This window comes from Rutidosis leptorrhynchoides, chromosome 3 (genome assembly GCF_046630445.1).
Source record: "Rutidosis leptorrhynchoides isolate AG116_Rl617_1_P2 chromosome 3, CSIRO_AGI_Rlap_v1, whole genome shotgun sequence".
NCBI lineage: Eukaryota > Viridiplantae > Streptophyta > Magnoliopsida > Asterales > Asteraceae > Rutidosis > Rutidosis leptorrhynchoides.
The window spans coordinates 123,442,128-123,514,216 of NC_092335.1; the positions used below are offsets into that span (position 1 = coordinate 123,442,128).

The 72,089-nt window shown below is 33.4% G+C and overlaps 3 protein-coding genes across 3 annotated transcripts; 1 reads left to right on the forward strand and 2 right to left on the reverse strand.

The window, feature by feature from the left end:
- Positions 1–20,518: 20,518 nt before the first annotated feature.
- LOC139896759 (potassium transporter 11-like) lies at positions 20,519–26,007 on the forward strand. Its single transcript, XM_071879396.1, has 8 exons — positions 20,519–20,964; positions 21,485–21,710; positions 21,808–22,053; positions 22,512–22,562; positions 22,653–22,913; positions 23,534–23,701; positions 23,897–24,151; positions 24,792–26,007. The coding sequence occupies exons 1-8, from the start codon at positions 20,842–20,844 to the stop codon at positions 25,826–25,828; spliced, it is 2,367 nt and encodes a 788-aa protein (XP_071735497.1). The 5' UTR covers positions 20,519–20,841; the 3' UTR covers positions 25,829–26,007.
- Positions 26,008–26,609: 602 nt separating this feature from the next.
- On the reverse strand, positions 26,610–30,800 carry LOC139896760 (UDP-N-acetylglucosamine diphosphorylase 1-like). The gene is made up of 14 exons (XM_071879397.1): positions 30,378–30,800; positions 29,885–29,939; positions 29,642–29,793; positions 28,821–28,860; positions 28,616–28,708; positions 28,401–28,513; positions 28,204–28,318; positions 28,047–28,129; positions 27,880–27,957; positions 27,637–27,780; positions 27,450–27,517; positions 27,218–27,332; positions 26,959–27,115; positions 26,610–26,874 (listed from the first exon to the last, which is right to left on the reverse strand). The coding sequence occupies exons 1-14, from the start codon at positions 30,555–30,557 to the stop codon at positions 26,777–26,779; spliced, it is 1,491 nt and encodes a 496-aa protein (XP_071735498.1). The 5' UTR covers positions 30,558–30,800; the 3' UTR covers positions 26,610–26,776.
- A 1,441-nt stretch (positions 30,801–32,241) lies between these two features.
- On the reverse strand, positions 32,242–37,234 carry LOC139896761 (uncharacterized). The gene is made up of 14 exons (XM_071879398.1): positions 36,847–37,234; positions 36,639–36,761; positions 36,129–36,270; positions 35,764–36,007; positions 35,570–35,664; positions 35,367–35,469; positions 35,040–35,134; positions 34,884–34,946; positions 34,057–34,132; positions 33,846–33,954; positions 33,637–33,749; positions 33,085–33,143; positions 32,874–32,982; positions 32,242–32,766 (listed from the first exon to the last, which is right to left on the reverse strand). The coding sequence occupies exons 1-14, from the start codon at positions 37,232–37,234 to the stop codon at positions 32,632–32,634; spliced, it is 1,854 nt and encodes a 617-aa protein (XP_071735499.1). The 3' UTR covers positions 32,242–32,631.
- Positions 37,235–72,089: the final 34,855 nt, after the last annotated feature.

Here is a 72,089-nt window from a genome sequence, read left to right on the forward strand (position 1 = left end):
CCCATGCATAGAGACAAAAATAATCATTCATATGTTGAACACCTGGTAACCGACATTAACTAGATACATATAAGAATATCCCCTATCATTCCGGGATCCTCCTTCGGACATGATATAAATTTCGAAGTACTAAAGCATCCGGTACTTTGGATGGGGTTTGTTAGGCCCAATAGATCTATCTTTAGGATTCGCGTCAATTAGGGTGTCTGTTCCCTAATTCTTAGATTACCAGACTTAATAAAAAGGGGCATATTCGATTTCGATAATTCAACCATAGAATGTAGTTTCAATTACTTGTGTCTATTTCGTCAAACATTTATAAAAGCGCATGTATTCTCAGTCCCAAAAATGTAAAAAGTAAAAGGGAGCAAATGAAACTCACCATACTGTATTTCGTAGTAAAAATACATACAACATCATTGAACAAGTGTAAGGTTGGCCTCGGATTCACGAACCTATATTAATTATATATATTTATATGTTTGGTTAATATCTATCAAACAATTCAGGTCAAGTCATAGTGTATCACAATCCTAATGCTCGAGACTAATATGCAAAAGTCAACAAAAGTCAATTTGATTCAAAATGATTTCCAAAATTTATACATGATTATTATATAATTCAAATATCGTCGTTTTATATTTTTAAATATTTTTTTAAAAGATTTATTAGAGTAAATAATAAATAAAATTTATATTAAAATTTATATAATAAAATATACTTTTATATATCTTAGATAATAGAATTTATAAAGTTCATTGAATATCATAAACTGTTATGATAGGTTTTATTAAGGTATTTATATTATTTGTATTACATTTTTATTTGATAAAATAACATTGATAATAATAATAAGTAAAGTTGTATTATTTCGTATTAATAATTATTATTATTCTACTAATAATAATAACAATATTTATATTTACGAAAATGGTATTATAACAATATGAAAATTCTTATTACTAATGAAATTCTATATTAATAATGATATTCCTATTAAAAATAATGATTTTTGTAAAGATGATATTTTTAATATTACATATAATACTTTTAATAATAATAGTGATAAAAGTAATGAAAGATGATAATTTTATTTAAATCAATGTCTTTAAATTTTATCATGATACTCATACTCATTATTTCATAATTTATTCGTTTAATAGTTTTTAATCGTCTTTTATATTGTTTTAGTGTTAATGATAATAATAATTATAATAACTAGGTGTTACTAATATTAGTTTTAATTATAATAATACTAAAAAATAATAAATATTATAATAATATTAATTCTGATAGCTATGTAACGATAATAATAATAATATAACTTTAACGATAGTAATAATAATAAAATAATAATTTTTAATGATACTACTTCTTATAGATAATGATAATAATAATAATAATAATAATAATAATAATAATAATAATAATAATAATAATAATAATAATAATAATAATAATAATAATAATAATAATAATTAGATGAAAGTTATAACGACGATAATAACGACGATAATAATAATCATTTTTAATAATAATACAAAAATTCATTTGACGATAACTTCTAATCCATCCGTCAAAACCATTCGGTATCTAAAGGAAAAGTTCTTAATTTTTCGCTAGCTTTCCAAGGACATGCATATCTTATATCTTATCTCAACCACAGGTGTAACTAATTTAAGATTCAACATAACCTATCTAAGGGCAATATCAAAAGTACAAGCATGCATAAGCCTATTTTCTCGAGCACTAGTCAGGGATACACTATTAATATGTAAAAATTAATTTACGAGTACTCACGTATCAATATTGAGGTTCAATATTGCAGGAAAGGTACGTAGACGCAACGGAGATGACAAACATTAGTTTGACCTCACGAGCATACCCATGAACCATACCTATCACCTCCATAGCTATAACTCATAATTTCCTTAGCCCTATCCTACTCGAAATTCAGTTTTGAAAACATTTGAGCAGAACCTCGTCGTAGTATTTTATGTATATTTAATACTAATAATAACACTAATACCCATAATATAATTAATAATAATAATAATTATTATAATAATAATAATAATAATAATAATAATAATAATAATAATAATAATAATAATAATAATAAATAAAGAATCAGAGAGCAGATAGATAGATAGATAGTATGTGAAAATTTGGCCAGAGTAATCAAAATTTAAAGGACTTGGCCTCACCAAAATCGCATGGGGGCTCCTTTATAATTTCATGAAATCACGTGATTTGCGAATACAGCTGGTACCCAATATTTTTCCATGTCGACACTCTTTTTTTCTTTTTACTTACATGACATGAAACTTAAACTTATATATTATTTAATATATATTATATTTAATCTTTAGAATTAATTAAATATTATATTATATTTACGCTCATGGTAAAAATATAATTTTTACAAAAATGACACGGACGTGGTCTCACGACTCATGTACCACTTTTGGTTTTTCGAGCACACTTTCGTACGTTTACAAAACTAGCCTTTTACGTTACGCGACGTGTACCTTTTACAAAAATTAGACTTACTTATCAATAATTTATCTCTATAAAAATATCACTTATAAAATTTAGCATTGTGGTCATTTACTTACTTAAATCAAAGTCTCGTTGTTTATCAAAATATTTTATTTTAAATTAAACATTTTGTGACATGTACCTTTATTAATAACTAGACTTAAATTAATTAAAAACTAACTCACTCAAAGTGTAACTTAACCTTTTGAGTGTTTTGGTCATTTCCTTTTATAATTCATAATCTTGTTATTTATCAAAGCCCATTTATTAATATTAGTTTAAAATCAAAACATTTTATGACTAATTTAAAATATAGATATATATTTAAAATTTATCTAATAACATATTAGTTAACTTTTCAAAATCAATTATATTTCAAAGTTTGTTTTATAATTGTTTAGAAGATATTATAACACGTTTTGTTTATTCTTTAAGGCTTTAAATAGATCAAATTTCTTTATGCACTAACGTTTTTAAATATCAACCGCATCACTAAGAGAGTGTTACTATCGTGTGCTTAATGAATCTAGAAAACATATATTCTAAATACAAGTCGCAGGTTTTCTATATATATGACTAATAATAGAAATACCAACCTACGTTATTTAAATAAATATATTTTAATAACCAGCTCTATTATATCAAAAAAAAATTTTAACACGTTTGAAAATAGATCAATCAATGTATTATGAAATTCAATTCTCCACTAACTTTTGTCTAACTCTCGATAAGTGACACCTTGTTCTTATTTGAAGATCACTTCACCATTATTTTCGAATACCGTTAAAAGTAAGAGTTTTCTAATTCAAAGTGGACCTCATAACAGAGACTCGTAATCATAATTCAATGTATCTGATAAATCAATCATTTGATATCTTCTTTTAATCTCGTTGATATCTATAATAAACTTAGAAACAAAATACGTTTATGTAAAGTATTAATCCTCAAATACTTTGTTAATGTTTTCAAGTCACCTAATAATCTCATAACTTATTTCCGTATCAATCAAACCATTAAATGTTTTATTAATATTTCTTAGTTTAATAATCACACATATGTACATACACATACATATCTATTTACACATTTTTGTTCATGAATCGACAGACATAGTCAAAGGGTAATTGATTACATGAATATAGTTTTCAAACTTTTCGAGACTCAACATTACAGATTTTGCTTATCGTGTCGGAAACATTTAAAGATTAAAGTTTAAATTTGATCGAAAATTTTCGGGTCACTACATGGTATAGTACTGGACTTTGTACCATGAATGGGCTATATTGGGGTTTCAATTATATTCATATGATGGGCCACTAATTAGGCTTAAATAACTTAAACTATTGGACTTAGATACAAGTCCAACTTCTGTTGGACTAAAACAATGAAGGAAATGATACATGAAGATATTACAGTAAACAAATTAGGAGGATGTTTAGGATTAAATAATGATCATGGCGATATGGATGATGATCACTTAGTTTGATGATGTTACGATTAAGATTATGACTTTGATCATCATTAAGGTTATGATATAGATGATGAAATTCGATTAGATAATGATGATAATAAATATAATAATAATGAATGATGATAATGATATGATGGTACTTACGTGATAATAAATCATGACGTTATGATGGATACAATGTTAATAATACGAAGTATTGATGATGAAAAAGTGAAAGGAAGATGATGGTCGTTGTTTTGATCGATTAGTTTAAGAAGAAGAAGAAGATTGAATCAGATAACGTGATAAATTTGATATTGATACTAACAAAATCAGAAAAATAGAAATGGCTCAATGATTGAGGGGATTATCGGGTTAGTGGGAGGTCAAGAGTTCAAACCCGGACTTGGACATTTTTAAGGACTACTTCGCTGAGGTAGTATTTACTTAATTATTTATGATTATCATTATCTTATTATTATTATCATTATCATTATTAAATATAGTTATTTTCATAAATATTATCAATACAACTAATGATATTATTATTATTTATATTTTGAAACATTTTTATAGTTATCATTATTATTAGTATTATTAATATTATTATTACTTTATTATCATTATTATTATTATTTTTAACATTAGTAACTATTAGTTATATAAAACTATACTTAATACATATAATATAACTATATTTTTTTTAAAATACATAAGATGAATACATTTATGAAACATACAAATTATTAATATAAAATGATATCACTAATAAATGTATATATAAATTTGTTTAATTTCAATTATATATGTGTTAATATATATATATAAATGATATAGGCTCGTGAATCTGAGGCCAACCCTATACTTGTTCAATGTCGTTATATGTATTTTTACTACAAAATACATTAGGTGAGTTTCATTTGCTCCCTTTTTAATTGCTTTTGCAATATATATTTTTTGGGGCTGAGAATACATGCGCTGCTTTTATAAATGTTTACGAAATAGACACAAGTACTTAAAATACATTCTACATTGAGTTGTACCACTGGCATATTTCCCTGTAGCTTGGTAACTAATATTTACATGGGTATTGTAAACGCGAATCCTGTTGATAGATCTATCGGGCCTGACAACCCCAATCGGACTGGACGAACAGTATTCAACGGTTGAACAGTACTTCATTTCGTTACTACACTTGGTACAGTGTAGGAAGATTTCATAATAAAGGGAATATGCGACGTTGATTAAATGTTAAGTATGGTTACCAAGTGCTCAACCACTTAGAATATTTTTATTAAAACGTTTGTGTATATGAAATCTTGTGGTCTATTAAGATATTGAAATGATTGTTATGATAAACCTATGAACTCACCAACCTTTTGGTTGACACTTTTAAGCATGTTTATTCTCAGGTACGAATTAAGTCTTCCGCTGTGCATTTGCTCATTTTATAGACATTACTTGGAGTCGATCATCGCAATGGGACCAAATGTTGATGACTTCGTCCAGGAGGATTAGGACGGGTCATCACAGAAACCATAACCTTTATTTCATCAATAAAGGTTTAAAAAGCTTTACGTAGATTATCAAATAATGATAATCTAAAATATCCTGTTTACACACGACAATTACATAATGGTTTACAATACAATTATATTACAACGAAATAAGTTTCTTGAATGCAGTTTTTACACAATATCATACAAGCATGGACTCCCAATCTTGTCCTTATTTAAGTATGCGACAGCGAAAGCTCTTAATAATCACCTGAGAATAAACATGCTTAAAACGTCAACAAAAATGTTGGTGAGTTATAGGTTTAACCTATATATATCAAATCGTAACAATAGACCACAAGATTTCATATTTCAATATACATCCCATACATAGAGATAAAAATCATTCATATGGTGAACACCTGGTAACCGACATTAACAAGATGCATATATAAGAATATCCTCATCATTCCGGGACACCCTTCGGATATGATATAAATTTCGAAGTACTAAACCATCCGGTACTTTGTATGGGGTTTGTTAGGCCCAATAGATCTATCTTTAGGATTCGCGTCAATTAGGGTGTCTGTTCCCTAATTCTTAGATTACCAGACTTAATAAAAAGGGGCATATTCGATTTCGATAATTCAACCATAGAATGTAGTTTCACGTACTTGTGTCTATTTTGTAAATCATTTATAAAACCTGCATGTATTCTCATCCCAAAAATATTAGATTTTAAAAGTGGGACTATAACTCACTTTCACAGATTTTTACTTCGTCGGGAAGTAAGACTTGGCCACTGGTCGATTCACGAACCTATAACAAATATGTACATATATATCAAAGTATGTTCAAAATATATTTACAACACTTTTAATACATTTTGATGTTTTAAGTTTATTAAGTCAGATGTCCTCGTTAGTAACCTACAACTAGTTGTTCACAGTTAGATGTACAGAAATAAATCGATATATATTATCTTGAATCAATCCACGACCCAGTGTATACACGTCTCAGGCTAGATCACAACTCAAAGTATATATATTTTTGGAATCAACCTCAACCCTGTATAGCTAACTCCAACATTACTGCATATAGAGTGTCTATGGTTGTTCCAAATAATATATATACATGGGTCGATATGATATGTCAAAACATTTGCATACGTGTCTATGGTATCCCAAGATTACATAATATATTAGAATACATGTATAATACAATATAAGTTAGCTAGGATATGATTTGTATAGAATTGTTAATATTTCCCGTAGCTACAAAAATAAAAAAATATCCAATCTTGTTTTACCCATAACTTCTTCACTTTAAATCCGTTTTGAGTGAATCAAATTGCTATGGTTTCATATTGAACTCTATTTTATGAATCTAAACAGAAAAAGTATAGGTTTATAGTCGGAAATATAAGTTACAAGTCATTTTTGTAAGATGTAGTCATTTCAGTTGAAAGAACGACGTCTTGATGACCATTTTGAAAAACATACTTTCACTTTGAGTTTAACCATGATTTTTGGATATAGTTTCATGTTCATAAGAAAAATCATTTTCCCAGAAGAACAACTTTTAAATCAAAGTTTATCATAGTTTTTAATTATCAAACCCAAAACAGCCAGCGGTGTTACTACGACGGCGTATGTCCAGTTTTACGGTGTTTTTCGTGTTTCCAGGTTTTAAATCATTAAGTTAACATATCATATAGATATAGAACATGTGTTTAGTTGATTTTAAAAGTCAGGTTAGAAGGATTAACTTTTTTTGCGAACAAGTTTAGAATTAACTAAACTATGTTCTAGTGATTTCAAGTTTAAACCTTCGAATAAGATACTTTATATGTATGAATCGAATGATGTTATGAACATCATTACTACCTCAAGTTTTGTGGATAAACCTACTGGAAAAGAGACAAATTGATCTAGCTTCAAAGGATCTTGGATAGCTTGAAAGTTCTTGAAGTAGAATCATGACACGAAAACAAGTTCAAGTAAGATTTCCACTCGAAATAAGATTGTTATAGTTATAGAAATTGAATCAAAGTTTGAATATTAGTATTACCTTATATTAGAAAGATATCTTACTGTAAATAAGAAAGATTTCTTGAGGTTGGATGATCACTCTACAAGATTGGAAGTAAGCTAGCAAACTTGGAAGTATTCTTGATTTTATGAAACTAGAACTTGTAGAATTTATGAAGAACACTTAGAACTTGAAGATATAACTTGAGAGAGATCAATTAGATGAAGAAAATTGAAGAATTAAAGTGTTTTTAGGTATTTTTGGTCGTTGGTGTATGGATTAGATATAAAGGATATGTAATTTTGTTTTCATGTAAATAAGTCATGAATGATTACTCATATTTTTGTAATTTTATGAGATATTTCATGCTAGTTGCCAAATGATGGTTTCCACATGTGTTAGGTGACTCACATGGGCTGCTAAGAGCTGATCATTGGAGTGTATATACCAATAGTACATACATCTAAAAGCTGTGTATTGTACGAGTACGAATACAGGTGCATACGAGTAGAATTGTTGATGAAACTGAACGAGGATGTAATTGTAAGCATTTTTTGTTAAGTAGAAGTATTTTAATAAGTGTCTTGAAGTCTTTCAAAAGTGTATGAATACATATTAAAACACTACATGTATATATATTTTAACTGAGTCGTTAAGTCATCGTTAGTCGTTACATGTAAGTGTTGTTTTGAAACCTTTAGGTTAACGATCTTGTTAAATGTTGTTAACCCAATGTTTATAATATAAAATGAGATTTTAAATTATTATATTATCATGATATTATGATGTACGAATATCCCTTAATATGATATATATACATTAAATGTCGTTACAACGATAATCGTTACATATATGTCTCGTTTCAAAATCATTAAGTTAGTAGTCTTGTTTTTACATATGTAGTTCATTGTTAATATACTTAATGATATGTTTACTTATCATAATATCATGTTAACTATATATATAATCATATATATGTCATCATATAGTTTTTACAAGTTTTAACGTTCGTGAATCACCGGTCAACTTGGGTGGTCAATTGTCTATATGAAACCTATTTCAATTAATCAGGTCTTAACAAGTTTAATTTCTTAACATGTTGGAAACACTTAATCATGTAAATAACAATTTCATTTAATATATATATAAACATGGAAAAGTTCGGGTCACTACAGATATTCCTTAAAAAATTGTAAGTTAACCCCAAACCGTGAATTCGATAGACTTAATTTCCAATGATGATTTTGTCTATTAATAGTTGTGGATCGCTTATGTTTGACAAGAGAAAATGGATCAAAGATTTATGTATCGCTAATAATGTTCAATTCTTGGCTATTCAAGAATCTAAATTGTCTCAGTTACAAATGTTTCGTCTTCGTTCGTTTTGGGGTAATAATAATTTGATTTTACCTTGACGTTGGCCCGTGGATACTCGGGAGGTGTCATATCGATATGGGATCCGAACTCTTTTATTCGTAGTAATATTTGGTGTGACGATAATTACGTTATAGTTAAGGGCACTTGGTTACGGTTTAACTTTGAGGTTTACATGGTCAACGTTTATGCGCCTCAAGCCATGGCGGATAAAGTTATTCTTTGGGACAAAATTTCTAACTTTATGGTTAGCAACCCGGGGGATTACATAATGATGGGCGATTGGAATTCTGTTAGAAATATAGATGAACGAAGTGGTTCTATCTTTTGCCATAATGACGCTAGAGTTTTTAACGAGTTTATAGATAACAATATGTTGGTGGATGTTCCATTAGGCGGTCTACAATTTACTTGGCGAACCAAATCGGGTAGTAAACTAAGTAAGATCGATCGCTTCCTTGTTACTAATAATGTTTATAATATTATAAACGATTTGAAGGGTGTAGTTCTTCCCCGAGGCTGTTCGGATCATTCTCCGCTTTTGTTGTTTCAAGAAAAGGTAGACTTTGGTCCGACTTATTTTAAGATTTTCGATTCTTGATTCGCCCGTCCCGACTTCGATCTAGCTGTTCGTAACGCTTGGGAGATCATTAAAGTTGATGTTAATTTGGATATAGTCGCTAAATTTAGGTTGCTAAAAGGTCATCTTAAACAATGGATTCATATGTCGAGGTCCACTGATGTGATACGTTTAAATGAGATTAAAGAAAAAATAAATGACCTTGATAAGTTAATTGATTTGGGAAATGCAACTACTGATGACATCAATATGAGAAATACCCTTAATTCAGAAAGAGAAGACATTACCAAAATCATCAATATTGATACGATACAAAAAGCGTGTATTAAATGGGATGTCGAGGGCGATGAAAACTCCAAATTTTTCCATGCTTCTCTAAAACATAAAAGACGTGTTCAACAAATTCAGGGTGTTTTAGTCGAAGGTGTGTGGTATGATGAGCCGGATGAAATCAAAAATAAATTTGTGGAGTTTTTTGAAAACAGATTCGATCAGCAACATGACATTACTTCTTTCGGTAACGTGGTCCCTAACTCACGCTTGTCTACTACTGATATCGAACAGCTTGATAAAAATGTTGATGATGAAGAGATTAAACGAGCAGTTTGGAGTTGTGGTAGTTCTAAGGCTCCAGGCCCGGACGGTATTTCGTTTCGCTTTCTTAAGCATTTTTGGGACTTATTTTGTTTCGATTTTTGCAGGGATATTCGAGGATTTTTTTCCTCTTGTACCATGCCCCGTGGTGCAAACTCGGCTTTCTTTTCGTTAATACCGAAGATATCTAACCCCATGTTACTTAAGGATTTTCGCCCTATTTTGTTAGTCGGGTGCTTTTATAAAGTGGTTACGAAAATTTTAACGAAACGTTTACAAGGTGTTATTAGCAAGATTATTAGCCCGGTTCAATAGGTGTTCATCGAAGGCCGACAGATTCTTGATGGACCGCTTATGTTGAGTGAGATAATTTCGTGGTATAAAAAGAAAAACGATAAGATGATTCTTTTTAAGGTTGATTTCGAGAAAGCATATGACTCGATCAACTGGGATTATCTTCTTTTCATGCTTTCTACCCTCGGTTTTAGTCATCAATTGTGTGATTGGATTAAAGGATTGTGATGACCCGGAAATTTCTGACCAAATTTAAACTTAATCTTTAACGTTTCCGACACGATAAGCAAAGTCTATAAAACTGAATCTCAAAATTCTTGAACTATTCAATTACCCTGTTTGTCCGACGATCCACGAACGTCATAACATGTATTATATAAACATAAGAGTTTTCAATATATACGGAATCATGCGAATAATATTTATATATGAAATGATAAAAATTTACTATTAAACAATGCTTTTCAAATTAAAAATTTTACGTATTAAGTCGTTTTATTTTTATGATATAATTTTTGTAATTTTTTTTTTAAGAAACGAAGTTAAATTAAAAATGTACAATTTGTAAAGCACAACGTACAACAACGTGTAGCTTAAATAGTTGAATAGAAATTAATTCATTTACTATTCATATGAATAGTAAATTAAACAAAATTAATTAATTTACTATTCACATAAAAGTGACATGATTAAAATTATTAATTATAAGTTACATAAAATACCCCTGAAGTATTTTAAAAATACTACTTTTAAAATCTTAATCGATTCGATTTTATTATTATATTCTACTTTATTATATTATTATATTATTATTTTATTATTATATTATTACTTTATTATATTATTATATTATTATAATTATAAACGTATGATTCCTTTTATTATTATATTATTATTTTATTACTTTATTATATTATTATAATTAAACACGTTTGATTCATTTTATTATTATAATATTATTTTCTAACTATATATATCGATCGATCGATCGATTGCAGAAACACACACATATATGTACATATATATTTATTTCATATATTTTTATTCCGTAATAATTCTAGTGCAATATTCAAATTAAGTATTAGTAGTATACATAAAATACTACGATGGAGTTATGCTCGGGGGATTTTCAAAACGGAATTTTAGGAGCGGGATAGAGCTAAGGAAAATTATGGGTTATAGCTTTGGATGTTATGGATAATGTTCATGGGTATTGTTCACAAGTCAAATCTAGTGTTTATCATCTCTGTTGCGTCTACGTACTTTCCTGCAATATTGAATCACAATATTGATACGTGAGCATTCATATCTTATCTTTTATATATTAATAATGTATACATGTCTAGTGCTCGAGTATATATGTTTATGCATGCTTGTATGCTAAATTTCATCGTTAAACAGTTTATAATGAATCACGAATTAAATACATATATTACTGATAAAAGGTATATGATATGCATGTTTTTGGAAAGCTGGCAAAAAATCAATAACTTTTCATTTAGAAAACGCGTAATTTCGGTGAACGAATTAAAAGATATGATCAACTGAATTATGATTGACATTAATTGAAATTGCTCTTGAATCTACAATTGATATTTAAACAACTTGTTTGTAAGATTGATAAATTAGATTTTTTAATATTACCAGCCGAGTAAATGAATCCTTATATAAGGCACGTCTCGTTTTGTTGAATAATTGTCAAAATTGACTGTTTTATCATGTTTTAAAGCCTTATAAAAACTATAGTCTAATTTTACAAGAATTGGGAAACTATGTGAAATCTTAAAATGTTTCGATTGCCATGATCATTCAACTATAGTATTAAGTCAGATTGACTTTTTGAAATGACTTTTGATAAACTTTTGTATGTTGATCTCGAGCATTAGGATTGTGATACACTATGACCTGACCTAGCTTGATAGACATTTATTGACCAACATATGTTCTCTAGGTTGAGATCTACGGTTATTTGGTATTTCAAGTTTCGGTCACATTTCGGTGAACAACTTTATGTGCTGCTAAGGTGAGTTTCATATGATCCCTTTTACTCTTTACATTTTTGGGCTGACAATACATGCAAATGCTTTATTAACTGATTTACAATATTTATATGCGTGAGTTTCATTTTCTCCCTTTTTAATTACTTTTGCAATCTATATTTTTGGGCTGAGAATACATGCACTTTATTTTAAACGCAATGGATACAAGTACATACTAAATTCTACACTGAGTTTAAACTGAAAATCCCTTAGCTTTAGTAACTAGTAACTGCCAGTTATAAGAACTGGTGGGCGCGAGTAGTAGTATATGGATCCATAGGGCTTGACATCCCCGTCTGTTCCAGGTATAGAAACCCTAGCATGAACTATAAAACAGACGTATCCTATTTGAGGTTAGTACACGTTAGTTTGCGTGTATTGTACATGTTGGTTGCATGTATGTTAAAACAGGGGTACTTATTAAAAAGTTAAAGTTTAGTTACCATGGTGCTCAATCTTGTAGAATATTTTGATAAACGTTTCTGGATGAAACAACTGAAATCTTGTGATCCACCTTTATATACAGATTATGTGCAACACTAAAACTATGAACTCACCAACCTTTGTGTTGACACTTGTTAGCATGTTTATTCTCAGGTTCCCTAGAAGTCTTCCGCTGTTTGCTTATATGTTAGACAAGATATGTGCATGGAGTCATACATGCTTTATTCGAGAAAATGTTGCATTCACAAATCATCACCATCTATCTTATTTTGACTGCATTGTCAATGGAAGTATTGTTGTAAACTATTATATTACGGTGACTGTCTATATGTAGAAATCATCAGATGTCAAAAACCTTTGATTTAAATATTCATTTATGGTGTGCCTTTTCAAAAGAATGCAATGTTCACAAAGCGTATCATATAGATGTCAAATACCTCGCAATGAAATCGATGAATGACGTGTTCGTCCATATGGATTTGGAGCGATCGTCACAAGGATGCCTTCATTACGCTAAATCTTCGGTTCTTATTAATGGTAGTCCGTCCCGTGAATTTCCTCTAAAAAGGGGACTGAGACAAGGTGATCCACTTAGTCCTTTCTTATTTATCATTGTCATGAAAGGTCTCCACCTTGCCTTTCATCGAGCCATGGAAATTAATTATATTCAAGGGATTAAAGTGGGTTCGGATTTGATCCATTTGTCACACTTTATTTATGCGGATGATGTGATAATTTTCTCAGATTGGAGAGTTACGGAAGTAAGGCATATACTTATTATTCTTGACATTTTTTATCGTGTATCAGGGTTGAGATTAAACATCTCTAAATCCCATATTTTCGGTGTAGGTGTTTCGGATAATGAGGTTGTTTCACTTGCTAATGTTATTGGGGCAAGAGCGGGTTTCTTTCCGACTACGTATCTCGGTTTACCCATTGGTTCGAATATGAAAAGAATTGCTAATTTGGAGCCTTTACATGAAAAGTTTCGTGCTAGACTTTCATCATGGAAGGCAAGTCATATTTCTTCAGGAGGTAGACTAACGTTAGTAAAATCGGTCATGGGAAGTATAGGGATTTATTTGATGTCCCTATTCAAATACCCGGAGGCTATGTTAAAACGGCTCGAATCGATTAGGGCTCGTTTCTTTTGGGGTGGAACGAATTCTTCTAAAAGAATGGCATGGATCAAATGGGACAAAGTGTTGGCTTCTTATGATAATTCTGATGACCCGTCCTAATCCATATGGACGAATACATTACATTTGGTTAGATCGCGAGGTACTTGACCTCTATATGATACATTTTACAAACATTGCATTGGTTTTTAAAAGACAAACTTTCATTACATCGAAAGTTGACGAGCATGCATACCATTTCATAATATATACAACTATAATTGACTTAATAATAATCTTGATGAACTCAACGACTCGAATGCAACGTCTTTTGAAATATGTCATGAATGACTCCAAGTAATATTTCTAAAATGAGCAAATGCACAGTGAAATATTTCTTTCATACCTGAGAATAAACATGCTTTAAAGTGTCAACCAAAAGGTTGGTGAGTTCAATAGTTTATCATAAACATTCATTTTCATCATTTTAATAGACCACAAGATTTTCATTTTCAGTTCTCATAAATATACGTCCCATGCATAGAGACAAAAATCATTCATATGGATTGAACACCTGGTAACCGACCTTAACAAGATGCATATAGAATATCCCCATCATTCCGGGACACCCATTGGACATGATAAAATCGAAGTACTAAAGCATTCCAAATTCCAGAATGGGGCTTGTTGGGCCCAATAGATCTATCTTTAGGATTCGCGTCAATTAGGGGGTCTGTTCCCTAATTCTTAGGCTACCAAGCTAAAAAGGGGCATATTCGGCTTCGATCATTCAACCATATAATGTAGTTTCAATTACTTGTATCTATTTTGTAAAACATTTATAAAAGCAGCGCATGTATTCTCAGTCCCAAAAATATATATTGCAAAAGCATTTAAAAAGGGAGCAAATGAAACTCACGATACAATATTTTGTCGTAAAAATATTCACATGACGATACTGAACAATGCAGGGTTGGCCTTGGATTCACGAACCTATATCATTTATATATACATTAACACATATAATTAACATGTAATAATAATCAAACCCGTTTGTATATGTTAATTATATATTACTTATTTAAAATAGTAATGTAATATTTATATAGTTTTTATATATGTATTTAATATATTTGTATGAATAACTTTTGGTTTGTTAAAATAATGTCTTTACTAATACTAAAATAGTGTTAATAATAATAACAATTAGTTTTAATATTGAAAATACTAACTTTGATAATAATACAAATCACTTTATTTGTAGTAACTAATATATTAAAAATAATGACACTTAGAATAATGATACTTTTAGTAATAATGGTCATAATAATAATACTTGTAAGAAATTATCAATTTTTCTGTTACTGATAGTTATGATAATAATAATAATTATAATCATGATAGTAATTATAATATATCTAAATATTTTAGTTATAATGATAATAATAATGATACTTCGTTTAAAAGTTCATAACCATGATTATTCTTATATCATAATTATTTTCATGTTCAAATTCGAGTTCAAATTATATCCTATGATTATTGATCATCTTTTTATGAAAAGCATCTCCGTGATACATCTATTAACCTTACATTCATGTTCTAAATCTTACACATTTTATAATCTTTTATGACATGACACATAGTTTTTAATTATATTCGTAACCATTTCATAATATTTATAATAGTAGTAATAATAACCTTAACATTAATATTAATGATGATAGTAAATATAATAATAATACTTATGATAAAAATATTAATGATAACAATAATAACGATAATCATACTTTTATAATTGTTAAAATCATATTAGTACTTATAATCATAAATGTTAACCTTTATAATAATACTTGTATTAATAATAATAAGTGTTCTAAACTAACAATAATAATAATAATAATAATAATAATAATAATAATAATAATAATAATAATAATAATAATAATAATAATAATACAATAACAATAATAATTGTAATATCAATAATAATAATAATTATAATGATTTTTTTTTAAAAAAAAAAGACTACCTTAGAATGCCCATTTTAAAAAGAATTGCACCAAGCAGGGATTGGACCCGAGACCTCACGCTTCCCCGACACACACTTAAACTAGCTGGGCTGTGCCCATTTTCCGAAATATTACTGAACCAAAATATTTTTAACCCGAATTCATTTTCTATTTTCATCATCTTCTTCTTCAATCTAAACCGTCGACCAGAGATCCATCCAATCTCAAATTGAAATTTGATTTATGTTTGAAACATAAATAGAAACGACATATCTGTAATTAACATACATAATTAAAAAAAATTTATAAAACAGAATACAGCAGCTGTAATCATCGCTGCCAAGAACAAAAAAAAAATTTGATTTTTGATTTTTGATTTTTGAAATGTTTTAGCCAATGATTATAAAATGAGTTGAGTTTCAAATGATCATTAGGATCTTTCTCAATCACTAATTTCAACGAAAACGATTTACAAAACTTCAATTTGAATGAAGAACACAGGTTTGACTTTTTGCTCTTAAAGGTTTGACTCGAAAATTATCAATCTATAGAAAGAATTGAGACTTGAAAATTTACAGGGAGTTCGAGTACGAGATGCCTAACAATCCTGCATTAATGGATTTTGAGATTGATTTAGAATTCAAGTTTTGGTAAAAAAAAAAAAATGAACAGAGTGTCGAGCGGTTTTATCTAATTTTGTTTTGCTTTTTGATTTCCACAAATGCAACCTTTAATATATAAAACGAATTAATAATTGGAGTTGAAACACTGGTTAATCACAGATTGTATTATTGTGAAAATAGGGTCGATCGTACAGAAAAGGTAATAAGGTTGAAAGGGATCGCTAGCAAATGCATGAATATATCTGTATACATCGATTATATATATCTGATTTTATAATTAAATCTGATTTTATGGACCTGTATATATTTATTTATTTGTATATTAATTAATCTTATTAATTAGTAATTATAAATAACTATAACAATAATGCTCTTAATATAATAATAATAATAATAATAATAATAATAATAATAATAATAATAATAATAATACTATAACAATTTATATATATATATATATATATATATATATATATATCAAACTTTATATGTTATAAATTGAAAATTAATACTATTAAATACTGATTTTAATTTTAATAATAATAATAATGAAAGTAATACTAATTTTAGTATAACACTTATATTTCTAACTTATAATTACACTTAATATATTAATATTATACAATATATATTACATGATAACATATGCTAAATATTTAATATTTAAACATCTTAATATAAATACTTTGTATAATGTGTGTTTGCATATGAAAAGATAATATATAAGTAATATATATATTTATAACTTTTATATATATTCTAATATACATATGATGATAATTAATATAGAAATCATATATATCTATTCATAGCTTTATATTAGTAATAATTTTTTTTATCTTGTATACTATTTTACATATTTACTTCTAATAATTCAACTATATTTTATTATTTCTAATTATTATATATCCTTACATTTCATTAATTATGTAATACTTGTTTTATAATAACATATTTGAATATTTATATATTTTATATATTTTATATATATTACAATATACCTATAATATTAATTATACATAGTACTCATATAATTATATATAGATTCATTTTAGATTACACTTAATTATTTTGTATCTTATTTTACATACTTAATTCTAATGTTTACATTATATTTTATAAATTCAAATTATTATATATATTTACATTTATATATTTATTTATTTATTTAAATACATATTCATTTACATCCAATTGTTCGTGAATCTTCGGAAGCGGTCGAAGGTCAAATGATATTATGAATATAGTTTACAAACTTTGTTACTCAACATTACAGAATTTGCTCATCTTGTCAAAATCAAATACGAATTAAGTTTAAATTTGGTCGGAAATTTCCGGGTCGTCACAATAATGGGGGTCTAAACATTGGTAGTCTCAAAGCGTTTAATTTAGCTCTTATTTTTAAATGGAGGTGGCGGTATTTAACAAACCCTAACGATTTGTGGGTCACTATTATTAAAGCTATTCATGGTAACGATTTTGATAAGGTTGCTGTTTCATCCCATAGTATATGGGCGGACGTTGTCTCCACTTGTAGTAAGGTTATCTCCAACAATTTGTTACCTCCGGATACTATCAAGTTGGTTGTTGGTAATGGTAATTCTATTCGCTTTTGGCATGATTCTTGGTGTGGTAACTCATCTCTTGCCTCTCGTTTTAATAGACTGTTTCATCTTGATGCAAATTCGGATTGTTTTATTGTGGATAAGGTTGTCAATGATAATTGGAATTTTTCATGGGTTAGAGACATTTCGAATGGCCGAAACAAAAATGCTTTTAACGAGTTACTAGAACAGATTGGTATCCCAATTTTGCGTGATCATCCTGATGGGTGGAAGTGTTCGATTAGTGCAGATGAGGGATTTTTGGTTAGAGCAGCTCGCAAAATTATAGACCGAAATTCCTTGCCTTCATCACAGCTCAAAACAGTTTGGTATGGTTTTATTCCGAGAAAAGTTAATGTGTTTATATGGAGATTACGTTTAGACAATTTATAATCAAATCTTAACGGCCCATAAATAAATCTAAGTCTAATACCTCATCTAAAAAATTAAAAATCTATCATGAGCTACAGTTTGTAAGGATACAGCTTAAGTTTCCACCTTCTTTTCCTTTTCTCCTTTATCTTCATTTCTTAAGTGTTACCTTTTTAACTTTTTAAAAAATAAAGTGTAATTAAGTGTGAAATTACAAATTATCTCCACTGATGTTGTTGTAAATGTTATATAAATATTATAACAAATACCAACAAATTACACGGTATGTCATTTATTTTATTTTTTTACCATTTTAAGGTTATTTTACAGGATTTTTCTTCTTTCTTTTCAAATTTATTGTTAGTGTATCATTTTGAAAAGTTCTAAATTAGTTAGAGGTAAGACTTAAAAATTAATACAAAAATACATGTAAGTACTTCCTTTTCAAATTATGTGTTTTATGTATGGACAAATATAATATTCCCTCCGTTCCATATTAGGCCACTTCTTATCTACCGTCAACGAACCCATTAACGATTTGTGACCCAATAACATTGATTGGTAGCATTCAGTTAAATGGTCCGTTTGTGAGTGCTACAACGGAAATATCAAATGTGCAAGTGGGCCCCGATGACTATTTTATTTAATTTTATTACATGTACACCCTTTTTTGTGTTTATTATTATATTTTAATAATTAAAATTTAAATGGGTTAAAGTTTAAAATGAAGTGTATGATAGTGAGCGTTTAGTGAAAGGAATGTTAAAGGGTTTGTGGTGATGTGGCGCTGATGTGGCAGTAAAAATGTATGTGAAAGAACTGAACGATTGCAAGTGGCCTTAATAGTCTGGTATTTCATTTTTGGTTGTCCTAAATTAATAGCTCACTTTCATATATAGATAAGAATAATAAGGTAAAATTCTATTATATGCTTAATGTATGTGGATAGGAATCATAGGATTAAAAAAGAAAGAAAAAGTAAGGGTAAACTGGAAAGTAAACAGAAATTAAAGTATTTTTCTGTGTGTTTTTTGTCTATACTATTAATATGTGACTCATATGTGACTGGTGTGTTTGCTTGCCTCTTAATGAAATGGTTCAACGCTGAATGATGAATCATTCAGCATTCAGAGCGTTTGTTTCTGACCTCTGAATGACATATGATGCTGAATGGTTCAGAATTTACTGCTGAACCATTCAGAGCTGAAACGCTCTCTTAACCATTAAAAGCCTAAATTTTTTGAAATATTCTTCTAAAATCATATCCTGAACACTTAAATATATTGAATTTTTAATTCATATTACATGTTAATAAGGTAATTTTACTTAATCCATATCATTTATTTTAAATGATTATCAAACAGCTTTTTTCATTCAGAACAAAATTAATTTAGAGACTTTGAATCATTCAGATTTTGAACTATTCAGCGCTAAATCATTCAGTTTTATCAAACAAATCTTTAGTATATTTGAGGAGGTAGTATAATTTTTTGATCATTCAGTTTTATCAAACGTACCCTCGTAGTATATTCGAGGAGGTAGTATAACTTTAGAATTCGTTCAAATTTGATCCACCAGTGTAGAGAGTCGAGACCATACTGTTACATGGAGTAGCAAATTAAACATTTTTTTTATTTTAATTAAAACCGAATCATCAAGATTCAAGAATATATAAACAACATCTGACGTTTATAAACGTGTTACCATGAAAGTGACTGCAACCAATACTCTCTCTCATCTCTCTCAATAATGTATGTGAGAGAGAGATGGAGATTGTGTAATTTTACTCAATTAAAATTAATACTTGAGTTGAAATTGAAATACTAGGACAACACAAACAAAAATTGTTCACCCCAATTTCATGTACATCCAATTATCTTGATAGCCCCCTTTTCCTTCTTCTGTTTTTTCTTCTTACTGTAGGGTCTTTGTCCTCTTATGTTTTGTGGCTCATAAGTATTAGTCCTTATTCCAAATACCCACAAATAAAAATTATTCCTTTATAAGAATTTATGAGCTAAAAGATAACCCAGAACCTTAGTTAAATTAATGGAATTTGTTCAATTTTGATGGTGACATCACTTGGGTTGTTGTAAAAGTTGGATTTTTCTTAGTGGGGTTCTATCAATTTGATTGATTGAGAATCAAATTCAGCTGAATAGGGATCATTTTAGTGATTAACTTGAAGTTGATGTGAATTGATCCAAATCTTGAATTGATAAAGAGGTTTTAAAGAAGTGGATGCAAGCTGAAATTTTGATCTAGAAATATGGCAAGTGATCTTATGAGTGATGAGGATGAGTCAAAAGGTGGCATGTGGGCTTTGGAGCAGAAGATTGACCAGCCTATGGATGAAGAAGCTGGTAGACTTAAACATATGTATAGAGAAAAGGTAACTTTTTGCTACTTTTTAGTAATTTTTTTGAGCTTTTCCTAATTGTCTTTAAGTTGTTATTTTTTATTTCTCACTGATTTTGTCCTATATTGGACTTTTATGATTATGATCTATTGTTTTGTATTTATAGAATTCTAATGTCTATATATGTGTTTTGTTTTTCTAAATTGGGATTATACCTAGTTGATTTATGATTTCCTCTTGGTGGCTTTGAGATTTATTTACTGATAAAGTAATTTGAATCTTGGTGTGTTATATCTATGATTGGTGATTAATTGTGTTTGACTAAATGTCTAAATTGATCATGCAAAAATGAGTTTTGCTTAAATTTCTCAGAAATTGACTTTGACTTTGACTACCCTGAAGTGTCATGCTTCTTTCTGAATAAATTTGTTATGATTTTGGATGATTAAGGCTTTGTCAACTATGTTAAGAAACAAAGTTGTAATTTTGTTATGTTACTTGTGTAGTAATAAAGGTCAATAACTCTTTGTTAGCGAATAATTGTGAAATGCAGAAGTTTTCTGCAATGTTGCTACTGAGATTTGCTTTTCAAAGTCTCGGAGTTGTTTATGGCGATTTAGGAACGTCTCCTTTGTATGTATTCAACAATACATTTCCTAATGGAATCGAGCATACAGAAGACATAATTGGCGCACTTTCGTTGATCATTTACTCACTTACACTTGTGCCGCTTATCAAATATGTTTTCATTGTTTGTCGCGCAAATGATAATGGTCAAGGTACATTTTTCCCTTCAACTTGTGACTAATCATTAATTAATGTCTAGTTATTTACATAATAGCAGTATTTTATTTCCTGAATGTAATTTATATTCAGGTGGAACGTTTGCTCTTTACTCATTATTGTGTCGACACGCAAAAGTTAATACAATTCCTAATCAGCATAAAACTGATGAGGAATTGACAACTTATAGTCGAAGTACAATTCACGAGAAGTCGTTTGCTGCAAAAACAAAGAGATGGTTGGAAGGACCATTATATAAAAAGAATGTTCTTCTTCTACTTGTTCTTATCGGTGCTTGCATGGCAGTTGGGGATGGAGTTTTAACTCCTGCTATTTCAGGTAAACTAGACAAGTTACAACTCATCTAAGGGGGTGTTTGGATATGCGTTTTGAAAGTGTTGGTGTTTTTTCTTTTTAATGATTATACTAGATAATGAGTTTATATTTAGTAAACAAAAGTAGAAGAAGTGCACTCTGATTATTTGTATGACTTAATACTTAGTTATTAGTATGACTTAATACTTAGTTGATTCAGTGCACTCGTGTGTCTTCCCTGTCCGGAATACGTACGGACATTTATCAAAAGGTTATTGGGTTTTAACCAAATTCAAACAGATTTTGAACCATTCAACACTTAATCATACTCTTTTATCAAACATAGCCTAAGAGTCTCTCAATTTAGGTTCAAAGAAGAGTTTTTTTTCTAAATTATTATTTTAAGTTAATATTGTAATCTGAAGATATAAAGCATCATATGCTTATATAAAATATCTGACTAACATAGCTATTTTGATCAGTTCTATCGGCCTCCGGTGGCATCAAGATAGACCACCCTGGGATGAGTAATGGTACGTCTTGATACTTAAACTAAACATTCTCAATTAAAAGATTGTTCATACAATTTTGTTTTGTTCTAAATAACGTAGTGTTTCTTGCAGATATTGTTATACTTGTGGCGGTTGTCATATTACTAGGTTTGTTTAGTCTGCAACACTATGGTGTTGATAAAGTTGGATGGCTTTTTGCTCCAGTTGTCTTGCTTTGGTTTCTTTTCATTGGAGGAATTGGAATTTTCAATATCTGGAAACATGATGTCGGGGTGTTGCGGGCGTTTTCACCCTTTTATATTTTTCGCTACTTTAAACGAAGAGGAAAAGATGGCTGGACTTCACTTGGAGGAATCATGCTCAGTATAACAGGTCATCTCTCTCTCTCTCTCTCTCTCTCTCTCTCTGTGTGTGTGTGTGTGTGTGTGTGTGTGTGTGTGCGCGTGCGCGCGTGTGGACAGTGGAAATGATTAAGCTATAATTTATGGAAATTCAATAAGTGCAAAAGTCAATGATAGTTAAATAGATAAGTATATGTGATATTATGTTCATTGAATATGACCAACCTTTCAACCTGCCCGGTTAAGTCAAATGAAAAAGTCAAACAAATTAAGTTATATTATCAAGTGACAGCCACTGATTCACAAGTGGGTATATATGCTGAATTGATAAAGCATATGTTTTGGTAATGCTGACTTAATAAAACAGTTATTTAACAGGCCTGAGAGAATACAAAAGTCTATGATAGTTACTTGTAAAGGGAACAGGTAAAATAGTCAAAGAAAACATAGCCACAAGATTGTTTTTAAAATAGAGGTGGCATTTTTGACCCAATTACTTATAAAGGAAATAGATCAATGGGTCAAACAGGTGAAGTCATGCAAAATGTACTTCTAATACATAAAACCAACTAATTAATGTATTCAAAAAATTAGATCAGTGTGGATACAATCAAGAGTACTAATGAATAATGATTGTTAACAATATTACAGGGACGGAGGCACTTTTTGCTGACCTGGCACATTTTCCAGTGTCAGCAATCCAGCTGGCATTTACGGTTGTTGTATTTCCATGCCTTCTTCTTGCCTATTCTGGACAAGCCGCCTACCTCATAAAAAACAAGGACCATGTGTCTGATGCATTTTACCGATCTATTCCAGGTTCATATTATCCAATTATAATATTATATATATTAAATTAAATTATATATAAAATATGAGATGAGATTAACACAAAAATATTTTTCTTATAACATAACTAAAATGTTTAGTCCATTTTAATACTCGATCACATTATGATTTTCTTTTAATAAAGAAATTAAAATTTAAGTAATACAACTTTGGATGATTTTGCAGATGGTGTATATTGGCCGATGTTTGTTATTGCAACATTAGCTGCTATAGTTGCAAGTCAGGCGACTATTTCTGCTACGTTTTCAATAATCAAACAGGCAAATGCACTTGGTTGTTTTCCAAGAATTAAGGTGATACATACGTCAAGTGAATTTCTCGGGCAGATTTATATACCGGATGTCAATTGGATCATTATGGTTCTTTGCATTATTGTGACTGCTGGATTCAAAAAACAAAATCAAATCGGAAATGCTTATGGTCAGTATACTGTTTCATTTACCGTTTCACATAGATATAGATATTATGGTTATATATCTTTAGATACACACACAAGGGCAAAAATACTAAGGGGCAGGGGGGCACCTGCCCCAGTGGATTTGTGAAATTTTCAGGCCCAAAATTTTGGATTTTTTTATTTTGCCCCTAGTGGATTTTTTTTCCAGGCCTAAAAGCCTTCATATTTTGCCCCAAAGCCTCCATATTTTGCCCCAACCCAAAAGCCCTTTACCCAAAAGGTTTATTTACATGGAAGAGTGGAAGAAATTTTTTTTTTTTTTTTTTTTTTTTTTTTGACGAATATTATTGATAAACTCGTTAACATTCATCAAGATGAACGTTACCAAAATGAACATAAAAGTTGACTAATGTTATCAGCCATATGTATTTGACAAATACTCATCGAACAAATATTCAATAATCTAATCTAAATTCTAAAATCAATAACATTCATCATGGCGTTCGATTGATGAATGTTAATGAGTTTACAACTTTATTGAATTATTCGTTTAGTGAATATTAGTCAAATCCGTATAGGTTTATAAATATCAACTGATAACATCCACTTTGGTTAACATAAATCTTTTTAAAGTAGTATTAAGTTTGTAATCAATATTTACAGGAACGGCGGTCGTCATAGTCATGCTCGTCACAACGTTCTTGATGATATTGATTATGCTACTCGTGTGGCGTTGTCATTGGCTTCTCGTCTTCATATTTGCCGCCTTATCTCTAGTCGTTGAATGCACATACTTTTCAGCCGTCCTTTTCAAGGTCGATCAAGGTGGTTGGGTCCCACTTGTGATAGCCGCCGTCTTCCTTTTCATCATGTACATTTGGCATTACGGAACGGTAAAACGGTACGAGTTTGAAATGTATAGTAAGATTTCAATGGCATGGATTCTTGGTCTCGGTCCAAGTTTAGGTCTAGTCCGGGTCCCGGGAATTGGGCTCGTGTACACCGAGCTTGCAAGTGGGGTCCCACATATATTCTCCCATTTCATAACTAACTTACCCGCCATCCATTCGGTTGTCGTTTTCGTGTGTGTTAAGTACCTTCCGGTTTACACCGTCCCAGAAGACGAACGATTTCTCGTTAAAAGAATCGGGCCGAAGAATTTTCACATGTTTAGATGCGTTGCGAGGTACGGGTACAAAGATCTACACAAAAAAGACGACGAATTTGAAAAAAAACTTTTTGAGAATTTGTTCATGTTTGTTAGACTCGAGTCAATGATGGAAGGCGGGTCCGATTCGGATGAGTATAGTTTGTACGGTCAGCAAACAACTCGTTCGAGAGATTTTTTGCTTCCCGAAAACGCAAATAACAATACGAATACGTTTTCTTCCGTTGTTGACCTCACGATATCATCGTGTGACTCGATAGTGCCGGTTAAATCGCCAGTGATGTCATCAGGGCATGTGAGTAGTCATACGGAGGTCGATGAAATGGAGTTTTTAACGAGTTGTCGAGATGCAGGGGTGGTCCACATAATGGGGAATACGGTAGTTAGGGCGAGGCGGGATTCGGCGTTTTATAAGAAGATTTCGATTGATTATGTGTATGCATTTTTGAGGAAGATTTGCAGGGAGAATAGTGTGATCTTTAATATTCCTCATGAGAGTCTTTTGAATGTTGGTCAGGTGTTTTATGTGTAATTATAGTGTTGAACTGGATATTTAGATCTTGTAGTTCATTCTTTTAATGAGTTTGGACATATTTGTATTTGTGTAATTGAATTTTGGTTGTTTCTTTTAAGAAAAATAATAATATATTGTGCTAACATCACATAATGATAGGTGATCTTAGCTTCTGAATGAAAAGTTGATTGTGTTGAAGTGTTAGAATTTAAATGGTCAAAATGTAAAATGTAAAAGTTTATTTAGTTGACAAATAAACAAGTAGTTACCCTATCAAACTTTTGTACTATCAACAACATCAATGTTAGTTCTTTTGTTTAGGTCAATTTTTGTGCCGTTTATTTTAGCTAGGTTTGGGTACCCTTTTGTATCGTTGTATTAGTTGTACTTGTTGATCCTCAGATTCTGTTATATGTTGTTACGTTATTTTGCTAAAAAAGAAAGAAAAAATGTCAAGTACTCTATTTATTTACTACTTTTTAATTAACCTAACCTTGACTGACCTGACTCGGCCGACTCGGTATGACTTTGACCCAACATGTTAACGTTGACCGACTTTAAGGCGCTTTCGGGCAAGTCGGGACGGGAAACCGACACATCGACCTAGTTGACTGACTTTTACAACATTGTTTACGAGTATATTGATGATTACAAACTCACTATCGAAATACAACAATTGCATATGTTAAGTACATGATTGTGCACCAGTCGAAGATGGATTGCTTCTTCCACCTCTAATAAAGTAACTGCGCGACGATGAATTGCTTAAACTACGTTCAATTAAAAACATAAGTAAAAGGGTAAATAGAATCAAAATTCACAAATGAAAATGAAGCCTCGTTCACAAAACAATATCAACTTTGGTAGTGCTATTCGACTATTCGTACATATTCTCAGGTATTTTGTACGAAACAACTAAAACGCCAAAGAAAATTAAAAAAAAAAAAAAAAACTAACGATGCAAAACTAGAATGTGATTTCACAAGGTGCATGGAACGTTCTACCACGGCAAATTGGTTCAAGATTTTCGCCTGCGTACGAAACAAGTGGTGAGACCTCAACACCTGCAATAAGACACTAATTATCAGTCAAGGGTATTTTAGACATTAACCGTATCAGTTAACGATTAAAAGTCAAGTATTGTATACCAGTTGAATATAAAGGCACTGAATGTGTTAAAAACCCGCCTGCTGCAACCACCCAGCGTGTATGCAGACGAAGAACCAGAAGCCGGGCACTGTCTGGAGTGTCAAAGTTTGACCCGTTGGCATTTTTCACAGGGGCAAATTCTTCTTCACGTAAAACCTATAATTATATAAAACAGAAAGAAAAAATCAGGAAAATTATCACAAGTGGACTTTTCCTTATGATCTGTTAAAAAAAAAAAAAAAAAAAAACATAACTGACCTCAAAAAGTGCTGTTGACGGTGCATACGGAAATGCGTCAAATATGAATTGTTCTAGCTTGTATCCCACCGTTTGGCCATGAATCGATGGTATTTTCTTCTCAGCAAGATGATATCTGTCAGTTTTACAATAAAAGTAGAACACCTTACTTGGTTAAGAACTTAACGACACGATTTATTAAAAATAATAATAATAAATAAAAAAGAACAGAAAAGTTTAAGTTTATACTGACATGCTGTCCTTTTCGAGACCGTTTGCAACTTGGTTCAGGAAGTCTAAAGTGAACATGTGGAGGCAAACCTGAAATATACAACGAGCGGAATAATAATATTGACCAAATATATACATGTTAAACCTGTCTGACTAATCTTGAAAAAAAGGTAGAAATATTTAAAAGAAAAGGGTAAGATAAACTATACATTACTCCAACAGTATCGAAGTCGGCCCGTTCCCTGGTTAATTTCACTTGCGAGCGACTGTTCCAACTCGCTGTATTCAACTACGGTTACGGGTCCGCCTTTACCACGTCTTACAAATACACCAACTTTCTCTTGAGGGTATGCCTGTAATTTCACATGATTGTTTATTATTCTATATTCAGCTGGTAATCAGCTAATAACAAAAAAAATTAAAGAAAAAAAAAAGAAATCCACACAACTCACCTTACGGACAACTTTAGCGGCGGAAGCTACGCCCTTATCGATAAAATAGCCCAAGAAAGTAGGATCACCAACACGAACCTGACATTAAACGATATTCAATATTCAATATTTTCTTTACGGGATAATTAATAAAGAGAAAAAGAATTTAGTGGATAAAAAATGTGCACCAAAGCATTATCAACACCGTAGCAATCCAAATATTTGACACCTCTCGAAGACATATCTTCTAATAGTCTTGAATACTTCAACGCTGAATTTAACAGTCAAAGTCAAAACAGTTGGAACTAAACGAGCATTTATGATTTAGTGATCTTGAAACTTTACCTGAATAAACTCCTCCATTTCCGTCGGGGGCTTTTGCCACCTGAAATGGAGTTTCCATGATAAATCTACCGTCCTTTGAAACACAAGGTATTGTACCTTGTGAAAAGAAAGTAATCTGCACCAAATAGCTTTCGGCATAAATAAAATATACTCCCAACTTTTAAAAAAAAATATAAAATATAAAAAAGTTAACTCACCTGATCAGCATCAAGACCAAAATATTTGTGATGTTTGAAGAAATCGCGTGTGCTTTTATCAGTAAATGGGCTGGTCATTATGTACCAATGTATTGGCACAATATTACCAGAACCTACATAGACCAAAAAAGATTACAACTTTATCGAAAGGGTTGATCTGTATTAAAAAAAATAATTAATAAACAATAACGAAACGTCAAAGTAACTGAACTCACCCTCAGTTATGGATTGAGCTGCTAATCTTTGAAGACACAGAATTCGCTCAGCTTGAAGTTGAAATAGAGACTTTCCTGATGGAAGTCCAATATCTAAAATGAAGTAAAAAAATGACATTAACAAACAAAATTTAACCTAGATACATCAATATTAGAAACATTTTATATAAAAGCTAAAACTTGAATTTGATGTAAAAATACTTACTGACACATCCTTTCGGGGCAGAACTTCCAAGGCGTGTCCCCTGCATTTAACTTTTCATCATAAGGAAGAACATGTTGAAATCTAAAATCATGAACGTTTTGTCAAGTTTTGAACTACCTTCCGATTTATTAGGAAAAAAATAGTTTTTATGCTGTTAAAGGGCCGCCTTTTTTGACTACCATTGTCATGCTATAGTTCATATACACATAGATTTATACTCTAGTATGCAACAATTTCACCATTGCCAAACTTAGAACTGATTAAACTCAGACTAAAGAAAATGTATATAATGTAATCATACATGTCAATAAAGCATAGTAACTATTGAGAATTATTCCCTTGTATTGGTATTATATCTTCTAATGTAGAATCATACCACTTTAAATTAAACTTTATTATACAGACATCAACACCTATTCATTCATAATTCACTTTTCGTTAATCATGTTTTACTTTCCACTCCCTTTAATTGTGCCCACAGATTAAGTATCAACTTTTGGCATCTCTAGAAGTAAAAGAGCAAAAGGAAACATCATATAATTGCCACAATTATCACAAATTTAGTAGGTAAGCCAAAGAGAGAATCTCATTCTCTAAAATCATTTCAAACAAAAAAATTAAAAAAAAATAAAAAAAAAAGGTCTTTACACTTTGTTATCATCCTTTATAATCCATATAACAATAACCCCAGGATCAATATAATCAAGAACCACTAATTATACTCAATAGAATCAATTGAGGTCACCTAGTGATATTGGTACTCAGAATCTAGTGAACCATAATGAAGATCATAACAATTGTGGAAAGTAAAACTAACATACCTGTCCACCAGATAAAAGTAGTACAGCTAATTTCCCATCTGAAATAGCTTTTAACCCCATTTTCCACCATTTTTCTCGATCTTCAAGTTTCCTATCTTCCACAGTTGACACCAAACTCTCTGGCACCGGCTCTATAGCCGCTGCCGGTAACCCTAAATTTATCAATTGAAAAACCAACTATTAAATAACACCATTAAATGCAGATACAGAAACTTACCCAAACGCGTATAATAAAACACTAACCATGGGACTGGAATGAACACCTAATCATTCGATCGATCCTAGGAAGATCTAAACTCTGCAGAAACGTCAATAACAACCCACATTATGTATACACTCGTAATAATCACAAATCGAAAGTAGAAACTAACAAAACTTCACCCAAATTTGACCTAGTGATATTTTCAATAACTCAAAACAAACTACAATAAAAGTTACCAATCATCAAATCTAGTAAAGGATCTACAATTAGCTAATCAAAATTACTAATACCCAATAAAATGCAAGCAATTAAACGAGTAAAAATCCAAACTTTTTTATACTAATACTAATAACTAATCAAATCTTTAATCTTTAATACCCAATAAAATGCAAGCAATTAAACCAGTAAAATTCCAAACTTTTTAATACTAATACTAATAACTAATCTAAATTACTAATACCCAATAAAAAGCAAGCAATCAAACGAGTAAAAATCCAAACTTTTTACACTAATACAAAAAAATGGGGAGAAAACCTCAATTTCTTGAACAAGGTAGTTTTGTTGGTCAGAAGATAACTGATCCCAGAAAGCAAAAGCATCTTCTTGACCATAATCTTTAAGTCTTTCCAAGAGTGCTTGAGGTGGTGGTGGTGTTGGTGATGATGATCCGTTGCTGCTAGGATTGTTTTCGTTGGTGTTGTTTGATTCTCTCATTGCACCAAAGACAAAAAAACCCACAACCCAATTACTGTATATTTTTTGTATCTGGATCTATATCTATATGTATGTGTGTATGAGATTGTGTGACAAATAGACAGATCTTATAATAAGTATTAAAGAGAGAGGGTGTTTGTAATCTGTATGTGTGGGTGAGTAGTAACGATCTGGGTTGAGTTGGTAGAGTGGCGTTGGCTCATAGTTGGTGACAAAAAAAAAAAATGAAGTTAAATGATTTGATTTATGATTTCAATCGGTGGGTGACAAATTAACTAATTGGGGTATAATTAAAGTATAAAAAAGAAACAAACTTTGGGTTGATACTTTTAATCACTATGTCATAATCATAACCCAATCTTGAAACATAGTGGGGGTTTACATTATATTATACTTTATCTATCTATTTATTTATGTATTCATTTCATTTCATTTTATTTATATTAATGGATAAATTATTGTTATGATTTCATATGTGCAACTATATTGTTTTTGTACTTTATACCGGTTGTTAGGTCACTTTTAACCATGACTATCATGACGTACATGTTAAAATTAGAATGACCGATCTATCATGCTAGTGTCACCAGTGGTGGAAATAGATTTTTTTTACCGGAGACAAAAAAAAAAATTTTAAAGCATAACAACTTTTTTTTAACAAAATATGAAGGCTTTTGAACAAAATATGAAAGTTTTTTAGCAAAATATGAAGGCTTTAGAATAAAATCTTAATGCCTTGACAGCAAAATATAGAAATTTATGGACAAGAAAAAATCCACTCGAGCTAAATGAAAAAACCCCAATTTTTTTACACTAAAAAATAAAGCCACTGGAGACATGTGCCTCCTGCCCCTACCTATTTCCGCCATTGAGTGTCACCAAAGCACTTCATACAAAGACCGAATAAAATACTGAATTTGTATCATCCGTGACATACTTCTTATAAAATTAGGACCCATTATGTTTTTTAAATCATTTATTTGTACAAATGTTAAGCTTCTAGTAGACTCCTCCTACCGCATTAGCCAATTCAACGTCTTTGAGGATAACCAATAAAAACATCATTGGCAGCACCAAGCATTTGTCATCACGAGGACCATGCAATTTTTTGTTGTACATTTTAAATTAAAAACGTACTTTGTATTGATTAATTAACTTGGTGAGTGTGGAGGGTTATGTCATGATTGAGAGTAAAATGTAATGAAAGGATTCACCAAATAAACGGGACCGAAAGAGTGTCATAAACTTGTAAAGAGCGTGTCAATCATGGATCATTGATAGCACTCATGTTTTTTTTAAGATAAATACAAATACAAATTACTTGTGTTCGCTAATATTATGCAAATGACTTTTTTTATTGTAGTTATCCAAGTTAGCACTGCATATCTCAAAATGGGTATGATGGACATTCTAAAATGTACTTTTAATGATTCGCATACATTCACTTATACACATGTTCGATTATAGTTGACTTTCAGAAGGGAATAATAAAAAAAAAGAATCAAATGTCATTTATGTAGTTAAATTGAGGGCTTATTGTGATGATACTTTTTGCCAATCATAGCAATGATAGAAGTAATCAACATAGTTATCAATATTATTGGTAACCTAGGCAAAGTATTCTTTTGCTAAGACAAGCACTCTAGTTAGCAAAAAATGAAATAATATGAAAATTAAATTACTGTAACCAAGTACACTCAGATTTATAGATGTGCACAAACTTTTAAATTTAACAGTGTACATACATAAGTCAAGCCATCTATTTGACCTTAATCCAACCAGGATTATTCAGAACCAGCCCTTAAGTAGTTCCCTAAAACAAAACTTGCCACAGTTTTGAATCGGTAAACGAATGCGGGTCCTGCATTTCTCGTAATAATCTCTAGTTGTGCATAGAAGTCAACAAGTTTTGATCAATCGAAAGGAACTATCAACCGCCCAATGAAAAAGAGTACCTCTATAAATTAAATAAATAAATGCAACCTTTTCTATAAGAAAAATAAACACACAAAAAGCTCATCAAGACCACCCGGAATTTTAACGAAGACGATAATAGACAACAAACCTAAAACCGTCATAAGATGGATGTCACTCTGACTGAATTATCCACTGATCCTGTCAAAAAGATGGGCAACGTCGGGTGCCAATCCACAGTCGATATGGCGGCACTATGCGGAAGCGTTTTCATCCCATTCATACGATCTTGGACCTGATTATACCCAAATTTGTATACAGCGAGACAATTGAGCTAAAATGTTTCAACATTTAGTATAACAAGAAACAAGCATCTGTATAGAGGGAGATATATGTAGTAACCTGATATATTGGTGCTCTGACTGAATCAGACGTTACCAAAAGTCGTTTACCATTTGCATCAAGAGCCATTTCGTGTCTATATGATATTGAACTTTGGGGATTACAAAATCTACATGATGAAACGCGTTTAGATCAATAACTTATCTAATTGTTGCTGATGTATGGACTGCACAGAAAGATTATATAAGAGACCGATCGTTAAAACGCATACCTGTTGCAATTCCTGGACCACATGACCTTACCCTGACTTTGCAAGCTCCACTCAAACACCTGTCAAAAATACAGTAAGGGTGTGTTTGATAAAACATGATTCAGAGCTGAATGGTTCAAAATTCGAATGATTCAAAGGTTCTGATTGATTGAACTTGGTCCTGAACGACAATAACCTGTTTGATAAGCATTATGAATACATAATGAACTCTATGAATGATGTAAAATCAATGTAATAATCTTATAAATGAATAAATAAAAGGATATAATGTTATGGATATAATTTAAGAATGATTTTAATAGAAAAGGAGGTGTTTAATGGTTAAGAGAGTATTTCAACTCTGAATGGTTCAACATAGATTGTTGAATAATTTAGAATCATTTCTCATTGAGATGACACAAACAAACGTACTAAATGTTAAATGATTCAGCATTCAGTGCTCAACCATTCAGTTAAGAGGCAATCAAACGAACCATAAATCTATAAAATTGTTCATGAACTAATTGTAACAATATACTTGAAAATGCTCGATAAATCAAATTTATAACTTGCCTTTCCATCTATACCCAAGCTAAATATGCTAGTTTCATCTGGCCCAAAAATAACAGAGCTGATAGCAGAATCATGGGCTGGCCATCCAGTAATTTGCAGGCCCGCTGACATATCTGAGTCTCGTTAAGGAGTATACGTATTAAAGTTGTTATTATAACCACGTTTATTACTTGTTAAAATACAAATATAAGATTGTTTTTCAAGGATACCGAACATGTGAATCATTCCATCAGTTGCAGCTGCTGCTAAAATCTTCCCGTTGTGGTTGAAGCATATTGAAGTAATAGCAGGTGGATCTTTCCCAAGAGGAAGGACTGTCTTCAATAAAAATCGATACGTAAATATCGGAGACTAATTATTTAATTTGAACAGTAAATTGAAATTTAAATTATTATAATATGCGCCATTCAAAATACATACCATTGCCTTCCATGTTCTCATATTCCATACAGTTAGCGATGCAAACCCTAATTTATCAATATAACTTGTGCCATGCCTACAAAAAAGTAGTTTTTTCAAAAGTCTGATAAACGAGAAGGGCGTGAATATAAGTCCACACTTTTTATAAAAGAACTATATTAAATTATGACAAAATATCACGGATGGTCCTTGTGGTTTGTATCGGATTAATCGTGGTCCCTGAGCTATTTTTTCATCATAGATGGTCATGTGATTTGCACTTAAATCACCGGGGGTCCCTGTGGTGACAGGGACCATCCTTTACGGAAAAAAACAAACCACAGGGACCACCGGTGATTCAAGTGCAGATCAACAACAACAACAACAAAACCCAATACCACATGAGTGGTGTATGGGGAGGTGAGATGTAGACAATCCTTCCCCTACCCGAGAATAAAAACAAGTCATTTCTCCACTCAGAGTGAAACACTCTCAAAAGTAGAGAAAGTCATCCCTCTTTCTATTCGACGGATAAAGAGATTGCTTCCGAATGGACCTCCGGCCAATAAGTAGGAATTTTTTTTTTTAAAAAGTATAATAAAATTAAAAATAAAATTGAGACGCCATGAAAATGGTAGAATCAAATTTCCATGGGTTTTAAATCCTGTATGCAATTCAATTTAGGCTCTAAACGGCAGTCAAGACGCCAATAAATCGACGCTTGCAATTCAATTCAAGTGCAGATCCTTAAAGGAAAAAAAGTACAGCGACCATGAGTGTAATCCGATACAAACCACAGGGACCATCCGTGATATTATGTCTTAAATTATTAAAAACTCTGCAAATACCCTCTAGATGCTGCTGCAGACACAAATATTGGTTCCACCGGGCTGCATTTTAAGTCAAGAACACTGCAGCACAAACATTCAGCACGGTTAAAAAAATAACAATCTCCTGGTTGCATAGGGTTTGACCCATGCAAGGACCAAAAATAAAAAATAAACCTTGGAAATGCATCGGTTGTGCTAAGATCACAAACGACTCGTTTAGCATCAACGTTCCATGCTTTTATACCTCCATCCGCAGTGCCTATTAGAAGCTTTGTCAAAATGGACAATCAAATGTACAACCATTACTTCCTGGTTTACAACATTCACAACCTCCAGTTTTACCAATTTTCATTATCTAATAAATTTCCAATTTAAATGTCTTGAAAGTATACACATTCATATTGAGGATGAATATACAGTACGGTTTCAGATATCAACATGTAATCATAGATTCATAGCAATGTTATATTCAATGAAAGTAAATGGATTAAGTTGGTATACCAAGCGGTCAGACTTGCATTCCCATTCGAGTGACATGACCTCGGACCCACAATAAATAGTTGCATTTCTTGAAGCTGAAGTTGATGAGTCGTATGTCCATATCCTTCATTAAAATGTATTGAATATAAGAAAAGGAAACAATAATTTAAAGTTCTTCCTCGTTTATGCGAGACATCAACAAAAATAGATTCATACGAACCTACCTTACTGTCCCATCTACAGAAGCACTAGCAATGTTGTCACCAGATGTAGAGAACCTGCAACAACTAATTGGGCTCGTGTGGCCCAAAAACGTCTCCTGCAAACCACGTTTCAAGAGAACACCACAATCAAAACTATGAATTAAATATTTAAATAAAAGGTGTGAATTGTAATGACAATAAATGAGTAATCTCACCTGGAAGTCAACTTTGACTTCTGCGAAATCTTCTTCTTGCTGAAGTTCATCGTTTTCTAGGGGTGCAGGTAGATTAATATCCTTGTCCAACGATTGCCTCCCACTCAAATTAGTAGTTGATGCATGAGTTTCACTAATTGAAACAGTCGGTTCTTTAGGTAAATAGCTTGACAAGGTCTCGGGTGTCGAGCACGCGGACTCATGGTTACCATCACAACTTAATTGGCGTGCTGTTGTAATATTACTGAAATTGAAAAAAGTAGCACGTAAAAATCCAAACTTTCGAATTGATATATAAATATAATATAATAATAATATAATATAATAGATAATTAGATAATAAAGAAGTTAAGAAGCGGTCTTGCCTCCTGGACTGAGATAATTGAGCTTCTTTCTCCTCCAACAAAGCCTGAAGTTGTGAAAGTTTAGCATTAAGATGCTTAATATCATTCTTAAGATGATTCACAGTATGTTTCTCCGAACTAATTTTTAACAACGCAGGAATGCGTGGATTAGTTAAGGAAATTTCACATTACTCGCTATATGATATTGTGTATCAAGTATATCATCAAAACCAACAAGCTAACAAGCTAGTTACAGTTAATACAGCAAGATACATTCCTCACTTTCGATTTTTGTAATAACGAAATCATACTTGCATTTTGGTACTAGTCATTTGCTATCATTGGAGAGCAAAATGCAATTATATCTCAATTACTAATTATTAGTTCTATTCATATATGACTAGTGTACTTATTATAGCCAGTAAAACAGCTTGTTATCTTACTATATTAAGCACTTAACACAAACATAAACAATAGTATATGAGAATCAAATAAAGATTGTTTTTTAGATAAAAAATGTTAAAAGGATATGAGTTCCATTGAAGATTTCACTCAAAAAGTTCCTAACAGAAAGATTCACTGCATCAAGCCACTCCTTGGAGAAATAAACCCTAAACAGGGGATCCAAATTAGGGTTCTTAATATACGGAATCGCTGCACAAAATAAAAATTAATAAATCAAAATCCAAAAAGATTCAAACTTTATAAAAATAAAAAAAAAACAAATTAATAAACATACCGAACCACGTCATCCAATCATGATCCATTTGCATCAGCTTATCACCATGAACACCAAAAAATTCAATAACCTTGTCAATTCTACCTGATTGAACGGCGTAAACGATGTAATAACGAAGAATTGAGATCTCTAACTTGGATAGGGTATTAATTAGTAGGGTTTCAGATGATGAAAAACATTGTTTGAAAAAATTTAGAAGGGAGATTAGATTTTGTGGCTGGAATTTAGGAATGTATACTGAAAAAATTAGGTCAAAAATTTGATCTTTGTGAAATTGTTGGGCGATATCTGTTGATAATTCGTTTTGAAAAGATTGTAATGTTGTTGTGAATCCTCTGAAGAACAAAAATTCTTTCACGAGCTCCTCGGCGTATTTCATGTTTTCCATTTTCTGTTTATTTTTTTACAACGAAAAAAAAGTACGTGTGATATATAAGTGAGGATCCTATAGAATAAAACCTGGGAAAGGTCCAGCAACAAAATCTATTTCATGAATCAGTTGATGGAGATTTAAATTTAAATAATTTTTTATTTTATTTTTTCAAAGAAAAACTCACACACCCACCAACTTTTTTTATAACAGCAATTTTAACATCGAATATTTTCATTTGTCATTCTTTTGGGTAAAGATTTTACCCAGTAAATATTATTAAAAAAATAATAATAAAAGAAACAAGAAAGCGCAAACGACCTCAAGCACAACTCGAGGCCTCACAAACAACCAAACAACCAAGCTAGAACCTAAACACATAAAGAACTAGCAAACCAACGCACCTAACTACATGCCTAACCACGGACACAACCTATAACCAGCCTGATTTCATACCAAACGTAGATTTTCCTTAGAAAACGATTTCGATGTCATAAACTCAGCAGTGTCATCTTTATCAGATTCAACATCGCTTTCTTCATCGATTAATCTAAGTGTATCAAAATCGTTTTGAGTATTCACTGGGGAACTATTACTTGTTCCAACGTCGGGCCTCTTTTTGACACCCGGAACACTCTTATGCACACCCTTATTAGAGTCAGTGTTCATCTTGGGCCTATACACCAATTTTTGCTTCGGTTTACTTACGCCAAAAGTAACCTTCTGCTTGTTATTACCCTTTGTCGCCTCTTTAACCACCTTCTTGCCAACAACATGAAAACCATCTTCGTCCATAGACTGATTACCTTTAGTAACAGTCACCACTTTTGGGGTCACCACTCTTGGACATTGAGCATCTGAATGCCCAAAGATAGCACAACAACTACATCGCGGGGGTTCCTATTCATATTCTACCTTTAAAGTGAAACAACCCAGCCCGTATTTCATACGATAATTTTTTTATTATTATAATAATACACATTTATGCGCCAATTAAATATGTAAACCATTCCACAAGTTTCATTTAAAACGTACCACAATTTAAATGTTTACAAAGGCACGAAGGCCATTAATTAAGTTTAATACAAGTTCGACCCACTACAAATGATAGTTTATAATCCAAACGACACTTCAAGCATGGTTTGGGACTAAACTACCCAAAACGTTAGGCCAACTTCCAAAAGCTTCAACAAAACATCATCAAAGGACACCTAGTGCCCAACAACTCCTTTTCCCCTATCCGCACCTGCATCTAAAAAGATAAACAACGAGAGGGGTAAACTAATTGCTTAGTGAATGCAATAATTATACATGTTCATATATAATCTACTTACTTGCAATCACTTACACAATACCGCCTACAAGCTAGCAATTCGATAACCATGCAAACATCATGCATAAACCACTAACCACAATCCACAAAAGCTAGCAACAACAATAGCATATAGTTCACAATTTAATATGCTAGATACGAATTCACACAATCATGATTAACCAATCGTACAAGGGAACGGTACTCGTAAAAGACCGTCGGAGTTCATAACATCCATTAGTGTTACTTAAACACCGCGTAATCACTAATCCCCCGGGTGATGTCTTGAACACCGCGACTAACTCACCCCCATGACAATGTGGCGTCTTGAACACCGCGTCGATTTCACATGTCAATCAAGACCATGAGTGGTGCCTTAAACACCGCGGCATCCACTCCCATGACAATGTGGTGTCTTAAACACCGCGACAATACCACATGTCAATCAAACAATGAGTAGTGTCTTGAACACCGCGACAATACTACTCGTTACTTAGAATGTGGTGTCTTGAACACCGCGACAATGCCACATTCATACTACACAAATAAATACATTATATACGTACACGCATAATTATTCCACTCACCTTAATACAAGGATGATGATTATGCACTTCCGAACTTCAAAGCAATGTACCTAATACATTAAGTACACTTTCAATACACAACTAGTGGAGCTAAACACATTACTTTCACTTGAGCATTTAATGACCCAATTTGCATTAAATAACTCAACTACACCAAAACCGCCCATAAATGGCCAAGACTCAACTTCAATCACTAAAGCTAGTGAATTAAAGTCTACTAACACAAACTTGGGGTATTTCATACCCATTTAACCCAAACTAGGTCAACATTACTATTTTGACCCATTTCAACACTTAAACTTACAATTTTAGTCAAACATGACCCATTTACAATTCTTCCTTCAATTACAAGTGTATTAGTGACTAAAAACACCATTTAACACTTTCAATCTCAAATCATAAGACCAAACCCTAAATTATAGCTATTTAGGGTTTCCTTTCATCAACATAACCCAAATCCACCCATATTACCCCCAAATGGGTCTTACAAGTTCCAAATGAACCAAACCCTATCATAAACTAATTAAAACTCAAAACATGGAGTTAGGACTTACCAACACTATCCTCTTGTAGCTAAGAACAAGGAGAACAACTTTAATTCTTGCTCCAAAGATCAACTCTCAATCCTTCACTCACAAATCTCACTTGAATCCAATTGGGTTTTTATGTTTGAGAGTAAATTGGAGAAAGAAAATGGAAAAGAAATGAGGAAAAAAGATAAGTGGTGGAGATTTAATGCTCCAATCAGATCTGGACGTAAAAAGATGAATTTGCCCTTTAAAATCTCTTAAATTGAGCTAAATTCGGAATCAGTCCAGCAGAACTGCCGCGGCGTGGCTCCATTTGTCGCGGTGCGACACATAAAGGAAAAACTGACCCTCCTTAGCATGTTTCCTGACTTCGTTTTACTTGAGATGCCGCGGCGCGACAATACAAAGAATTTTCGACCTGTTTAACATGCCTCCTGACCTTGATTTCAGTTGAATACCGCGACGCGACCAGGACTTCCGCGGCGCGACAAAGGCATGTGCCTGATCGTTTTCTCGACAACAAATTTAACGATTAAATATTTGGCTTGTACGCCCCGTTCTCGCTTCCTACATATGTCTAAACTTCACATTTAAGTCTCACAAGACTTACCACACTCTTTACCGCACGTATACTTATACATGCATACATTCTCAAGCATATATAATATATATACATATATATATATATATATATATATATATGTATATATATATATATATATATATATATATATATATATATATATAATTACACAACAACTAACACTTATGTTTATTTAACCACATAAACGCACAAGTTAAGCGTACTAATAATTAAGTTTGTACCTTTAAATATGTACGGGAAAAACGGGATGTTACATAAAGTACATACAGTTTTACTCTTCCCATCGATACTCGGAATCGCCATTTTGATATTATCCTTAAGCTCCTTATCCGACGAGACTTCAATCAATGCTTGAGCAAAACTAGGCCTACCCCACGTCTCTAGACACATTGTGCTCGTGTAAGAGTCTAACCTCATCGGAGTACCTATATTAGAAGCTATTACACTCAACCCGGTTTCAGTAAAACCCGCAAGCGGAACATCATGTATCTTCACCCAAACCGGCACACGGGTCAAGTCCTCCTTCGTTAATGGAACATCCGGAGACCATGCATTAAGAATAATAGGAATTGAGCGGATAATCCATGGTCCCGATTCCAACACTCCTTGCAAACCCTTTTCCGTAGCAAACTTAAAGAAGAAAAAACCTTATGAATTCATCATTATCTTTTATCACTCACGCACACATTCGAGCGGAAACTCGAACCGCTAACAAAGGAACACCGAACCACTATCCATACGGATGTGGTCGAGCCGGTATCCCATCAAGCGGGCCGGTAAAACCTCCACATAGGGTCAATATGTACCACCACTATTAGTGTTCAATTCGTTTAAAGAAATCAGGGGCATCCCTAAGGATCGAACCTATGACATCTCCCTATCACATGACTCAAGAACATTATGTGAACCGTTGGGCTACGTTAGAAACCTGAGCAGAACTCGAACTCTCAACCTCAAGGTTGTAAGGGTAACCTCCTCATTAATACAGTAAATCATAGTTACATAGTTAGCACCAGATGGTGAAGAATCAGATATGGATTATGTCATATTCATATCCAGTGGATTAAATTGTTTGATGGATATCCATTTGATATTAAATTAAATAAAATATTAATTTAAGAACGATTTTTAAAATTAAATATAGATTATAACAAATGTCAATGTATAACCTTTGTGTTTTTGGTTTATACACATGTTTTGATTGTAAATTTTCGGCGAGTGTGACTTCAGTTGAGCAAAATACGTTACAATATAAGTAAATATATATTTAGACTAATTTAAATGTGTAACGTTTAATATTATTAATAATAACAATTTAATAATTATAACTTTTATTCCCTTTTATTTTTGTTAATAACTTATAAAATTTATATGTATATGTATATCGATATGTATATGCATATGCATATGCATGTATATTACTATCTCCCTCTCTCTCTCTCTCTCTCTATATATATATATATATATATATATATATATATATATATATATATATATATATATATATATATATATATATATAAAATTCAATGACAATAAACATCATAAATATTAAAATAATATGATTATCTTCAAGAGTACGTTGTTAAATATCAAGGGGAATTTCTCCTTATTAAGAATATGAAATATGAAAAATTTAACAAAATAAATAAAGTGAAATTAATACGTATATATTTAATAAAATAGTGTATTTAACTGAGAGTAGTTATAATAATATATTTGTATATTAAAGCATTTCGAGTGAAATTTAGTTCATCAATGGATTACAAATTAATATTCATAGATATAATAAACATCCATATCCATTCTCAATATTCATCCATTTTGATCATTTATACCGCTTTAAGCGGATAAGATCATATTTATATCAATCGGATTAGATGTTAATTGTCATCCTCGGACTACCCGGAAGAGCGAGTAATCCGACCTCATACTCTTATGTACGCAGTCTAACAAGAAAATTCACTAGCTGTTTTCAACCCTTTTCTGGCCACCACATATATTCGTCCTAGACAGGAGTCGAACCAGAGACCTCTTGCAAAGAACTCGTGACCCCAACTACTGAGATATCGTGTGATGGCTTTTGTTATTTTTATTATTTTTTAATGATTTAAATAAAATAATTTAATAATTTTAAATAATGATATAAATTTAAATAGAGTTAAGTACCTTAACTATACATTACATTTTATTTAGGTTACATTTTATAATAAAAATCATACATTACAATTTACTTAAATAAATGGGTTTGTTAATGGGCTAGTTAATTTTTTTTTTTAAATACTCTAAAAAATTATCAACAAAAAGAAACCCAATAATTGAGTCCATTTTATTAGACCCTACAACAATTTCCTTTTTAAGTCGTCATCTACATTTCACTTTCCTACAACCATTTTTTTTTTCTTTCAACCATTCTCAATATTCTGCAGGTACAAAGAAAAAAAATAAAGCAATAATATGAAAGAAAACAAAAAAAGCAAAAAGAAAAACAAAAAAAAAATGAAAACTAAAGAAATATCATGCATCACATGGGCGCGGTGCCCACGACGGGTAAGCAGAGTGGGGGACGACGTCGATTCTGGGAGATGGGTAGGGAGGAGTGCCCACTCCGTATGCTCTTATGATCTTACATAGGAAACTGTTGGATTAGTTAACAATAGCTTATAAACTTGAGTATCTACTATTATTCGATTTAGCTTCTGAAAGTGAGTTATACATTTTAGCTTATGCTTACAATGGGCTCTCTTTAGAATTTTCTTATTTTTTACAAATTAACTAAAATTGCAAGCTGACTCGGGGCTCATTTATTTCGTAAATGATTTTATGAAAACCACGACATTAGCATAATTGTTAACTAAGTACCTTATTAGAATCTAACTTTTAACTTGTGGCACGTAATTCTCCCGAATCGTAATCATAGTTTGGGGAGCCATTGTTTACTGTAGTGAGGTGATGGATACGAGTGTGAGAGGTTGGTTTTTCTAGTTCTCGCTAAAGTTTTCCATTTTTTCCCTCCTCGCCATCGTCGTTCCTTCACAGTAAGGAGACTCCATACATTCACCGGTTTCACCATGTGTTGTTGCTGCTTCATTAACTATCTTTTTGTTCTATTCCTTGATGTGTTAGGTGTTAATTGCGGCGGGTGACCAGGGGGTCCAATGTTGTATTTCTTGCGGCGCTCCGACATGTGATATGTTTTCTCGGCTATCGCGAAATTCCCCCTGTTTGTTTGCTGCAATTATAATCCGGTGTGTAGAAGTGGTGATTGTTTGAGAGTTTTTAGGTGATTCTATTTTTGGTTCTAAGTGGTTTCGGTGGTGTGTTTTGGTCACTGTTGGTTGTTAAAAAGAGCTCGAGGATTTTGGATGACGTGTTTAAGTAATGCTATGTTTTTGAGCTATTTCATTTTGGTTTATACTTGTGTCTGATGCACCAATGGTTGTTCATGGTTGCTCACAATTGATGTTGGTTTGATTAATTGTTTGTTGTATTAGCCTTCATTGTATTGTTGCATTAGTTTTGTTTTCTTGATGATCGTGCTTGTGTATTTGTTTAGGTGTAAGATTGCACCAAATCCGACAATTATTAATAGGCTTGCTTTATCTATTTTACTTGTTGATTCATTACCTTTGGAGGACACGAAAGTGTCTTCTTTTTTGATTGCTTGCAATGCCCAGGTAGATAACATTTGTAAGATTGGCCAGTTTGGTTGTGTGTTGTCGTGTGGCGATCATGAAGGTTTTGCGAAGATTCTGGCTTTTAACTCGAACGATTTTGCTGTGATTCGACCTTTGTTGGAGGAGGCCGATTCTTTTTTCAGATTCACGTGGATTGAGGTTTCGGGTATCCCGATCACTTGTGTGTCAAACGATAACACATTGAAAGTGGCTGAACACTTTGGCGAGGTGATTACCGTGGCTAGTACATCGTCTACGCTTGGGAATTTTGGTTCTCTTTTCGTATTTATCAAATCAAAAAGTGCTTAACACATCCATGGTTCGGTTGAGGTCGATATCAAGGACAAGAATGGTTCTAATTGTAATGTTTGGGTATCAGAAATCTCCGACCATTCTAGCCTTAATCGTGTTCTTTTTCACTCTTTTGATTGCAAGCTTCTTGAATCGACCAATCGGTTCGTGGTTTCAAGTGGTGTCATAGATCCTGTTTTTGCTGATCGAGATTGGGATGTTGATAATTTGCATCCTTTTTATTCATAACAGTTGGATGACGCTACTGTTAAGTTTAATTGTGTTAAATCTGGTTTTGTTGTTAATTACGATACAGGGAATGATCAAGCTGATGTTATTATTGTCGAAAAGGATTAATCAATACATGCTTCTGTACCTACTGCTTCTAATCCTGTTCGTAATAATGGGCCTGAATCTTCCTTTGAACCTGATAATACTAATGTTGGACCCAATATACAATTTGGGTCAATTGATAGGCTTTCCTTCGGGTCAAGATCGGGTTTTTCCAGGGCTGTTATAGAGCCCAAATCAGCTCCCGTTTTAGTGAATTTACCGGATGGCATTAATGGGCATGTTTTTTTAGCCTGGATTAATCTCGGGTCGTGTTGGTACTATTCCGGATTGTGTAGAAGTTAACGAAGACAATATTACTTTCGCGAAAATATTGGATCGCTTGAAGAAAGACAAAAAGAAAAAGAAGGAAATTTTGAAGGCGAGCCGAGAAGATGTTTTGAATGAAGATAGGCCCCAACTGATTTTGATTGGGCGTAGTGGAAGGAATTAATGTGATTGCGAGGACCTCTCGTGTAATGGTTATTGCAAGTCGTGGTTTGTTTTAAATGAAAATGTTCTTAGGGATCAATTCCAATAAGTGAATTTGCGATCAAGAAGGAATGTTGCTTCTACCTCGGGTTCTTTGAAACTCGTTGATCAAGTCGAAGATTTATACTACGGTGACGCCATTCAAAGTTTGTTCATGGCGGGCAAGGTAGATAACAAAATTTGCATTACGGGCCCAAAAATTCCTTTTATGTTCGACGAGGCTTTTGCGGCTTTCGATAACATGATGACTTGTATGGCCGAGAGTGAACCGGTAACGGTTAACCCTATTAATTCTAGTGAAATTCCGCGTAACCCGGTTAAGAACAAGAAACCCCAAAAGCGAAAAGGTAGAGTTGTTCAAGGTGCTGAAATGACAAAATTCGGCATCTTCATTAAGGACATTTGAGTCCTTTAGTTTGGTTCAATCCTACTTATTGTTGTATTTTTTCCGATTTTGTAGTTTGTTATATTCGTATGCTTATATTTTTGGTTAGTAATTGTGACGTCCCGTACAAAATCATCGTGTACGGATCATCAACAACAGGATCATTACACGGTTACAACACTATATGCTGTTTTAAAATAAGTTTTGCATTCATGAAAAGATAACGTTTTTACTAACGTCAAATGTTTTACAAAAGATAGCGTGCTTCTATGAATAGAAAGAATTAACATAAGTACATGACACAAAGGTCATTACAAAACCATTGTTCAAATGTAACATAAGTTGTGAATGCAAAGTAAAAGTTCCATGATTGAGACATCTCTAAACAATGCAGCGGAAGTCTAACACAGCGAGTCTGTAACAGTAAGTCTATAGCACCTGTAACATCCCGCCTTTTTCCGTCTACTTTTCTGTTATACTAATTTAAACTCCGTTATATGTTTATAACATCTTCCGTTGATACGCGTTTTAAATTATCTCGTTTAGGTAATTCACGCACCCGAACAAAAGTTGAGGGACTAAACTTGACAAGGGATCAAACCCTTGACTAGGTCAAAGGGTCAAACCCCTTTCACTCATTCATTATCATCTCCATCTCTCTCTCTTTCTCTCTAGCAAGAACACACACACCATTTCCAAATTCATTCAATCATCATCTAAATCCGATCTAGGAGGCTTACAACAAAATAAATTACATATTCGTGATCCTCTCTTCATCCTCTTCATTTTGGTACCAACTTCATCTCGTTTGGGTAACATTTCTAAAACTCTAGATTTCTCTAAATTCGTGTTTTTGACTTGAAATGGTGTTAGTTAGTGTCTATGGCTCATTGTGATGTCGTGTGTGTAATTTATATGCTCGATCTCGTTGTTTTAGTGTAACTAGCATGAACTTGAATTTTGGTGTGTTGTTCTTGAATTTTGGATGATCATATGTTGTTAGATGTTAAAAGTTCATGTTTTAATTGTGTTCCTAGTATCACTAGCTTCAAATTGATGTGTAGGTTGCTTGAGAAAACTCCATAAACTTGATTAGTGATTTTTGGTGGAATTGAGCTAGGGTTTAATGAACTTGAAATGATTATTTGATGCATTAATTGCCATGATTTGTTGTTAGTAAGTTGTTAGTTGTATTGTATGCTCAATTACCTACAAAATGGCATGTCATATGTATGCATTGAATGCCTAAATCATTAAATGTGCATTGGTGAGTTTGAAGCATTAATGTGTGCATTGAATGATCACTTGGTTTGAAAACTCGGTTGTTACAAATGAGGTTTTTGATTGATGAATTGTGTTTAGTTGCATTCTACGTCAAAAGAGCTTTCCAACGATATAAGGTGCGAGTCCTAAGTGTTAGCGGTTTGTGTTTTATGCACAAAAAGGTTTTGGATTGAGACTTGAACATTTGGGACTGGCCAGGCACCAGCACCCGCCCTTTGCCGCGGCGCGACCCTTTCATGTCGCGGCGCGACATATAAGGGGGTCAGGTTCTGACCTCCATGTCCAAAATACGAAAAATGTTTGGCATACTACGGACCTCCGATTCACATGAGACTTGTTCTAACATGCTTATATATGAATAAAAACCTCAGAAAAATAGTTCGGAACCCGACCCGAACGTGTTGACTTTCATTGACTTTGACCGACCAAAGTTTGACTTTTAATCAAACTTAACCAAATATTTGTGCAATCGTTCTAACATGTTTTTATACTTGTACCTTGCATGAAACATGACAATTTGATTCACATGCTATTATGATCGAGTCTTAACGAGCCATAGGACTAATTGAACATCTTTGACCTATCGTGTTTACCGTTATTGATACAACCTATTGTTTAGGTCAAGACTAGCATTGTTCTTTGCACACGTTTACTTGTTGAAGTACTTTACTACTCGTGCACTCAATGTGAGATCATAGTCCCACTTTTACTCTTTTTGAACTTACATTTGGGATGAGAAAACATAAACATTTCTTTACTAAGTGAACACAAGTACAGGAAAACAAACATTCTACATACGAGTTTAGAACAAAATCCTCAATTCGATTATCATTAGTTACACTTGCCGGGTGTAAGCGAGAACTTATGTTGTATGGATCCATATGGGTTTGACAAACCCTCATTCAAACGGTTCGCTACCGTTTACGAATGAAATATATTTTCGAGAAACAGTGTATGTTCTAGCACTAAGTGATGGGGTTCAATGGAAGGAAATGTTAAGCATTGATAATTGGGTGCTCGTGAAACAAACTTTTGGAATGTATTACTATTATTTCATTGATGCAAATCTTGTGGTTCACTTGTACTTACTTACTTAAACCTATGATTTCACCAACGTTTTCGTTGACAGATTTCTATGTTTTTCTCAGGTCCTTGAACGATACATGATACATGCTTCCGCTCATTATTTTGATACTTGCATTGGATGTCGAGTATATATGCATACATGGAGCGTCTTTTGACTACTTTTAAATTGTGTCGCATAAGTTTCATTTGTACTTAAAACTTTGTATCGTAACTTGTGGTGGAACTATTCTCGTAAACTTTGAACAATCTTTACATTTAAAATGAATGCGACATATCTTTTGGTCAAACGTTGTTTTAAAGACTTATGACCACGTAACGGGACCTAAGTAGACGGCGCCGTCAAACATGATTTGGTCGGGCCGCTACAGATGGTATCAGAGCGTTGGTTGTAGGGATTTAAAGTTCATTGGTGTCAACCTCGAGTCATAGGGTACATTGGTGAGTCTAGACTACAACCGGCATATAGACTTGAAGTAGGAATTACTTGACTACTTGTGCATTTATACTCGAACGCTTCTACTCATATCTACTCTTAGTTCATCTTAATCTCACGTTGTTTAATTTGATTGACGCGCCACCTTGACTATATGAAATGATGTCGAATGCACATATGAATCAGGGTAATATAATTTCCGGGATTATATTACGGTGACTCATATGAACGTTCCGACATTATGGCATAAAGAATTTAAGGCGAGTCGAGGAAAAACTTCTCTTTATCTTTATTCTATATCACGGTTAGTATTATTGAGAATACTAATCAATGATATTCTTGTGTCTTGAAGGAACAATGGCTCCTCGTCGTGTACGCCGCAATGAAACTCCCGAAAAAGCTCTCGAACGGATGATAGCCACCGCCGTAGATGCGGCCATGGCCGGTCACTCATCCAACAACAATAATAATAATAACCACAACAACAACAACAACAACAACAACAACAACAATGGAGCCGGAAACTCAAACGAGGGATGCTCCTATAAAGCTTTCATGGGGTGCAAACCTCACACTTTTGATGGAACCGGGGGACCGGTCGTGCTCACCCGATGGTTTGAGCAAACGGAAGCCGTCTTTAGCATAAGCGGTTGTCGGGACCAAGACAAGGTCAAATACTCCACTCACACCTTCGCCGGTGTCGCTCTTACATGGTGGAATACTTATGTACAATCGGTGGGTACCGATGAAGCTCACGCCCTCTCTTGGGCCGACTTGAGGGAAAAGATGATTGTCGAATATTTCCCTCGTAAAGAAACCCGAAGGCTCGAACAAGAGCTAAGAACTTTAAAGGCGATCGGAAATGATCTCAAGGCTTATAATCAACGATTTTCCGAACTAGCCTTGATGTGCCCAAATCTTGTGAACCCCGAAGCTTTAAGGGTTGAACTTTACATGGATGGTCTTCCAAAGAGCATCAAACACGGAGTAATGTCATCCAAACCCCCTAATCATCAAGAAGCTTTGAACATGGCCCGTAAATTGATAGAGACAGTGGACGAAATCGTAGTACCGGCACCTAAAGCCGAGGACAAGTCGGGTAACAACAAAAGAAAATGGGAAGCTCCCCAATCAAGCAACAACAACTTTGCCAAGAAATCTTTCACCTCCGACGGCAAGAAGGGTTATGCCGGAATTCTACCTCTTTGCAACAAATGCAACAAACATCACTTTGGCGAGTGTAGTAAGCTAATTTGCCATCGGTGCCAAGGAATTGGTCATAAGGCCAACGATTGTAAAAGTGCCACTCCCGTCGCTCGAAAGTGGCCCAATGCACCAAAGACGGGCACTTGTTACGAATGTGGCCAAACGGGCCATTATAGAAATGCATGCCCGAAGAGGAAAGATAACACCAATACGCGCGGCCGAGCTTTCAACATCAACACCGAGGAAGCCCGAGATGATAATGAATTAGTCACGGGTACGTTTCTTCTCAACAATTCTTATGTCTCTTGCTTATTCGATTCGGGTGCCGATAAATGCTTTGTATCTAAGACTTTGACTCATTCTTTTAGCACTCCACCTCTTCCATTAGATACCACTTATACCATTGAAGTGGCTAACGGGAAACTATTAAGTGCCGACACATATTACCGGGGGTGTATGTTAAACATTTTGGGTAAGGAATTTGAAATTGACTTGATACCCATAGAACTAGGAAGCTTTGATGTAATAATCGGTATGAATTGGTTAGTCAAAACGAAATCTCACATCCTTTGTGATCTTAACGCAATCCGAATTCCTATCGAGAATGGTGAACCTTTGATTGTTTATGGCGATAAGAGTTGCACCAGACTCAACCTCGTTTCGTGCCTTAAAGTTAGAAAACTACTCCGTAAGGGTTGTTTTGCGATCCTTGCCCACGTTAAGAAAGTCGAGTCCGATGAGAAGCATATCGATGATGTGCCAATTGTTAGTGACTTTTCCGATGTATTTCCCGACGAATTGCCGGGTCTTCCACCTCATTGACCGGTTGAATTCCAAATCGATCTTATTCCGGGAGCCGCACCCGTAGCACGTGCACCGTATAGACTTGCTCCATCCGAAATGCAAGAATTGCAAAGTCAAATCCAAGAACTACTTGACCGTGGTTTTATCCAACCTAGCCATTCACCTTGGGGCGCTCCGATTTTGTTTGTTAAAAAGAAAGACGGATCCCTACGAATGTGCATTGATTATCGTGAACTAAATAAATTGACGGTTAAGAACCGATATCCTCTTCCTCGCATCGATGACCTCTTTGATCAACTACAAGGGTCTTGTGTATATTCGAAAATCGATCTCCGCTCGGGTTATCATCAATTAAGGGTTAAGGGGGAAGATGTCTCCAAAACCGCTTTCCGGACTCGTTATGGTAGTTATGAATTCCTCGTCATGCCATTTGGTCTCACTAACGCCCCGGCGGTGTTCATGGATCTTATGAACCGCGTGTGCAAACCGTATCTCGATAAATTCGTTATTGTGTTCATCGATGATATATTGATCTATTCTAAAAATGAAGAAGAGCACGAACAACATCTTCGACTTGTGCTTGAAATCTTGAGACAAGAACGACTTTATGCCAAATTCTCCAAGTGTGAATTTTGGTTGAAGGAAGTTCAATTTTTTGGTCATGTTGTAAGTGATCAAGGTATTAAAGTCGATCCCACGAAAATCGAAGCCATTAGTAAATGGGAGACTCCTACTACTCCTACTCACATTCGTCAATTATTGGGTCTCGCCGGGTACTATCGTAGATTCATCGAAAACTTCTCTTTGGTTGCACGTCCTCTAACCGCATTGACTCACAAGGGAAAGAAATTCATTTGGGCGACCGAACATGAATCCGCATTCCAAATCTTGAAAACGAAGCTAACCACCGCTCCTATCTTGTCACTTCCCGAAGGCAATGATGACTTTGTTGTATATTGTGATGCCTCGAAACATGGTTTTGGGTGTGTATTGATGCAACGAACGAAAGTCATTGCTTATGCTTCTCGACAACTCAAAATTCATGAACAAAACTATACGACACATGATCTCGAACTCAGAGCCGTTGTCTTTGCACTTAAAATGTGGAGACACTATCTTTATGGAACCAAGAGTACTATCTTTACCGACCACAAAAGTCTCCAACACATTTTCGATCAAAAGCAACTAAACATGAGACAACGAAGGTGGATTGAAACCTTAAACGATTACGATTGCGAGCTTCGTTACCATCCCGGGAAGGCAAATGTAGTAGCCGATGCCTTAAGTCGAAAATAAAGAGCGGTGCCTCTTCGTGTCCGAGCCTTAAACATCACCATCCACACAAACCTTAATAGCCAAATTCGGGTAGCCCAAGATGAGGCTCTCAAGGATGAAAACCTTTCACACGAGCTCTTGAACATTCTCGTCTCTCGATTCGAAATTAGGGAGACTGGACTCCGATATTACGCCGGAAGGATTTGGGTGCCTAGTTATGGGGACCTACGAAGCCTTATTTTAGATGAAGCCCATAAGTCACGATACTCGATTCACCCCGGTGCCAATAAGATGTACCACGACCTTAAACAGCTATATTGGTGGCCGAACATCAAAAGGGACGTAGCTACTTATGTTTCCAAGTGTTTGACATGTTCCAAAGTCAAAGCCGAACACCAAAGACCGTCCGGACTACTTCAATAACCCGAGATCCCGCAATGGAAGTGGGAAAGAATAACGATGGATTTTATCACCAAACTACCAAAAACGACGGGCGATTATGATACCATTTGGGTTATTGTTGATCGTCTCACCAAATCCGCACACTTCCTTGCCATGAAAGAAACGGACAAAATGGAGAAACTTGCACAACTTTACATTAAGGAAATCGTAGTCCGACACGGTGTACCTTTATCGATTATCTCCGACCGAGATGGCCGTTTCGTTTCTAGATTTTGGCCTACATTGTAAGAAGCGTTGGGAATGCGTTTAGACATGAGCACCGCATATCATCCTCAAACCGATGGACAAAGCAAAAGTACGATTCAAACCTTAGAGGACATGTTACGAGCTTGCGTGGTTGATTTCGAAAAAGCTTGGGACAAGCACTTACCTCTCGCCGAGTTCTCTTACAACAATAGTTATCACGCGAGTATTAAAGCCGCACCTTTTGAAGCGCTATATGGCCGAAAATGTCGTTCACCTCTTTGTTGGGCCGAGGTAGGCGACGTGCAAATCACCGGACCCGAACTCATTCACGAAACCACCGAGAAAATCGTTCAAATCCGAGATAGGCTTAGGACGGCCCGAAGTCGTCAAAAGAGCTATACCGACAAACGACGCAACGATCTTGAATTTCAAGTCAGTGACCGAGTAATGTTAAAGGTCGCACCTTGGAAGGGTGTAATCCGTTTTAGGAAACGCGGGAAGCTAAATCCGCGGTATATTGGTCCTTTCGAAATCTTGGAGCGTATTGGAACCGTTGCTTATCGTTTAGATCTTCCGCCTCAACTGAGTTCCGTTCATCCTACCTTCCATGTATCTAACTTGAAAAAGTGTCTTGCCGAACCCGATATTGTCATCCCTCTCGAGGAACTTACTATTGATGACAAACTTCATTTTGTGGAGGAACCGATTGAAATTGTGGACACCTCCGTCAAGACATTGAAACAAAGTCGAATCCCGATTGTTAAAGTCCGTTGGAACGCCAAAAGATGACCCGAGTTTACTTGGGAAAGACAAGATCAAATGCAAAGGAAGTATCCTCATCTATTCGTGAATTCAGAAACGCAAGATCTCGAGGAAGAAACAACGACTACTACGCCTACTTAAATTTCGGGACGAAATTTCTTTTAAGGAGTAGGTAATGTAACATCCCGCCTTTTTCCGTCTACTTTTCCGTTATACTAATTTAAACTCCGTTATATGTTTATAACATCTTCCGTTGATACGCGTTTTAAATTATCTCGTTTAGGTAATTCACGCACCCGAACGAAAGTTGAGGGACTAAACTTGACAAGGGATCAAACCCTTGACTAGGTCAAAGGGTCAAACCCCTTTCACTCATTCATTATCATCTCCATCTCTCTCTCTTTCTCTCTAGCAAGAACACACACACCATTTCCAAATTCATTCAATCATCATCTAAATCCGATCTAGGAGGCTTACAACAAAATAAATTACATATTCGTGATCCTCTCTTCATCCTCTTCATTTTGGTACCAACTTCATCTCGTTTGGGTAACATTTCTAAAACTCTAGATTTCTCTAAATTCGTGTTTTTGACTTGAAATGGTGTTAGTTAGTGTCTATGGCTCATTGTGATGTCGTGTGTGTAATTTATATGCTCGATCTCGTTGTTTTAGTGTAACTAGCATGAACTTGAATTTTGGTGTGTTGTTCTTGAATTTTGGATGATCATATGTTGTTAGATGTTAAAAGTTCATGTTTTAATTGTGTTCCTAGTATCACTAGCTTCAAATTGATGTGTAGGTTGCTTGAGAAAACTCCATAAACTTGATTAGTGATTTTTGGTGGAATTGAGCTAGGGTTTAATGAACTTGAAATGATTATTTGATGCATTGATTACCATGATTTGTTGTTAGTAAGTTGTTAGTTGTATTGTATGCTCAATTACCTACAAAATGGCATGTCATATGTATGCATTGAATGCCTAAATCATTAAATGTGCATTGGTGAGTTTGAAGCATTAATGTGTGCATTGAATGATCACTTGGTTTGAAAACTCGGTTGTTACAAATGAGGTTTTTGATTGATGAATTGTGTTTAGTTGCATTCTACGTCAAAAGAGCTTTCCAACGATATAAGGTGCGAGTCCTAAGTGTTAGCGGTTTGTGTTTTATGCACAAAAAGGTTTTGGATTGAGACTTGAACATTTGGGACTGGCCAGGCACCAGCACCCGGCCTTTGCCGCGGCGCGGCCCTTTCATGTCGCGGCGCGACATATAAGGGGGTCAGGTTCTGACCTCCATGTCCAAAATACGAAAAATGTTTGGCATACTACGGACCTCCGATTCACATGAGACTTGTTCTAACATGCTTATATATGAATAAAAACCTCAGAAAAATAGTTCGGAACCCGACCCGAACGTGTTGACTTTCGTTGACTTTGACCGACCAAAGTTTGACTTTTAATCAAACTTAACCAAATATTTGTGCAATCGTTCTAACATGTTTTTATACTTGTACCTTGCATGAAACATGACAATTTGATTCACATGCTATTATGATCGAGTCTTAACGAGCCATAGGACTAAATGAACATCTTTGACCTATCGTGTTTACCGTTATTGATACAACCTATTGTTTAGGTCAAGACTAGCATTGTTCTTTGCACACGTTTACTTGTTGAAGTACTTTACTACTCGTGCACTCAATGTGAGATCATAGTCCCACTTTTACTCTTTTTGAACTTACATTTGGGATGAGAAAACATAAACATTTCTTTACTAAGTGAACACAAGTACAGGAAAACAAACATTCTACATACGAGTTTAGAACAAAATCCTCAATTCGATTATCATTAGTTACACTTGCCGGGTGTAAGCGAGAACTTATGTTGTATGGATCCATATGGGTTTGACAAACCCTCATTCAAACGGTTCGCTACCGTTTACGAATGAAATATATTTTCGAGAAACAGTGTATGTTCTAGCACTAAGTGATGGGGTTCAATGGAAGGAAATGTTAAGCATTGATAATTGGGTGCTCGTGAAACAAACTTTTGGAATGTATTACTATTATTTCATTGATGCAAATCTTGTGGTTCACTTGTACTTACTTACTTAAACCTATGATTTCACCAACGTTTTCGTTGACAGATTTCTATGTTTTTCTCAGGTCCTTGAACGATACATGATACATGCTTCCGCTCATTATTTTGATACTTGCATTGGATGTCGAGTATATATGCATACATGGAGCGTCTTTTGACTACTTTTAAATTGTGTCGCATAAGTTTCATTTGTACTTAAAACTTTGTATCGTAACTTGTGGTGGAACTATTCTCGTAAACTTTGAACAATCTTTACATTTAAAATGAATGCGACATATCTTTTGGTCAAACGTTGTTTTAAAGACTTATGACCACGTAACGGGACCTAAGTAGATGGCGCCGTCAAACATGATTTGGTCGGGCCGCTACAGCACCAAGACTATAACAACAAGTCTAACAGCGGAAGCAACAACGTCTAAGCACCTGAGAAATACATGCTTAAAAAGTCAACACGAATGTTGGTGAGCTATAGTTTTAATGTGCACAGTAAAGTAATGTAGACCACGAGATTTCGTATTCAAAACAGTATCTCAAATCCGTATGATAAAGTATATGCTTATCCGTGGGCACCCGGTAACTAACTTAACGTAAAATAAGTATCACCCCCTAAAAGTACACTTGACGAGTGCATATGTTCTCGAAGTATTAAACACCCTTTAAATGCTAGCGCGACTAGCCCGAGTGGGGATGTCAAACCCTATGGATCCATATCTAAGATTCGCGTCTACCGGTTCAAAAACCAATAGTTAAACGTTACCGTGCTAAGGGGTAAGTTTGTGCCGTTATATAACTCACACATATATAAAGTTTAAGTACTCGTGTCTAGTAAGTAAATCATAAAAAGCGCATGTATTCCCAGTCCCAAAAATAGTTCAAGTAAAAAGGGAGCTATAACTCACAGTGAATGTGCGGTAAAATCGATATGAAAACGTAAGCAAGTAGTAAGTCGGTCCAAACAAGTAAGTTGGTCGATCCAAAAGGTCCTCAACCTAAGTCAATGGTTGCTAAGTCAGCAAATCATCCCAAAAGGTTTAAAAGTACGTAAGTTAAGTCTTAAGCATTATCATCATCGTTATCATCATACGTAAAAGATAAAGTAAGGTTTTCAACGAGAATAGAGATCGAAACAAAGGGCTGACTTCAGACAGCTGCTACGACCTCTATACAAACTGAAATGACGCGCGGCCAGTGGCCAAGGCTCTATTTGTGAGTCCTCTTACTGCTATCCAATTTTCAGATCCTAACTCGATGTCGTTTGACAGTGGCGACGGTTCAGGCGTGAGTAGGTCAGAAATTTCAGCACGTCGTTACGAAGGCGTAGTGATTTTCGGAAGGCTATAAATCCTAAACTGTATATTGGATTTAGGCGAGTCTTGAATGAAAAGTCATATAATCAAACCGAACTATCTGAAAATCAACTTTCCCGAAGTCCCAGGAGTCTGATCAGACCTTGAAAAACAGAAACAAGTGCTCTGGTGGGTTTCTTGGTGTTTGATGCTCATCACGGTTCTCATCCTTGATGCGTATAAGCCTCAAGTGTACAACTCTTTGATGTTTTAGCATTATTATGACCAATTTTTAACCATCAACACACAAATAAAAGTAAAAGCTAACTTTTTACAAGTTTTGAACATCAAAGTTGTCTCTTTATTGTATAAACATAATAAAGCTTCAACCTTTGTCCTTTTGACACAAGTTTATACATCTTCATCATATGAGATGATGAAGACTTGATTTTTATCACCATAAAAATCATAAAAGGGTTCAAAGTAAGTGAGATCTATAATAATAACTTAGATCTCAAGTGTTAAGAAACCCTAAGCTAGATAGCTTTGATTTTTACAAGATTAATGAGACCATAAGCTAGAAAGCTAAGATCTAGTAAAAGTAATGAGATCATAAACTTAAAAATGTAGTGACCCGACAAAATCGTCATTGACGGCGCCGTCTACTTAGGTCCCGTTACGTGATCATAAGTCTTTAAAACAATGTTTGACCAAAATATGTCGCATTCATTTCAATTATAAAGATGTTTCAAAGTTTACAAAGTAGTTCAAAGACCAAACATGTTACAACGTTTTAAGTACAATTGAAACCTATGCGACACAAATTAAGTAAAGTCAAAAGACGCTCCAGGTGTGCACAATACTCGACATCCAAACAAGTATAAAAAATAATGTGCGGAAGCATGTATCACCTAGCGTTCAATGACCTGAGAAAACATATAGAAAACTGTCAACGAAAAACGTTGGTGAAATCATAGGTGTAATAGTAACGTTGTTTTTGAACCACAAGATTTAATATAGTTGATTATCCAAATCGTTTGTATTCCAAAAGTATGTTCGCGAGCATCCAATTATTAAACTTAACTGTTTTGTACCCTGTTACGTAGTGTTAGAACATACACTATACTCGAAAATATATTTCATCCGCTAACGGTAGCGAATCGTCCGAATGAGGGCTCGTCAAGCCCAATGTGATCACATAACATAAGTTCACGTTTACACCCTGCAAGTGTAACTAATGATAATTGAATTGAGGCTTTTTGTTCAAACTTGCTGTGGAATGTTTGTTTTCGTACTTGTGTTCAAAGCATAAAAGTATGATACATATATGTTTCTCATCCCATAGTTTAAAAGTAAAAGTTGTTGAAAAGGTGGGACTATGATCTCACCTTGGTTGCACGAATAGTAAATTGTACTTCACAAAGTAACGTGTGCAAAACGAATGCTAGTCTTGACCTAAAAAATTAGGTTAGTATCAATATCGGTAAACACGGTTGGTCAAAGTGTTCAATTAGTCCTATGGCTCATTACGACTCGATTATAAAGCATGTGAATCAAGTTGTCAAGTTTCATGTAAGAATCAAGAATGCAAGAAGATTAGAATGGTTTACACAAGTATTAGTTAAGTTTGGGCAAAAGTCAACTTTGGTCAAGTCAAAGTCAACAAAAAAGTCAACACGTTCGGGTCGGGTCCCGAACTATTTTTCTGAGGTTTTTAATCATATATAAGCATGTTAGAACAAGTTACATGTGAATCGGAGGTGCATAGCATAGCAAACATTTTTCGTAATTTGACAAGGTAGGTCAGTCCCTGAATGCGACTATTACCGCGCCGCGACACAGAAAGGCCGCGCCGCGACAATGTGCGGGAGCTGGTACCTGGGCTGTTTCAATTGTTCAAGTCTCATTCAAACTTCAAATTAACATAACTAATGAACCGTAAATACCTAAAACGCATACCATACATCGTTGGAAAGGTAATTTAACAAGGAACACAACTAAACACATTTTATCAATCAAAAATATCATTTGTAATAATCAAAATTCCAAATTGAATGATCAATTAATGCCCATCATTAATGCTTCAAATTCATAAATGCACATTTATGATTCGGGAATTAAATACACACATATAATACGCCGTTTCGTAGGTAATTACGCATACAATACAACTAAACACTTACAAACCACATTGCAAGGTATTCAATGCATCAAAAGTTCATTTTACTTCAATTAAACCTAACTCAAAGTCACCAATTTAACAATTATGTTTATGCAGCTTTTCTATGTCAACCCACATACCAAATTGAAGCTAGTACTGCTAGTAACACATTTAATACATGCACTTTTAACATCTAACAACATTTAAGCAACCAAATCTTACAATCAAATACACCCATTTCAAGTTTGAGCTAGTTACATCAAAATGACAAGAACAAGCATATAAATCATATATTCATGTTAGACTTGAGCCATAGACACTAATTAACACTTTTATAAGTTAAAACATCATGAACACAAAATCTAGTGTTTTTAGAAAGTTACCCAAATGCAATGAAGTTGGTATGGAATCTAAGAGGTAGTTGCAAGGATTCCAAATATGTAATTTGTTTTGATGAACACTTGCTAGATCAAAAATGGATGACGATTCTTTGTTTGAGTGCTTGAGAGAAAAAGAATGGAAGTAGTAAAGAGATGAGGAGGTGAATGAATGGAGGAGATGGGGGTTTGACTCTTTGACTAAGTCACCTCTTTGCCCATTTGACAACATTAGTCCCTCAAGTTTGATGCGGGTGCGTGAAATACCTAAACGAGATATTTAAAGAACTCGTATTAACAGAAGATGTTATAATTACATAACGGACTTTAAAATAGTATAACGGAAGGTAAATGGAAAAAGGCGGGATGTTACATTACCTACTCCTTAAAAGAAATTTCGTCCCGAAATTTAAGTAGGCGTAGTAGTCGTAGTTTCTTCCTCGGGATCTTGCGTTTCCAAATCCACGAATAAATGAGGGTATTTCTTTTGCATTTGATCTTGCCTTTCCCAAGTAAACTCGGGTCCTCTTTTGGTGTTCCAACGAACCTTGACAATCGGAATTCTGCTTTGTTTTAGCATCTTGACGGAGGTGTCCACAATTTCAACCGGTTCCTCCACAAAATGAAGTTTGTCATCAATAGCAAGTTCCTCGATAGGGATGACGAGTTCGGGTTCGGCAAAACACTTCTTCAAGTTCGATACATGGAAAGTAGGATAAACGGAGCTTAATTGAGGTGGAAGATCTAAACGATAAGCAACGGTTCCAACACGCTCCAAAATTTCGAAAGGACCAATATACCGTGGATTCAGCTTCCCGCGTATCCCGAAATGGATTACACCTTTCCAAGGTGCAACTTTTAACATTACGCGATCACCGATTTGGAATTCGAGGTTGTTGCGTCTAGTGTCGGTATAGCTCTTTTGACGACTTCGGGCCGTCCTAAGCCTATCTCGGATTTGAACGATCTTCTTGGTTGTTTCATGAATGAGTTCGAGTCCGGTGATTTGTGTGTCGCCTACTTCGGCCCAACAAAGAGGAGAACAACATTTTCGACCATATAAAGCTTCGAAAGGTGCGGCGTTGATACTCGCGTGGTAACTATTGTTGTAAGAGAATTCGGCGAGAGGCAAGTGCCTGTCCCAAGCTTTTCCGAAATCGATAACACAAGCTCGTAACATGTCTTCCAAAGTTTGAATTGTGCATTCGCTTTGTCCATAAGTTTGCGGATGGTATGCGGTGCTCATGTCTAATCGTGTTCCCAACGCTTCTTGTAAAGTACGCCAAAATCTAGAAACAAAACGGCCATCTCGGTCGGAAATAATCGATAAAGGCACACCGTGATGGGATACGATTTCTTTAATGTAAAGTTGTGCAAGTTTTTCCATATTTTCGGTTTCCTTCATGGCTAGGAAGTGCGCGGATTTGGTGAGACGGTCTACAATAACCCAAATAGTATCATAACCGCTCACCGTTCTTGGTAGTTTTGTGATAAAATCCATCGTTATTCTCTCCCACTTCCATTGTGGGATTTCGGGTTGTTGAAGCAGTCCGGATGGTCTTTGATGTTCGGCTTTAACTTTGGAGCAAGTTAGGCATTTTCCAACATAAGTAGCAACGTCCCTTTTAATATTCGGCCACCAATATTGTTCCTTGAGGTCGTGGTACATCTTATTGGCACCGGGGTGAATCGAATACCTTGACTTATGGGCTTAGTCTAGAATATGGCTTCTCAAGTCCCCATAACTAGGCACCCAAATTCTTCCTGCGAAATATCGAAGTCCGGTCTCCTTAACTTCGAATCGAGAGGTGAGGACATTCAAGTGTTCGAGAGAGATGTTTTCATCCTTGAGAGCCTCGTCTTGGGCTACACGAATTTGACTATTGAGGTTGGTGTGAATGGTGATGTTTAAAGCTCGGACACGAAGAGGCACCGCTCTTTCCTTTCAACTTTAGGCATCGGCTGCTACGTTTGCCTTCCCGGGATGGTAACGAAGCTCACAATCATAATCGTTTAAAGTTTTAATCCACCGGCGTTGTCTCATGTTTAGTTGCTTTTGGTTGAAGATGTGTTGGAGGATTTTGTGATCGGTGAAGATAGTACTCTTGGTTCCATAAAGATAGTGCCTCCACATTTTAAGTGCAAAGACAACGGCTACGAGTTCGAGATCATGTGTCGTGTAGTTCCGTTCATGAATTTTTAGTTGTCGAGAGGCATAAGCAATGACTTTCTTCCGTTGCATCAATACACACCCAAAACCATGTTTCGAGGCATCGCAATATACAACAAAATCATCATTGCCTTCAAGAAATGACAAGATAGGAGCGGTGGTTAGCCTTGTCTTCAAGATTTGAAACGCGGATTCTTGCTCGGTCGCCCAAATGAATTCCTTTCCCTTGTGAGTTAACGCGGTTAGAGGACGTGCAACCAAAGAGAAGTTTTCGATGAATCTATGATAGTACCCAGCGAGACCCAAGAATTGACGAATGTGAGTAGGAGTAGTAGGAGTCTCCAATTTACTAATGGCTTCGATTTATGCGGGGTCGACTTTAATACCTTGATCACTTATGTCATGACCCGGATTTTTCCATGATTATATATTGAACAATATTAACATTTACATGATTAAATGTTTCCAACATATTAAGCAATCAAACTTTTTAAGACTTGATTAATTGAAACGAATTTTATGTAAACGTGTGACCACCCAACTTGTCCGATGATTCACGAACGTTATAACTTGTAAATAACATGATAATATATATATGAACTTATATATATATTTAACATGATGAAATGATAATTAAGTATCTCATTAATTATATTAACAATGAACTATATACATAAAATGAGACTACTAACTTAAGGATTTCGAAACGATATATATACGTAACGATTATCGTTGTAATAACGTCTTAATATTTATATATCGTATTAAGATATATTAACACACTATGTTATCATAATATAACAATTTAACATCCCATTAGATATAATAACAATGGGATTAATTACATTTAACAAGGTCGTTAACTTAAAGGTTTCGAAACAACACTTACATGTAACAACTAACGATGATTTAACGACTCAGTTAAAATGTGTATATATATATATATATATATATATATATATATATATATATATATATATTGTATTAAGATGTATTAATACACATTTGAAGGACTTCAATACATATATCAAAACACTCTTACTTAACAAAAATAATCACAATTGTATTCCCATTTGTTTTCATCAAGAATTCTACTCGTATTCGCTCAGTATTTGCACTCGTATTATACCCAGCTTCTAGATGTATTTACTATTGGTATATACCAATAAAAATCTGCTCCTTAGCAGCCTTAAATGATTAAGGAACATGTGGAACCAACCATTTGTCAAGTAGCATGAATTATTTAGCAAGAAAACAAAATTAGGAATCTTTTCTTTCTTTATAAACTAAAAACGTTTTTATGCATACACACCATTTCTTCATTCCATTTTCTCATACTTACACTCCCAATTCTCTCTCAAAATACTCCTAACTTCATACTTGATCATCTCCAAGTATTTTCCCCATCATTTAGCTTCAATTACAAGCTTTAATCATCATAAAAACAACCTAGAATCAAGAAGTTGCAAGATTACTTCCAATCTTTTTAATCCAATCCAACAACTCATCAAAGATCAAGAACTTCCATCTAATCTCAGTAACTTTTCATTCTTAATCAAGGTAATAATCATATTCAAGTTTTGGTTTAATTTCTATAAACATAACTACCTTAAATCAAGTAGTAATCTTACTTGAACTTGTATTCGTGTCATGATTCTGTTTCAAGAACTTCCAAGCCATCAAAATCCTTTGAAGCTCAATTTATTTTCTCATCATTTCCAGTAGGTTTACCTACTATACTTGAGGTAGTAATGATGTTCATAACATCATTCGATTCATATATATATAACTATCCTATTCGAAGATTTAAACTTGTAATCACTAGAACATAGTTTAGTTAATTCTAAACTTGTTCGCAAACAAAGTTAATCCTTCTAACATAACTTTTAAAATCCACTAAACACATGTTCTATATCTATATGATATGCTAACTTAATGATTTAAAACCTGTAAACACGAAGAACACCGTAAAACCGGTCATACGCCGTCGTAGTAAAACCGGGGGCTGTTTTGGGTTGGATAATTAAAAACTATGATAAACTTTGATTTAAAATTTGTTCTTCTGAGAAAATGATATTTCTTATGAACATGAAACTATATCCAAAAATCATGATTAAACTCAAAGTGGAAGTATGTTTTTCAAAATGGTCATCAAGATGTTGTTTTTCGACGGAAATGACTACCTCTTTCAAATATGACTTGTAACCTGTAACTTTGACTATAAACCACTAACATTTTCAGTTTAGTTCTAAATACTACAGTTCATTATGAAACCATAGTAATTTGATTCACTTTAAACGGAGTTGTAATGAATATTTGGCGAGCAAAACAAAATCTGTTAAAATTAACGTTGTATGGACGGAATTTATATTGTAAAAACTATATTAACCATATTCTTGCTAACTTTTCCTATATATATTTGGACATGTTATCATTAGTATAAAAAAATATTATAATCTTAGTTAATTCCGAGATTGTATATATATATAATAATCTTGGTACATTCCATGACAATAAGTATACAATACGTTTTGATAAATCCTAAGACAATAAGTATACAATACGTTTTGATAAATTCTAAGACAATACATATACAATACGTCTCTGGGTTGATGCAAAGACAATATGTATACAATACATCGTGGGGGTAATTCTAAGATTATATATATACCGATTATTGGACTGTTGGACATTTTGGACTATTTTGGACTACTAACAAAGGACTACTAACATAAAAATGTTAAAAAATTAATATATAAGTATTCTATGAACTTGTTTTATTTTATTCACATGTCGTATTATTATCTGAATCATTATTATTGTTATAGGTTCGTGAATCCAAGGACGACGACCATATTTTTAATAAGCTGAAAACTTATTATTAATATACTTTTACTACCGTGAGTATATAGTCCCATTTTTAAACTCTAAAAATATTTTGGGATGAGAATACATGCATTTTATGTTTTAAGCCATGGACGCAAGTACTTAAAATATATTCTACGTTGAGTTGTACCACATTGTATATCTTCCCTAATAGCTTGGTAACTAATATTTACATGTTGTAAGAACATGTAAGCGCGAATCCTATTGATAGATCTATCGGGTTTGACAACCCCAACTAGGCTAGTCGCTCTAGTATCGTAAACGGTTGCATAGTACTTCATTTTTACTACACTTGGTACAGTGTAGGGAGATTTCATAATAAAGGGAATATGCTACATTTATGGTTAAGTATGGTTACCGAAGCGCTCAACAACTTATAGAATATCTTTATTGAAATATTTATAACTATGAAATCTTGTGGTCTATATTTATATCGATGCTAGCTTTAAACCTATATATCTCACCAACCTTTGTGTTGACTGTTTAAGCATGTTTATTCTCAGGTCCTTAAGAAAGTCTTCCACTGTTGCATTATCTGAGCAAGCTGTGCATGGAGTCTCATGCTTTTGTTTAAATGAAGTGTTGCATTCAATAAAACCTTTGTCATGTATTATATTCGACTGTTATGTCATGTGTGTAGTATTTGGTAACCGATGTATTATGGGGATTATTTCTTAAATAATCGCCCACTTGTTTAAAACATGCATTATGTATAATAAGGGTGTGTCTTTTTATGAAACGAATGCAATATTTTCTAAAAAGTATCATATAGAGGTCAAATACCTCGCTATGGAACCAATGAATAATGTACCGCGTTAATAGTAATATGGACGAGTCGTTTCAATTGGCATCAGAGCAGAGGTCTTAGCAAACCAGAAATTGCATTAGTGTGTCTGACCGGTATTTGTTAGGATGCATTAGTGAGTCTGGACTTTAACCAAACTTGTTTTTGAAAACCATTACTTATCATTTTTGGTCAGAAATTAAATATTATAACATGTAAATATTATGTGGTATATTACTAATGTGGTAGTTAATGTGTGATAGATGTCTACTTCTAGCACCAATCTCATTATCACATTCAGCGACTCCGAAGTTGAATCTCCAGCAAAAGTACCAATCATCGACTTATCTGATAATGACGATGACTTGAAGGAAGGTGTATCAATCATCTATATAACAGATGACGATGATGACCTAGAGTCGGATGCATTTTTGGAAGACTCACAATTCCCAGAGGAACCAGAAGAGGAACCTATAATCGACAACCTAGAAATTCCAAAAGCAGAAACTAATAAAACAATTATTGTACCAAGTGCTCCCGATACTACCACACCTAGTCAACCATGTCTTACAAATACTACAGAAATGTCATCTACTGAACCCCAACCAAAACCTAGACTTACGCTGAAATACGCACTCTGACAGTAGGAAAGCGAAAATTCTATGATTTCCCAGATTTCTTTGAATTCCCAAGGAAGCCTCGTCATTTCTAATCTGTTTTTGCAACTATTTGACTTCACGCCTTATATAATAATATATCATGTGCTATATTTCCTCTTACATATGTTTTATGTAAATAGTGGTATTGAATTATTATAAAATATTGTACCAAAAGAATAAGCGTGAATATTAATGAATTAAGTTTTTCATGATAGAATATTATCATGATTGTAGTAGTTAATTTGTGTACTAGCTATTAAGTATGAACTTTAACGGGTAGGTACTACCCGAGCTAAAATTATAAAACGCTAATAAGAAGAAAATGCTTTTATAATAATTGGTTCATATTATTAATATGCCACGATGTACCATTAATTACTTGCTACATCTATAATATTCTATGTGATTAATTATCTTATATGTTTATTGAAGAAACATGGCTCGATTAAATCGAATGACGGAACAAGAAATTGAGGAGCTTATCAATCAATATAACGACCCTCATTTTTCCATTCTATATTTTTCCAATATTAAAAGCCCAAACAATATAATTAAAACTTAATGATTAAACTTTAATCAACAATTGTTAAGTGTTAAGAGTTAGAAAACATATTAATTAACTTTGTACAAAAATTGACAAGTTAATAAAAGATGAAAATAATAAACTGTTAGTCGACACTCACTGCTAATTAAAATTTATGCATTTATGTAATATTATAACTAATAACCTATAAGTAATAAATAAAAAGTGACATTTATATAAATAATAAAACAATTGGGAACTAAATATATACAAGTCATGAATTAGTAAAAAGAAAATAATACTTATCATGTAGTAAATGTAAAAAAAAAAATAATAATAATAATAGTAATAATAATGAGACTAAAAAAATCTTACATCCTTATGTTGACTAAAAATAAAGTGTAAACTAGTACATCCTTATGTTGACTAATTATAAACTAGTACCACCTATTGTTGACTAAAAATTATAAAATAAAATAAAATCATTAATTAGAACATCCTTATGTTGACTAACACTCTAATACTTGCACTATATAAACACCTAGTTTCTCATTCACAAATCACACCAAAATCCTCTCTCAAAAACAATCTCTCCCTCTCCCTCTCTTGTGGTATTCGGATCTTCAAGCTTGTTCTTCGTGTTCTTCAAGAATCTTCAAGGAGTTCTTCAAGATTTTCAAGGCTTTGATCTTCCATCTTCATCGTGTTCATCTTTTCTTTGTTAATTATCTTGAATCTTCAAGGGTATAACATAAACCCTAAACTATTTACATAAACTTTGATCTTTGATAATTCATATTCATATTATAAACTTGTTATTCATAATTATATACATAAACACACCTAGATTTATATATACATATATACATGTAAAAAAAAATATTTATATATATATATACATATATATACGAATTATATATACATATACATATTAAAACCTTAAACCCTAATTACACCTAAACTATAATTCTTAAACAATAATTAATTAAACTCTAAACATTTATGAAACCCTAGGACATTAATTACTAAACCCTAGTTATTAATTACTACTTTAATTAACTAACCCTAATTAATGAAACCCTAATACTACTTATACTAGTACTTAACATGTATACACTATTACTATTACTAGCACCTATAACCTACTAATTATATTGTAACACAAAAACATTTTGGGATATGTATTAGAGATGTATAGATCTTCGAACTTTCTTGACGAATGGTTTCTACGAGATTCTAGGCAGAGGGTTTGGATTTCCGATTTAAAGGGTCCTATGGCTCAAGCCCCTAGATCTAAATTAGCCATTCGAAGGGAAAGGGGTGATTGGAAGCTTATCTAATACGGCAAGTATCCTAAAATGGAAACACTCATAAAAGTAGAAACTCTCTAGTCATAGAAACTTAGTAAAATAAGAAACTTTCTAAAAATAGAAACTTTATAAAAATAGTAACTTACTAGGAATAGAAACTTAGTAAAACAAACTATACTTAAACACATACTTAAACTTAAACATGGGCAAAACACTTAACTACTCTTAAATGTCAATAGGTTGACTTTCCTGCTCACTCGTTCAACTCTCTATTCCGAGAAATAACTCTCTCTACTTACTAAGGTGAATTCATAGCCCCATTCTTTATTGCTAGCAAACTTATTTAACTTATTTGGGGTGAGACACATGCTGCTTTTACTATTTACAATTTAGACACAAGTACCAACTGCTAAAACTATGCTATACCCGGCTACGTCCGACTAAGTCCCTACAGTGATATTTTTAAGTGCTGCGGCATGCTTATTTATTGGGGGTAGGCCTATCGGGAGTAACGTCCCCGATACATTTGACTCAGTCTTTGTATTACTTGATAATGAAATTTAAACCGACAAGGACAGACACAACTTGTCATGGGGCAAACTTGAACGTTTAGTCTAAATATCACGCACTGGCATAACTTTTGGATCTGCGAGATCTACTTTTTGATCCTGCAGGAGATCAACTTTACAACTAAATCTTGTGGTCTAAAACAATGATAACTACTTTTGTTAAACCTATGAATTTCACTCAACCTTTTTGGTTGACACTTTAGCATGTTTTGTCTCAGGTGCTGTTTGATTCAAGCTTTCTTATCTACTACTTATGTGATGCTACTTGGACTTAGGATCAAGAGATATCGCATTTATTACCTCTGCATATGAACAATTACTTTATCGTTATTTCCATTATTGTAACGAAATTTCATTTTCCGCTGCGTACTCAATAAAGTTAAATTTTCTCATTTAGTATTGTTCTCGTATTATAATATGTTGGTTTATTTGATATTAGTAACGTTTCTTCCAGACCCTATTGGGAGGACGTTACAGATTGGTATCAGAGCATAACCAGGCTGTTATAGAGAACCAGGATTGCAATTTTATGTGTGCCTTACTTGCTAGCTAGGGTGCCTTAGCAATCTAGGAAACTATAACCTTTCCTGCCTTACACTTAAAGCACTTAGGATTGCCTTATAATCTTAACAATCATGCTTTACCAAACTTGACTTAAAGATTCTAATCAAAGTCTCTTTCCTAATGTAGGACTACAACTTTTCTTGACCATAGTGCCTTTAATTGTTGCCTTTAACTGTTAAATGCTACACTATACTTTATAAACTTTACTTATCTTAGAATGACGAGCTAATCTAAGAACTCTGCTCACTTTCCTGAGTACTATCCAATTACACCACCGCATCTAAATGCGACACAATGATTTCAGAAATTCTTGACATTCATAAGTCATCTATCATGGTTATGTGTATTACATATGTATTACATGAAATATTATCCATGATTTTGAAACTCTTATAATTGTTACTACTCACACACAAACGTATATAACTCCCTGTTATATCACGTACCTATATGCCTTATGCCTTTATGCATCGGTTTATGAATCGAAAAATGTCATTGGGTTATCACAGTATACGAATTGAAAGTCTTTAATCAAAAGATTATTAGATTACATACTTATCACTTTATGATCTCGACACGTCATACTACCATTATTAAAGTATAGACACATCATATCTTATTATATCTTATCGTATCTATCCCAATAGATTTTGTCTAACACTTTTCCTAAATTCCCTCCGTAAATTACGGAAATCTTTTTGCTATATACACGTATTCGAGGAGACGAATATATCATCCAGTATTCAACACTAATCTCATATCAAAAACCCTAATTCCAAACACATAATATGGATTCCTCGAACTCTTCGAGCTCCAATGGCAGCGTAACCGGAATGAACCAACCAATCAGCCATCATCTATTTTGGATGAATTGGGGATGGGTTCGTAGTAAACTTAATCAATGGAGACAAGAAGAAGGTGATCCCTTCCACCAACCGAATTCACCTCTTGGTGAAGAACCTGAAGCACTTACTGGCGAACCCGTTCGGAACACTATTTTCACCCTCATTTCCAGGATATCCAGTCACGAATATATAATATCTAAAATTTTAGATCTTATTCATCCACTTGTCCGAACCGCCAATCATCCCGGAATAATAGAAGAAGTCAACGAGCTTCGCGCTCGAGTAGTGGCTCTGGAGAATATGGTGCGAAATCTACGAACACCAGCAGCAGCACCAGCAGCATAACCAGTACCACCAGTACCATCAGCATCACCACCAACATCACCACCAACATCACCAGCTTCACCAACGACAACATCCGCATTCCACGCCTCAACATCGCACTCAGTACCTCAAACATCAACATCATACGCCCCATAGATACCAAGGAATATTATTAATAATGAGTTAAGATGTATTGACTCATTCTTCCTGAAGAATTACATATGTATACTTTATATATATGGATTGGAACAATAATAAATCTTTTCGTACTAAGCTATTACGTGTGAATCTTAACTAGTATGTACTACATGGTTAATTCATATCACAATATGCTATAATGTACATCTTTTGTTAATAACTTAACAATTGTTAATCATTGCTTCAATACAATAAACTCCATTTCGTAATAAACCAAGTGTATTACTCAAATACATGATTGATTGTATACTTTAATTTTCGATGTACTCGAAACTTTCTAGAAAATATCATTAGTGCCTTATGAATTTCACAAGAATTTCAAGAGCACCAACATCATATACCGAAGTATATCAATAACAATGAACGATGAAGTATTAATTCATAACTTCATTAGCGAAATATTTCACGACAATTATGAAATCTCTAAGGTTTTGGAGATTATTTATTCTCGTTTCAACAGCAAATCAAATGAGTTTAATATTATATTAGCTCATTAAAACCATGATTACATCTGAAGAATATATATATGAACGTATATCTTCTCTTTTGTACAAACTGTTAATTGTAAAAAATATTTTAACGGGTAGGTAAAACCTGAGAGATATTCATATCTCATATAAATATGTTACATTGTACATTCTTCCATTCTGATTCAGCAGTTGTTAACTATACTACTTACATTCACATGATATATGTATATGTTCACCAAAGAAAAACCATTTTCATACAAATTCAGTTACATACTCTGATTTTGACATATCAGAACTTAAGTAAAGCTTTAGCAAGTGTTATCTTCCTAAAGATCACTACATTCATGAATTATATTCATTCGTATTCTATGATGAATTATCAAATCAAACCACCGAACTTACCATTCCTTACTTTTGAAAATCACAACATTTCTTCGTCAACCGTTAGATCCATTGATGGATTCATCTTACGCTTAAACACTTCAAATTTAAAATTCTTTAAAGCATCCTTTGAATCTTGACGATCGCAATCAGCGTTTAATCATCTAAAAATGAAATTTCTTGAAACCATTTTGGATTGATAACCGATGATTCAAATATGGCTGCATTAAATGCAGAGGAAACAGAAAAATTGTAGATGGTCTTAAGGGCCAACAGTTTGATAATAAAGAATGGTACATTGGAAAAGCTCAAAAGAAAATTTGGAACTGAAAAATGGATTGAGCTAACCATGGAGGAGACCAAGGACAAACACAAGGGCCAAACCCTATATTCAAAGAATCCAGGTAATTTTGGATCCGGTGAAATCTTTAGAGAATATCTTGCTCCGAAGTCATGTTAAAAGCTTGCGGAAAATTTTTCTTCATCAACTTTCGAACTTAGAAATTCCAAAATATCATCATAAATATCCTCTATATTTCGAAAGATATCTTCATAATGATTCATGTCCGCAATTAAGTATCTCTTTGCGATATCTTTATAAAGGAAACTGTTTTAGTTTCTATATTCTGTAAAATTCGAGTTTAAATTATAAATGCTTTGAAGAAGTGTTGGGAATTGAAGCATGAGTTAGTATAATATAATGACGTCAGGCCAACGTAATTATATTACAGTAAGTCATGCTAAGTTTTTAATGGAAGATGATGATTCATAGATTTTATAATCATCATTTTCCATGTTACACGACTCTTACATTCTATTTAACCTCTAAACATATCAAGAAAATATTTTTCTTGGAGATTCGGTCTTTTCCGGATATTCTGGTAATATGACAAATCAAATCGTGCTATTACCTTTCCTTTCTACTTTATATATTATGATCATTCGAAACTTCATACCTATGAATTCTGGACCATTACTCGCTTGACTTGAAGTCGGGAAGAAGAAACAAAAGCATAAAGCTCCGACATATAAGGGAAAATATAAAGCCCGATAACGACTCCGAAATTACAAACCGTGTATATCAATGCGTATAGCAATATAAAGACACGGGATAATTAAAAACACTATAACCCCAAGAGCATAGTAGAAGTAAACAGATTCCTCTGGCGGTAAAAGAAAAAGAAGAATGACTGCATAGATGGTCAATATAATAACCAGGATCAGAACTGGATTAAGCATTTTCTTAATCTTTTGGAAGTTTGAATTGAGAAAGAAAGTATAGAAGTGGTGAAGATAATGAAACGAAAGAAGCTAATTTATAGCAAAATTCTAAACACATCAATCGAGGCAAATCACCGCATTTAATCAAACAAATCTCAAAATTTCGTAAATACCGGAGAATCAAATCTTATAGATTACGAAGATTTCCTTTAATTCCTTGAATTCCGGAAATCAATCGTGACTACGTCAAAAGTTAAGGCGAACATTTAATTTTCTCATTTCACTCTTTTATGATAGCTTCATTTATACTCTTCCTATAAACGAATCGTTTTATC

Bases quoted from the DNA above. Each gene is read 5' to 3' on its own strand.
- LOC139896759 (XM_071879396.1), top strand. From the start codon at position 20,842: ATGGCAAGTGATCTTATGAGTGATGAGGATGAGTCAAAAGGTGGCATG. The intron at 20,965-21,484 runs GTAACTTTTTGC...TGTGAAATGCAG, and splicing joins AACATATGTATAGAGAAAAG to AAGTTTTCTGCAATGTTGCT. The intron at 21,711-21,807 runs GTACATTTTTCC...ATTTATATTCAG, and splicing joins CGCAAATGATAATGGTCAAG to GTGGAACGTTTGCTCTTTAC.
- LOC139896760 (XM_071879397.1), bottom strand. From the start codon at position 30,557: ATGAGAGAATCAAACAACACCAACGAAAACAATCCTAGCAGCAACGGA. The intron at 28,709-28,820 runs GTAAGTATTTTT...ACTTCATTTTAG, and splicing joins TGCCCCGAAAGGATGTGTCA to ATATTGGACTTCCATCAGGA. The intron at 28,319-28,400 runs GTGAGTTAACTT...TATTTGGTGCAG, and splicing joins TTGGTCTTGATGCTGATCAG to ATTACTTTCTTTTCACAAGG.
- LOC139896761 (XM_071879398.1), bottom strand. From the start codon at position 37,234: ATGGAAAACATGAAATACGCCGAGGAGCTCGTGAAAGAATTTTTGTTC. The intron at 35,135-35,366 runs GTATACCAACTT...ATTTTGACAAAG, and splicing joins AATGCAAGTCTGACCGCTTG to CTTCTAATAGGCACTGCGGA. The intron at 32,767-32,873 runs GTTACTACATAT...GGGTATAATCAG, and splicing joins TCAGAGCACCAATATATCAG to GTCCAAGATCGTATGAATGG.